This window comes from Phaseolus vulgaris, chromosome 3 (assembly GCF_051622355.1).
Source record: "Phaseolus vulgaris cultivar YP4 chromosome 3, ASM5162235v1, whole genome shotgun sequence".
Taxonomy (NCBI): domain Eukaryota; kingdom Viridiplantae; phylum Streptophyta; class Magnoliopsida; order Fabales; family Fabaceae; genus Phaseolus; species Phaseolus vulgaris.
In genome coordinates this window covers 32,821,705-32,883,210 of record NC_143500.1, presented here as the reverse complement: position 1 = coordinate 32,883,210, position 61,506 = coordinate 32,821,705, and the positions used below count along the sequence as shown (strand labels likewise).

Here is a 61,506-nt window from a genome sequence, read left to right as displayed (position 1 = left end):
AGAAGATAAGTTGGAATAAGAAATAAATGAGAAAATGGGTATCATGTACCTGGGAGAGAACCTTGACTAGGAGTGGACTGATTGGCGTTAGGTGGCAGCAAGTAATCTTTATGCCATGTAAGAGGATTGCTTGATACGTGTAGAATGTCGAAGTGGTATTGTAGAAATATCAGAGGATGAACTAAGCGCAGGAGATTCAGTGATCATAGGTTCAAGAATAGGCTTTATAGGTATCGATTCAGTAATGGGCTCATTGAACGAAGTTGGTGAAGCCGATTGTGAGTTCGGTAGTGTGGTAGGAAATGTAGAATTTTGATGGTCTAAGTTAAGGACCAAATTTAGTAGGACAAAAGAGTGTGAGATGATGTTGTTTCATGAAAAGGAAAAATGGTTTCGTAAAAACCACGTCCCTATTGACAAAAATAGTGTTTTCTTCAAGATCATATAACTTGTAGCCTTTATGATTAGGTGGATATCCAATAAAGACACATCGTCGAGCGCGGGGATCAAATTTGTATTTCGGATGATTCACTGTTGCATACCATGGACTGCCAAAAATACGTAAATGTGTAACATATGGAACTTGGTTGTATAATAGTTGAAAGGGTGTTTTATCTAAAAGAATGGGGGAAGGTAAGTTGTTAATGAGGTAAATCGCAATTAAAACACAATTTCCCCAAAAACAAATAGGTAAATTAGCTGATAAAGAAAAGATCGTGCAATTGTGAGGATATGACAATGTTTGTGCTCAACCACCCCGTTTTGTTGAGGGTATAGACACATGTACGTTGGCATTCAATGTCGTGATCAAGAAAAATTGACGCATGGAAAGAAATTTTGTACCATTATCTGTTTGAACGACTTTAACACAAATGTGAAATTGTGTATATGCAAACATGAAGAAAGATTGTAATAGACGTTGAGTATCTGATTTGTGTTGCATAAAAAAAAAACCCAAGTGCATCTAGTGAAATCATCGATACTGGTTAAAAAAAACGTGCATTTGAATAAGTAAGTGACTTATGAGGACCCCAAATATCGCAATGTAACAAATCAAATGGATGTTGTGTGTTTATTGCACTAGAAGTAAAAGGCCATCTTATTTGTTTAGCAATGAGACAAATATTGCAATTATTATGAGCAGACATATTGAAAGAAAATAATAAAGATGCCAATTTTAAACGGGATGAAGACGAATGACCAAATCTCATATGCCAGAGATTCGTGTTGCTGGAAACATGAAAAGAGACAATTTTTTTAAAGGTTTCATGTAATAAAGACCACCTCGCTGTTCACCCGAGCCAATTGTCCTCCTCGTAGCCGGATCTTGTAGGATACAACCATTTGGAATTAAGACAATAAAACAATTTAGAGCTTTAGTGAGTTTACTTGTTGAAATAAGATTTAAACGAAAAAAAGGGACACATAAAGCATGCTTTAATTTGATATACCTATTAAATTGGATGGTCCATTTGGATGTGATTAGGGCTATTGCGCCTGTAGCAAGGTTTACCAAAGGAACTAGTGATGGAGTGGAATTAATAAATAATTCTGGATTTGAAACAATATGATCAGTTGCCCCACTATCCAAAATCCATGGTTCTGTGAAGACAAGATTTACTGAAGTATTAAAGTTCATGAGGAAACTTGTTGCATTTGTGTAAACATCATGGTTACCCGAAGTAATCATTGACAATTGTTGTTGTGTCTTTTCCTGTATAATTAATGAATATGCATGTTTAATGTTAGACAAGAGAGAGATCATCCTCGAAGTATTAGATCATACACCTTTTTAGGTGTCATTGAGACCCTTAAGAAATTGCATTAAACAGTCTTCTTCCTTCTCGTCATTGTGTGCTTTCATTTGATTACAAGGCGAGGATGAGCGATATGTGTCTAACTCATCCTAAAGGCTCTTGATTTTTATGTAATATGGTGAAACAAACATCGTACCTTGAGTAATTGTGGCAATGACTTTCTGTATTTGAAAAATTGCATGAGTCATTGATTTGCTCCACATTGGGTAGTTTAAGTCATTCAACTTCTCTGGGATAAATAGGTGTCCAGGTTTATCTGAATGATGTACGTAGAATAAATTTGATGTATCTGTAACTGCGTCTTCAGAGTTTTCGGCAGACATGGCTATAAAAAAAAAGACGAAAGAAAATTTTGTAGAGTCACCAAAAACGGTGCTCTGATACCATATCAAATACTATGCATGCCTACTGTTTATATACAATCAAATTGAAGAGATATGTTCCATATAATTCGCTATTGCCTATCTATCAACAATTACACCAAACTATTATCTTATTTTTACCATGTATATTATACATTGATACACTTTCTATATACATCTATATTAAAAATATAATAATTGTCTTCTAATATCCTTTATGCACGAACTTGTTTAGACAAACTCCAAATGAAAGTATCCCAATAACACTACAAAATCATTAAATAGAAACCAATTTTAGAAAAAAAAAATTAGTTGTTATATTTATTAAATTAGATATTATATTATACATTAAAAATATTATTGGTATCTAAATTAGTTTCAAATAGTTTCTAAATTGGTATCTAGTTAGCTACTAAAGTTTTTGAATACAAATATTTGGTAGCTAATTAGATATAAATTTAAAAACTATTTATCAATAATAGAAACTAATTTAGATACCAATAACTTTTTTTGTTTCTAAAATAAAATCTAATTTAGTTTTTTTTACCAGCAATGAATTAATAGAATAAAAGGTAGTTAATATAAAAACTAATTACTTTTTGTATCTAAAATTGGTTTTTATTTAATAAATTTCTAGTGTAAATTAATAAAAAATAAATTTTAGTTATAGTTAAATGGTTCTCAATCTAGACATGGAAACCTTAATTTAACTAAATTTACACATACGTATTTATAGATAAATAAATAAAGCTGTAAAATTAATCAAATTTCATTAAAATTAATTGATGATTAATATTCACTTCAGTTTTAGAAAAAGTTAGATAAGAGATAAGAACACTAATACAGAAAAGTGTTTTAACGACGGTTAAAAAGGTCGTTATTGCATGTGTTGTTATAACTCAATTGTTTATAACGACAGTTCTAGAATCATCGTTATAAAACCACATTAGCGACATGTGTAAAAATTGTCGTTATTCAACCAAATAAATGAACTAAATAAAAAAAATGTATTTTTAACAACGATTCCAGTGAGAACCATCGTTATAACCCTAAAAACATGCTATTAAAGATGGTTCCTAGATGGAATCTTCATGGGAACCATCGTTATAAATGTATTTTTTAAAAATATTTTAATATTATATATATACTCTAATCATGCATAAAATATAAAATTTCCAAAACAATAATGCATGTAATATCATAATTTAAATATGAAAGTCTACATACAATAACTTAATACATATAACATTTTACAAAAAGTTCTATAATTCATTTCATTCTAATAATTCATGTTAGAACACGTAACATTATGTAATGTATGAGTAAGTAATAAATTTATGAATGTAATATAATCATAATGGTTTGATAAATCTCTAATTTATAGTAGGAAAAATCATGCAAAATTTTAGAATTTTCTGCCAAGTGATGGGAACTAAAACCTTAAAATACTTCAAAATTACCTAAATAATACTTATAAATAAAAAAAATAATAGTAAATGGTGGATTTTCGGAATTTTGGTTGACTCCAATCCCCTACGAACATTGGCCATGTAATTCGTTAACTTGTTTCGTGCAACTTTCATTTTTTACACGTCTCCATCTGTCTTCTTTGTCAAAAGTTATGACCGTTTGAAGTTTTTTCACACTAATTTTTGCCAACTCCAAATATATCACTCTTCTCTTCAATGTCAGGACTCCTCCATGAAATATCCAATAAATCAAGTTCCCACAAACTCTAAACTACTAACTAATCAACACATAGATACATGCAAATATTTATTATAAAATTAATTAAAAAAATTTAAAAAAACTAACTAACCTTCTATAATGGTTTAGGTTTTAGGTGTTGCCGACGTGCAAAGGTGCTGCCAACGTGAAGGGTTGACAGCAAAGGTAGCAATTTGCTCGCAGAGGAGAGATGCAGCAACCACCAGTGACGTTGGACAACGACGCAGGGGGTAGGAGAGAAGAAGATGCGTGAAGGAGAGAGGAAGACGCTAGCGGCGCAGGGCTTGGAGAGCTTGGATGGTTGGCATCGCGAGGGTGTGGGGTGGAAGCTCAGAGGGTTTGCAGAGAGAGAGGAGAGCTAAAGGCACGCTGACGATGACATGGAGTCGCAAGTGGCACTCAATGGAGAAGAAGAGTGCGACGTGCAGAAGATAGTGCACGCGAGGGAGAAAAAGAGTGAGTTCGAGCACAGACTGAGGTTTTTTTTATTTGTATTCAGTTTTATAGCGACGGTTCAATAGAGTAACCGTCGTTATTTCTCATCAAAAATTAAAAAAATTACAAAAATACACACTTTTTTGTTACGAGAGGTTTTTTTTAAATGTCGTTATTCTTAGTTTTTTTAGCCTTGGAAAATAAAGTGGATAAATATATTTTAACTTCCACTCAAAGTTTCATTAATATATTAATTAATGTTTTATTTTCTTTTTTCATAAATATTTTTTAAAAAACTCATCTTAGCTATAAACTTTATTTAAGAAAACCTAATTAATGCAGTCGCTGCCATACTTTCATTTTTATGAATATATGAAAACAAAACAAGAAATTATTTACATTCAAAGAAAAAAAGAAGAAAAAAACATATCTAAAAATTGTAAAATGGAGATACTCAAATTAGCATCTTTATTTTGAAATGCATGGTGCACTAATGATTAACAAGTTCCATTTTTATGAATATATGAAAACAAAACAAGAAATTATTTACATTCAAAGAAAAAAAAGAAAAAAACATATTTACAAATTGTAAAATGGAGATACTCAAATTAGCATCTTTATTTTGAAATGTATGGTGCACTAATGATTAACAAGTTCTGATCAAGTCACACCAAAAAAAATAATTAAATATAAACTAATTTTGAAGATAAATAATAATTAATTACACTAAATTAGATATTATTTTATAAACTAAAAAAATTATTAATATTTTAAATAATTTCTATTATTAATAAAAAATTATAAATTTATTTATAAAAATATATAATTAATTATTAAGGTTTTAAAAATAAAAAAAAATATCTAATTAATTATTAAGATTTTAAAAATAAACTACTTCCAAATCTAAATTTGTTAACTAGAATTTTGGTATAGATACCAATTAGCTAATTACATATCAATTTAAAAATTATAATTTAAAATTTTTTATTAATAGTAAAGATTACTATAAATATCAATAATTTTTTAATTTATAAAATAATATCTAATTTAATTGATATTATAATAGATATTTTTATTTTTAAAATTAATTTTTATTTAATTATTTTCTTATAAACCTTTGAAATGTTATAACATTGAAGGTTAGAAGAGAGAAATATATAATTATTTTCAATTTAAAATTTATAATTAACTTTTAAGTCTTCTTACTTATTATTTTTTAACTTTTTCTAAATAAGAGATTCTAATGCATATTAAATTCAACAAAATACAATTAAATTCCTAATAACAGGAAGCACAAACTTAGTGAGATCATTAACATAAATCCAAAAAGAGTTATCGTGAAGTTTGACAATTTGTTTTTCCATTCATTCATTGTGGTTGGAACGGTGTGGAGGCTAGGGTTGATTCAGCTTTTTGCTGAAAAAGGTTAATTTGATAGTTGTGATATAGCATTTAATCTTCAAGTCTTCAATAATAGTTCAGCAGAATATGATGCTTGTGGGTGTTATCTGTACACTTGGAACTCCTCCACCAATATGATGAAAAGATGTGTAACCACAATATTATAATGGATTATAAGTGTATATTCATTATACAGGAATAATGCCTTAAAGAAGAGATTAAGAAACCACCGAATGACTGATGCAATGAACTAGGAGGGTTTATGAAGAATGCAGTGCTACTAAGGAAGCATATGTACCACCTTTGTTAAGTAAAGTGTCATGCTTTCCTTTCTCTGCAATCACTCCATGTTCAACCACTGCAATTGAATCTGCATCCTTTATGGTGGATAGCCTGTGAGCCACCACAATTGTGGTTCTATCCACTCTCACTCTGTCAAGTGCATCCTGAACCATTCTTTCAGACTCAGCATCAAGTGCACTGGTGGCTTCATCTAGCAGTAATATTTTTGGACTCTTTACTATGGATCTTGCAATGGCCACCCTTTGCTTCTGTCCTCCGGATAGTTGAATCCCTCTCACCCCCACTAATGTATCATATCCCTGTATATTTATACATATGGTGTTTAGATAGCTAGTTATTCAAAATGGTACCATATAAGTTTTTTGTTGAAAGTGTGTAAGTTACCTGCTGCAAACTGCTAATGAACTTGTGTGCATTTGCCAGTTCTGCTGCAGCTATAATTTCAGCTTCTGTTGCATCACCACCTTTTCCGTATGCAATATTGGCTCGAATGGTGTCATTAAACAACACAGGCTCCTGGTTCACCAGCCCCATCTGCTGCCTAAACCATTTAAGTTGTAGCTTGTGGACTTCTGTTCCATCCAGAGTAATCTGGCCTGAATCTGGGTCATAAAATCTTTGTAGCAATGAGAGTATTGTTGACTTTCCACTTCCACTTTTACCTACTAGAGCAACTGTCTGCTTTCCATCAAAGTAACCAAACTCTTAGATTCTCCATTAAGAAAGTTTGTCTGAAAGAATCATGTGTTCCTATTTAAGCATCAAACCATTAAGTAATGTGGCTACTTACCTCTCCTGCATGAATAGTCAAGGAAAGATCCTTGAATACAAAAGCATTAGTCCTGGTTGGATACTTGAAAGTGACATGGTGGAACTCAATCTCTCCCTTCACTTCTTGTAATGTCATTCTAGATTCATCACCGGGATCTATTCTTGATTTCTGATCAAGAATAGCAAATATAGAAGCAACAGAACATTTCGCTTTACTGGCAGCTGGGGTCACGAAGCCAGATTGTGACATTGCTATGGCTGCCATTATGATAACATAAAATACCTGAAAATTACGAAATTCATTTTTCACTGCTAGAAGAATACGATGAACTTGGCTATTCAATTGTCTATGTTTTTTTATTTAAAAAGCTTTAAACCTGAGATTGTCATAAGGATAGGAACACAGGAAAATAACTCACACGGAAAAAATCTGAGAATGATGCTTTGCCATTCTCAATTAGTCTTGCCCCAACATAAAAACCGCATGCATTAACAGCGTACACAAAGAAGATTGATAAACCAAAGCCTGCTCCGCAGATTAAACCTAGCCTTATACTTGTCTGGATTGGTCCTAAACATTTCTTCTGGTATAACGCCATCACCTTCTCTTCAGCACAGAAGGCGGCAACTGTTCTCATATTCCCTACTGCATCATTTGCTACTTGACTTGCTTCCTCATATAGTTTCTGTGGAACAAATATTGGTCAAACAAATTAATAAATAGCAATAATTAAATATGGAAACAGACTAAGTATACACAAAGATGTTGAAGTATTGAGATCACAATTGAATCAAGGTTGATTCGTCTCTGTGAAGTAGTTATTTTGGGTATATTGAGAAAACATAATGCAAGATACACCAACATGATAAAAAAACAAAACCCTTCTATTGGATTTACCTTTGGGTATAGGCACTCGGGTAAGTATGTCTGAAATTTAGATATTTTCATCTGAAGTTTCCCTTCACCCTTTTCCCACTATCTATGTCTAAATTTAGATGTTTTCGTAAGGTTCTGTGTTAAGTAATAGATAGTTTGATATAAGGTGCAAACCTTTGCATCTGTGCTGAAACCTTGCACTGACTTCATTTGTACATATCCATTTAGTAATACTAGAGGTACCAAAACTAGAAAGATTAGAGAAAGCTGCCAGTTTGCCTCAAAGGCAATTACCAAGGCTGTGAATGCTGTGGCGATATCTTGAACCAACAAACCAAGAGCATCCCCAACCAAAGTTCGAATGGAAGCTGCATCAGTTGAAAGCCTTGCTCCAAGTACTCCACTTGAATTTTCAGCTTTATCAAACCAGCCTATTTCCATGTGAATTATTTTCTCAAAACACATTAACCGGATCCTTTTTATCAACTTAGAACCAGCTACACCAAAGAAGTAGGACCTTAATGGAATAAATATGAAGGCACCCACACTAATGGCAACAAATATTAATGACCAAAACTTTGAGTCTTTACGGAGTTCATCTGCCGGCTCAAAGAACGTATTTATCATGTGGGAAATAAGAAGCCCTATCGTGGGTTGTACTGCGCCAGTTGCTGCTGCTGCTAGAGTCCCCATGAGTAACACTGGGATTTCAGGTTTGTTAAGATAAGCAATGCGGACAAATGAAACTTCTTGAGGCTTATGCAAAGCTGCTGAAGGAAGAACTTCAGGCCCTTCTTCTGATGTTTCAAAGAGACCTAGTGTGATAGGCATGGCATTTGACATTCTGAACGACTGCTGACTGTTATTTCCTCTTCCAGATGATCCTGGGCTTAAAGATAGAGGGAAATAATCGATGAAGTTTTCTTGCTGGCCTGTGTCCTTTGCATCATGCTGTTTTGAGTCCCTTCTAATTTCTTGCAGTTTAATGAGCTGGCTAAAAGCTCCATCAGGATCTTTAGTAAGTTCAGCATATGAACCTAATCAGTTGAAAAATATATAAGAGAGAAGCGTGTGTACATGTCAAGGAAATTGAAGATGATGACATATGTGTGGAGAGAGGATGACTTGAAAGCAGATTGTTATACTGAGTTTCACTTCTGTGGCAACAGAGTATATATTAACATGCATACCTTTTTCTTGTAGTTGTCCTTGATGAATAACTGCAATCATATCAGCATTCCTGATTGTGCATAAGCGATGGGCTACAATGACAGTTGTTCGGTTGATCATAACTCTGTCTAGTGTCTCTTGCACCACTCTCTCTGATTCTACATCAAGAGCACTTGTGGCTTCATCAAGGAGAAGAATTCTTGGATCTTTCAGAATTGCTCTTGCTATAGATATTTTTTGTTTTTGACCTCCAGAGAGCTGAGTTCCATGCTCACCGACCATTGTGTCAAGCCCCTAAATAAACTCATAATTTTGCAAAAATAATGAGATAAACATGCCTCTAATGAACACATCAGATTTTAAAGACATGAAAGATGAATTGTGAGCTCACATGTGGAAATTCATCTATGAAGTTAATAGCATTAGCAAGTTCAGCTGCAGCTCTGACTTCTTCATCTGTTGCCCAATCCTTACCATAGCCAATATTTTCTTTAATGCTACCAGTAAAAAGGACTGGTTCCTGGCTGACAAGGCCTATTTTCTGTCTGATCCATTTCAGTTGAAATTCTCTGAGGTTGATGCCGTCAATGAGAACTTCACCGGCTAGTGGATCATAAAATCTCTCAATCAAACTAATAACTGTTGATTTCCCACTTCCACTTTTCCCAACCAAAGCTGCAGTAGTGCCACTTGATATTGAAATGGAAAATCCATTGAATATCAATTCATCTGGCCTTGAAGGATAACAAAAGCAAACCTCCCTAAGTTCTATATCTCCCGAAATATCATCTACCTGTTGACCGTCTGTGTCATAAGCATCAATATCTGGCTGCCGTTTTATTGTTTCAAACATTTTAAAGGCAGCAGCTTTTCCTGCGGAAAAAGCTTTTAAGCTTGGAGATGCCTGCCCCAGACGCCTGCAACATAAAATTATTCCAGAAAAATGTATCATATTTGCCAGCCAAGCTTGGAACAGAGGTTGAAAGATATAGATTCATGCATCCACAATATAGATGGTAAAGCAGAGAAGCTACGTACAAACAACCAGACATTATTGCCCAAAATACACCAATGACTTGTCCTCCTGTGTAACCTTTCTCTAGTACCATCTTCCCTCCAAACCATATTGCCAAAGCAAAAGTGCAGATCGAAAATAGTTGATTTGAACCCAAGCCAAAACCACTAACCACGCCCTCTTGCACTGCAATTCTGTAAGATTTAGTTAAGTATTGATTGTATTGAGCTATAGCTTGCTTCTCACCTGTAAATGACGCAACCTGCAAGGGAAGAATGCATGTACTACTCTCTTGTAGCCAGGAAAATAAAAGAAAAATAAAGTGCATTCTGAATGTGAGCATACAGTTCGAATTGATCCAATTGTCTGCTCCACAACAGTTGCTGCTTCAGAATAAGCTTCTTGTCCTCGAGATGCCATCTTTGCAAAAGCTAAGCTCATCATGGAACCGGAGAGGACAAGAAGAGGAACAGAAGATAGAAGGACAAGGCTCAGAAGCCAACCCTTGGTGAAGGCTAAGGCTATGGCTCCTAGAAAACTTGACACATTTTGTATGAACTTTCCTAACTGAGATATCACCCAAAAAGAGAACGTAAAAGTTAACTCTAACAATAGTTTGATGAAATTGTATTGATTTGGATTTGGAGAGTGGTCCATCAATACCTTCTCTCCCATGGCTTCTTGAATAAGAACTGTGTCACCTGACATCCTTCCAACAACCTCTCCACTGTTGGTTTCCTGGTCAAAGAAGCTGATATCTTGCCTCAAAATTGCTTTGAGGTATAAGCCTCTTATTCTTGCTGCTTGTCTCTCCCCAGTGATCACCCAGCAAGACACCTCTGGAAGATTGCAGCATGTCATGTGTCATCGAGGAACACCTGTTATATTTAGATTAAGCAAATATATATTTCTAGTTATACACTAAGCATAATCAGCCGAGAATTTGGCATGCTTACGCAAGAATGATGCTAAAAAGGCAACTGTGCCTATGGATGCAAGCTTCAGAGACACCTGAGGATGAAACCAAACTTGAAAGGTCATGACATAAAAATAAGGAGAATTTCAAATCCAAGTTGTGCCCTTTTATTTTCTACAGTTTCATGCGGTTGTGCAGGTATTCATGTTATGTTTGAAATTGAGATTTTCCAGTTCTTGTTAAAATATTTTGTCTCTGTAGTTTCTTTTTGCTTGTAAAGTTGGTAGTTTGTGTTAAAAAAAAACAGTTATAGGCTAATAAGAAGCTTATTTTAATATCAGTATTTTGCTTCTTTCTCCTTTTCGGTTGTATGCTTGCTCTGATCAGTCCTACAACTTTTTTCTGTTGTTTTTTCTAACAAGTTTTCAAATCATTCCATCTCACTCTATTTTCATAGTTTCTATCCAAAAGATATTTCACAGCATTGATTCTTAAGGAAGAGGGGCTACGAATTACCTTAGAGACTTCATGAACTACTTGTTTATCATCAACATGTCCTCCCAGGGCATCAATGGCATCTCCAGCAAATATAGTCAGTAAAGGCGTACACATTCCATTAGCAACAGCACTTATTGCCCCAACAAGCATCAGAAGACAATCCTGAGAGTCTGCAAATGAGAAAAGTTTGTAAAAGGGTACTGCTTTGTTGATTTCATTATTCAGCTTGTTTTTCTTGGAATCCTGCTTCATGCCAGCCATCTTTTCAGTTGAAGTCATATCTGAATCCAAGGGAAACTTCTCTTGGTTTTCAACTTGCAAACACCACTGAAAAACCTCTGCACAAACTGTTGTGCAGTGGAGTGGTTTTTATAATTTTCATCAGTAACATAGGAAGAATTTTTATTTGTAACTCGTCAACTGTACACAATCTCAATGCCAAATTTGAAATTAGAATGAAATCCAAAAGTATGGTGCTGCACAAACTTGGGGATAATATGATGTTTGCTAAATGGAATTATATCTATGATGTGTTTTCCAAATGCCATATATTCTAATATATAAATTGTGAGCTAGGAAATCATAGCTGCCACATTAAGGTCCTCTTATTCATCACTGTCATTCTTTTGTGCTAAATTTAGACCTAAATGAGCCACTAATCTGATAGTATGGTCGGCCACACTGAAGATCTAGTCTTGCAGATAATGAACAAATTGTCTTAAGTGTTTTCTAGGACTACTACACCACACACTACACTACTCTAATAGTATGGTGCACTAATAATAATAAAAAAAACCCTGCTAAGCTCCTTTTAATTGTTCAGTGAAAGTGTTGAATGATGAAAAGGTTTACTAGCTAGTCAATTTGTGGATAATTAATTTTTCCAGAAAAAAAAATAGTAAGCTATTTTTATTAGAGTATTTTTTATGTATAAAACTTAAATTCAATTTCTTATATTTAAGAAATTTAAACCTAATTATATTCAAATCAACAACTTTTTAATTTCTTTCTTAGTATTTAAAGTAGCTGGAATCAATCAGTGATACCTTTAATACCACATTCTGCTAATTGTAGATCCTTGTATTTTAAATTATTGTTTTAAAATTAGTTCTGTCTAATCCCAAAAGTAATTTTACATATCATTTCTAAAAGAGAGTTTAGTGCATTCCGAAAACTATTTTTTTAAGTCCTTTTCAAGTTATAAAAAGTTTAATTACAAATTTTATTATTTTTTTTTAAAAAAAATATAAACTATTTTAAAAGTTAAATAAAAAATAGTTGATAAAATCAAATAAAAATAGTTTATAAATTTGTTTCTGGTTTTGTCTACACTGATTTTGTACCGATTTAGTTACTTAATTTAACTAAAATTTTCCATTTCATATTTTATTCACCAAGTTATTCTACTTATAATAATATTAAAAAATTAAAAGTAATTGTATTGATATAGATATTCTATTTTTGAAGTTAATGAATTAAAAAATTTAATAATTTAACCAAAAATAAAAATAGGCAAATATCATAACGAACTATATTACCAAATTCTGTTTTCATAACGTACATAGCAAAAACTAGTTATCGTAATCTACGCATTAAGTTAATTTATTAGCTAATTTCAGTACTATATTTCAAGAAAAGTGCATTAAAAATTACTGTATAGAATAATGCAAAAATTTAGTTTCACAAGGAGTATTTAAAAGAAGACCATTCTCTTTATATAAATTATAATGTTTCTATGGTCTAAATAATATCCATGCATCCTAACTGATTTTTATTTTTACCATTCAATATTTTATATATTTTAAAATAAACATCTAATAAATTAAAAACAAATTGGTTTAAAAATACCAAAATATTATTTATTATATTACTATTTGACATTACTTAGAATGACATCAGATTTCATTAATAATGTGTCATCATATAAATAACATAAAAAAAAAATCGAAAAACTAAACCAATCTCATTCAAAAAAATTATAAAGGAACTAAAGAAAAGGCTTAGACAATATGAAATATAGGAAATTTAAAAACAAATTCTCCGTTCCCAACTGTGACCTGCACCTTATCAACTTTTGAAATTTCCAAAATTATTTTTCATTCTCGAATTGAAAATTTGGAAAATTCAAAATATACTTTCGAGAAAAATAAATTTGAAATAAATTATTGTGTTCAATGAAATTCTATAATAAAATTCGAAAGTCAAAACCTCGTAAAAAAAAATGCAAAAAAGAAGTTAAAAAAAAAATAAAAAATTTAAGAAACAAAATTTGAAAATGCATTCTAAAAAGGATTTTCAGAATTTAGAAAAGTGTTACAAAAATCCAGGAACATATTCCGAAAACATTTCACATATAAATTGATTAATACTTCTTTAGTAAATATTGTAGGATTATCTAATGGTGCTAGCATTTTAGATACAGTCTCTCAATTTTGGATAGGTTGTGATTGAAATATTCCCTTATCTTTCCAACAGATACCTCATTTTTTAATCATATCATAGTTAGGGAGGAATAGGATATTCCTAATTGGATTCTAGATGAGTCTGGTCGTTTTACTCTTAAATCAGCTAAGACTTTTTTCTTGGAATCAGGAGTTCCATGTAGTTTGGGTAAATTCATTTGGTCTTCATCTATTCCTCCTTCCAAAACTCTAATACTCTGGAAAGTTTTTCATGGACGACTTCCTACATATCAGCATATTTAGAATAAAGGTTTGCATATATATTTTGCGTGCACGCTTTGTGAAAAGCATGAGAAATCTATTCAACATTTATTTTTTGAATATTCTAATGCTTTGCATATTTGGAGTTAGACTCGATAATTTTTTCTTACTTCTCATTTCTCTAATAAGGATGATCTTCTTTCTTTTATTAAGACTGATGGTAGTCCTTTAGTTAAATTGATTAAGCTTGTTGTGATAACTTTTTCTATTTGGATGATATGGCGTATGGGAAATTATGCTAGATTTCAGGATAAGATTGGAGTTTTTAGGGCTATTTCGGTAATTAAATATTTAATTTGTCTAGTAGTAAATTCGTCTAAAGCTTCAATGAAGAATGATATATTGGATTTCAACGTGATTATTTTATTTTATTAAAACTCAGTGGTAAAGTTCTTCATCCTCTTCCTATTAGATGAGAGTATTTCCTTCATCAGGCTGTGTTAAAATTAACATTAATGGAGCTGCTAGAGGTATCTTGATCTTGCTACTCGTGGAGGTATTTTCTGTGGGAGTATGAGAGAGTTTATTGGTGCTTTCTCTGTGTTTCTTGAAGTTCAGATTGCTATGGTTGATGAGTTTTATGGAGTTATACATGCTATGGAGGAAGCTCAAAAGATGGGGCTTCACATGCGTTTACTACTAGGACTAATGTTCCATGGATGCTTCATATCGATGAAATATTTGTCTTAATTACTGTGGAAAAATCAGGTTTTGGGTTACTCATATTTTTCGTGAAGGAAATGTGTGTGCTGATGATTTGGCTAATTTAGGATTTATTCATAGAGAATCATTTCATTGGTATAATAGGCTTCCATCTAGTCTGTTCTTATATCTTTTTATGAATAGATATAGTCTACATATGTATCTTTTTTGTTAACATATGGATTTTGGTGTAGTTTCCCCATATTTTTGTATTTTCTTTCTTTTTTCTTTTTTTCAATAATACTTTTTTTCATGTGATGACAAATGATTGTTGTTGTTTGAGGTGTCAGCCTAGCTGAGATGTCAAGTTGTATAGTGATGCATAAGATGAAAGTTTTTATTAAAAAAAATGCTCTATGATGAAAACTGATTTCTCCTTTTTCTTTTCTCATTTCAACACACAAATAAAGGTTCTCACAAGAAAGTGAGAGGTGAAGTAACAAATTATTAGAGGTTATTTTTGTTTTGGAAGTTTCTTTTTTAGAGGTATTTTGTATATGATTTTTCTTTCTAACTTTTGAGCTCCTTTTATCTCTTGCTTTCCTCTAATAGTCTCTTTGAGAACATTTTAGTTCTTCACATCATGTTAAAGTGTTAATACTAGAAGAGATTAGATCCTATATTAAATAAATTTTCGTAGAACAAAGGTAAGAAAAAAAAACATTAAAGAACAAAATTATGTAATCAAAAGCTAAACAAAATTATACGACAATGTCTTTTTTCCAAATGTTGTTATCTAACAATAAAAGTACTTATCTTCACACTAGTGCAAAATGTAGAAACAACTACTGTTTATTAAGTGCGCCTTTACGATCTGACGTAGTCTTTAAAAACGCGGTGACATTTTTTAAATTAAGTTCATTTACAAATGCGGCTATTTGTAAAAGCCGTATTCATAAATCAAGCACTTTCATTTACAAGTGCGACTATATGTAAAGCCGCATTCATAAATCAAGCGCTTGATTTACAAATGCGGCTATTACAAATCTTTTTCCTTTATCTTACTTTGTTTGGTTTCTTGCACTCGAGGTACTGTTGCATTGCCTTCATGGGTTCTTTTGTGGCTTCTGGTTTGCTCCGTTGCTGCTTCTGCGTCCACCATCGCATCCGCTGCCGCCGTCGTGCCACTCTTGACCAACGTTGCCTTTACACATAAGGTTGGTGATGTTTTTTTTTTTTTTTTAATGTTATGAATTTGTTTTTTTATTTATTATAATTTTTATTTTTTTAAAATTTATATTATTTAGTATTTATTATAATTTGAATTTATATTATGTTAGTTGTTAGTTTAGAATAGAATTATTGTGTTTGTATTGAGTCCGAGGGTGTTTACCATCGGTAATTGATACGTGTTGGTATTGAGTGCGGGGTGTTCGACCCTCGGCAAACGCGTGAGATAGAACACTGATTAGTAAACACCTGAATGACTATTTCAGAATATAATGGATTGAAATTGAATTAATTCTCTTTGCATAAGTGATGAGTACGATAGAGGAGTAGAAGAATTTATACAATTTGCAAAACGTAACGCGATTAATAGTGGTCATGATGGAGCAAAGATCAGGTGTTTGTGGGTTAACTGTTTAAATGGAAGGATACTGGATGTTAAGATAATGAGGGAGCACCTGCTATGTGATGGGTTTCTTCGATCTTATAGAACTTGGACATGACATGGTGATTTGTTAAATTTACCACGTGTTTTCGTAACTGAAGAATATGTGGGGTCCACCATGGTTGATGCAGTACATGATGATGTAGATGATGATCGATTGGAGGATATGATTCGTGATGTGGGAGCTCAGTCTTTTGCAGAAGCACATGGATATGGAAGTATGTCAAGCGATGCAAAGACTCCATTGTATTCTGGAGCAACTAACTTCACACGGTTGTCAGCGGTGTTAAGATTGATGAATTTGAAGGCAATAAATGAATGGACTGGTAAAAGCTTCACAGAATTGATTCAATTATTTTAGGATATGCTTCCAAAGGGGAATACTTTACCTAATTGTAATTATGAGGCCAAAAAGATTCTTTGTCCAATGGGTATGGAGTATAAAAAGATACATTCATGTCCTAATGATTGTATATTATACCAGAAAGATTTTGAATTGTTGAAAAGTTGTCCGAGATGTGGGTTATCACGTTATAAGTTGAAACAAAAAAGATGAAACTATTGAAGATATAGAAAAGCATGCACCCTCAATGAAGGCAAATGAGACCCAATCATACATCACTAACACCCTGGAAAAAGAGGGAAAACAAATTTATTTATGCCCTTATATTAATGAGTAAGTTTAATTATATGTCGTCAATTATTACAATTTCATGTTTTAAATATTTACTAACTCTTTTCATGAATGGTATAGGGGTCATTGGCAATTACTTGTCTTATAAATGGTTGATAAGACTATTGTGTGGTTCTATTACCTACACAAGAAGATATCCCCAAATCTTAAGAATATCATTGATAGGTAAGTACACTATAAACTTAACTTTGTATGTTACTAATTAACCAAATCTACTAACGAGGTTTTTATTAACCAATTCATGGCGTGGATATTGTTAGAATTGCAGGCCTTAAAACAAGAGGGGGGGGGGGGGGGGGGTAAATTGTTTTCAAACGTTTTTCGAAAGTTTTGAAGGTATGAAGAAAGTCAAAGAAGAATCACACAAGAAATTTTATACTGGTTCACTCTAATACCAAGAGCTACATCCAGTTCTTAGAAACCTTTGGGTATCCACTAAGTAATCAAAAACCATATTACAAACACACAACCACCAAAGAAGTGATATTGATCCCCTCAAGAACACACACTTTCTTTGGCACACACAATCACACCACAGATCAGAACACCCTCTGACTCTGTGAACACAAGTCCTTACAGAAATACAATTGAAGAAGGAAATAGGATTGATCACACCTGGTACTAATCAAATCAAAGTACACAACAAGTCCTACTTCACTCTTAGAGAAAAATCCAAAGCCTTAAGCAATCTTGGAGAAAAACTTGATTTCAAAAAACTGATCTTGTAAGTAATTTGCTAGGAGCGTATAACAGAACATTTATACTCCAATTAGCAGTTAAAAACATTTATTATAAAAGTCAAATTAGTTTCAAATTATTTAAAGCAGATTTAACAAACTTAACTGAAATCTGTTAAGGCAGTTAAAAAAACAATCGATTGTTTTGTCGAAACAACCAATTGAATTGGTTTGACAGCAAAGTCAACCAAGTTCAAATCTTCCAAAACCAGTTTCAAAAACATTAAGTATGAAACAACCGATTGAAACGATAAAACAACTGGTTGTTTTTTTGCTTCTTCATAAAACACTCTTTTCAAAAGATTTGAATTAAACCAGCTTTTGGATTCAAACTAAGAGTGAATTAACAAATTCAAACTACCCCATAACACACCCAACTATGCTACAATCAGCCTTCAAGCAATCCATGGTGATTTGGAGTCATCAAAGCTCTTCTTCAACTGATATAACATCCTAAAAGGTCGACCGCATTCAAATTTTCAAAATTTGAAATAGATAAGACTAAAGGTTTGTAGTTTTTTTCTTTCCCTTTTCATTGTTTATCAATATACTAACTTTTACTTTTTATTGAATTATAGTGTAATAAACAACCAAAAAGCCATGAGTGTGGCTATTATGTTATGCAATGGATGATTACCATTATAAGAGTCGGCCTTAAAAGTGATTGGCAAGAGGTAACATGATATGTTAAATTATTTTTATAATTCTTGAACATATATGTATCTTAAAACTAATTTATGTCAACCATATTTTGAAATGCAGTTCTTCACGGATGAAACACCAATGTCTTCAAAAGCCATAACATATGTGAGACATTCTTGGTCCACACATTTCATAATTTTTTATAACTCTAGGATAGTTGATCAATAGTGTAGGAATTATATATAATTTGATTAGTGTTTGTAATACATTTTGATCAATATATATATATAATTTGATTATCTGATTTATCTGAATTTATGTATTTGTCTGACTGGGTATATATAATTGAACAGGTTAATTTATATAGAAATTAGTACTAAAAAAAACACCATTTACAAGGAAGGCTACTACTATAGCCGCACTTGTACATGCATTATCCTTTAACCCTAAACCCTCATTCAAAAACATATACAAGTGCGGCTACCAGAAATAGTCACCCTTATAAATATGATTTACAAATGCGACTATATAGCCGTCTTGTTATCTCTTCGATTTAAGAATGCGTGATCATCAAATGCAGCTCTATAGTCACCCTTATAAATGTAAAATAGCCGCATTCATTTTGCCTTTCTGCACCAATGTCATTATTAATATTATACAATGTTTGTTGTTAAGAAAGAATAAAAATACTTGTTTAGTAAATATAACATTATTTTAAGGGTGGGACCTCTAACATTGTAAGTTCGGACTTAATCAAGTTATATATGAGTACATAATTGAGAATTTTCATTTTTTATACACATTTTATATTTTTATTTTTACTCTTAGTTATATTTTAAAATTATAACTTCTATAAAAATATATAAACATTCTTCCTTATGGTATGCACATATTATATTTCTATTTTATTCCTAATTATATTTTAAAATTAAAAAAAAAACTATGTAAATACTAAAAGTGACTAAAAGTTCATCTTAAAAATTTAACTTATTTATACTCACTAAAAATTTAATATATTTAAGTTTAATATAATTTTAGCACATTAATCTAAAAGAATAGTATATTTTATCTTATTTATAGTTACTAAAGATATTTTACTAAAATTATTGTATTATAATATATAATATTACCGATTGATGAAATGAATCAAACAATAGTAAATAAATTTAAATTAAATTATGTCAACGTGAACATAAATTTAGCATATATCAATATTGTATTTGAAAAATAATTACATTTGGATGTTAGAAAAGAGAAAAAGAAAAATATCAAAGAAAAAGACATTGTATATTTGTTCTATTCTTATAAATTAAGATCTAAAACAATTTATAGTAATGTGTTAGATAACTGAGGCCTAAAAACTACTGAAATATGAAAATCATTTATGCTTTCAAGGTTGAAACTATGGATGTAAATTTAAAATGGATCCAAATATTAATTTTATTGATGACTTTGTAGATGTAAAGTTTAACAGGAAGATACATATTTTTGTTATTATTCTTTGTGAAGAGTTCCTCAATCCAATAATTCACAATATCGAAATGAGTCCATTTAAGAGTGTTTATGCTCACAAATTGTGCAGCATGCACCTGATAGTATTGAACACTTCCTCTACTCAATACTTGTTGCAGAAAAGAGATCAGGTTCTTAGTAAACTGAAGCAGAACCTCTATAAAACACCACAACAAATGAAGAAATATGTTGATCCAAAAGGACGTCATGTGGAGTCTGAGGTGGTAGATAATGCCTTGAGAAAGAACCAGAAAATGAGCATCAGGTATTTCTGCCCATTTACTGTTTACAACTAAATGATGAGAAGATATGTAACCGTGAAATTCATTCAAAGTGGGTAATCAGGTGTTTGGAATGTTTCATTACACGGGAATAAAGCCTTGAAGAAAAGATTAAGAAATCATCAGTAAATTGGTGCAACGAACTAAAAGGGTCTATGATGAAGCAGCACTGCTATGCAGTGCCACCAACGAATGATATGCACCACCTTTGTTAAGCAAGGTGTCGTGCTTTCCCTTCTCTGCAATGACTCCATTTTTAACCACTGCAATTAAATCTGCATCCTTTATGGTGGATAACCTGTGAGCAACAACAATTGTGGTTCTATCTACCCTCACTCGATCAAGTGCATCCTGAACCACTCTTTCAGACTCAGCATCAAGTGCACTGGTGGCTTCATCTAGTAGTAGTATTTTTGGACTCTTCACTATGGCTCTCGCAATTGCCACCCGCTGCTTCTGCCCTCCAGATAGTTGAATCCCTCTCTCCCCCACTAATGTATCATAGCCCTGCATAATTATTCATATGGTGTTCACACAGTTAGTTATTCAAAATTTACAATAAAAGTTTTTGTTGATTCGCATGTAGGTTACCTGCTGCAAACTGCTAATGAACTTGTGTGCATTTGCCAGTTCTGCTGCAGCTATAATTTCAGCTTCTGTTGCATCACCACCTTTTCCATATGCAATATTGGCTCGAATGGTATCATTAAACAACACAGGCTCCTGGCTTACCAGACCCATCTGCTGCCTAAACCATTTAAGTTTTAGCTTTTGGATTTCTGTTCCATCCAGTGTAATCTGACCCAAATCTGGGTCATAAAATCTTTGTAACAATGAGATCACTGTTGACTTTCCACTTCCACTTTCACCTACTAGAGCAACTGTCTGATATCCATCAGTGTAATCAAACTATTAGATTCTCATTTAGGAAAAGGTTGTCTGTGTTAATGATATGTTCCTATGATGATATTTATGCATAAAAAAACAGATTTATTTGGCTAGTTACCTTTCCTGCGTGAATAGTCAAGGAAAGATCTCTGAGTACGGGAACATGAGGCCTGGTAGGATACTTGAAAGTGACATGGTGGAACTCGATATCTCCCTTCACTTGTTGCAATGTCATTCCCGACTCATCATTGGTATCTATTCTTGATTTCTGATCAAGGATAGCAAATACAGAAGCAGCAGAACTTTTTGCTTTATTTGCAGCTGGGGTCATGAAGGCGGACTGTGACATTGCTATAGCTGCCATCGAGAGAGCAAAAAATACCTGAAAAAATAGGAAAGTAATTGTTCAAGGCTAGAAGAGTGTGATTATCTTAGCTCTTAAACTATCTATTGTTTTATTTAAGAACGTAAGAAAAATAAAACGGTTTTCTAATTTATTTGAGATAAGCTTATTACACTTTGTGAGAACAATTGAGACAATCAGATGAGTAAAAAAGCTTCCTATCTAAGATAGTGACAATGATAGGACAATAACTTACACGGAAAACGTCTGAGATTGATGTTTTGCCCTTCTCGACAAGTCTGGCCCCAGCATAAAAACTGCATGCATAAACAGAGAACAGAAAGAACAGTGATAAGCCAAAACCCGTTCCGCTGACTAAACCTTGCCTTATACCTGTCTGGATGGGTCCTGCACATTTTTTCTGGTATAATTTCATCACCTTCTCTTCAGCACAGAAAGCGGCAACTGTTCTGATATTCCCTACTGCATCATTCGCTACTTGGCTTGCTTCCTCATATAGTTTCTTTGGAACATACATACAGAGCATTGATCAAATGATATTAGTACAAGGCCTTGGATAAAATATACCATAAGCACTTGTACATTTAAACTTTTCCTATAAGCGGAATTAACTTGTTCAGGAACTTTACTGTGTATAAGTTAATATTTATATCCGAAATTTACATATTTTTAGAAGGTTTCATGCTAGAAAAAATAGTCTGATATCAGTAAGGCACAAACCTTTGCATCTGTGCTGAATCCTTGCATGGACTTCATTTGCAGATGTCCATTTAGAACTACTAGAGGTACCAAAACAAGAACTATGAGAGAAAGCTGCCAGTTTGTGTCAAAGGCAATTGCCAGGGCTGTAACTACTGTAGCAATATCTTGAACCAGCAAACCAAGAGCATCCCCAACCAAAGTTCGAATAGAAGCTGCATCAGTTGACAGCCTTGCTCCAAGTGCTCCACTTGAATTTTCGGCTTTATCAAACCAGCCTATTTCCATGTGAAGTATTTTCTCAAAACACATTAGCCGGATCCTTTTTATTAACTTACAACCAGCTACAGAAAAAAAGTAGGACCTTAATGGAAGAAATATGAAGGCACCCACACTAAGTGCAACAAATATTAGTGCCCAAAATTTTGAGTCTTTCCGGAGTTCATCTGCAGGCTCATAGAAAGTATTTATCATGTGGGAAAGAAGGAGCCCCACGGTGGGTAGTATTGCCCCTGTTACTGCTGCTGCTAGAGTCCCCACGAGTAACAATGGGATTTCAGGCTTGTTAAGATAAGCAATGCGGAGAAGTGAAACTTCTTGAGGTTTATGTGATGCTGCTGAAGGAAAAGCTCCAGACCCTCCTTCTGATGTTTCAAAGAGATCTTGTGTGGTTGGTATGGCATTTGATATTCTGAATGAGTACTGACCGCTGTTTCCTCTTCCAGATGATCCCCGGCTTAAAGATTGAGGGAAAGAATACCGTTGGCTCGGTTGTCGTTCAGAATCTACCATGTTTTCTGCCCCGTTTAAGTAATTTTCATCATGCTGTTCTGACTCCCTTTTAATTTCTTGCAATCTAACGAGCTGGCTAAAAGCTCCATCAGGATCTTTAGTGAGCTCAGCATGTGTACCTAATCAATTGAAATAAATAAGCATTCAGCAACGTATATGTCAAGGAAAACTGAGGATGTGTTTGAGGAGAGAATGATTTGAAAGCGGATTTGTTATAGTAGTTTCATTTGTCGACAACATAGTATGTCTACCTTTTTCTACGACTTTTCCTTCGTGAATAACTGCAATCACATCAGCATTCCTTATTGTGCTTAGGCGGTGGGCTACAATAACAGTTGTTCGGTTGATCATAATTCTGTCTAGTGTCTCTTGCACCACTCTCTCTGATTCTGCATCTAGAGCACTTGTAGCTTCATCAAGGAGCAGAATTCTTGGGTCCTTCAGAATTGCTCTTGCTATAGATATTCTTTGTTTTTGACCTCCAGAGAGTTGAGTTCCATGCTCCCCAACCATTGTGTCAAATCCCTAAACTCATAATTTTACAAAACTAATCAGATAAAACAGCCTCTTACTGAAACACAAACATAGACACGCCAAATTTCAAAAGATGAATGATGAATCGTGAGCTCACATGGGGAAATTTATCTATGAAATTAGAAGCATTTGCAAGTTCAGCTGCTGCTCTTATTTCTTCATCTGTTGCCCACTCCTTTCCATAGCCAATATTCTCTTTAATGCTGCAAGTAAAGAGAGCTGGTTCCTGGCTGACAAGGCCTATTTTCTGTCTGATCCATTTCAATTGAAATTCTCTGACATTGATACCATCAATGAGAACTTCACCAGCTTGTGGATCATAAAATCTCTCAATTAAACTAATAACTGTTGATTTCCCACTACCACTTTGCCCCACCAAAGCGGCAGTAGTGCCACTTGATATTGAAATTGAAAATCTATTGAATATCTGTTCATCAGGTCTTGAAGGATAACTAAAGCAAACCTCCCTAAGTTCTATATCTCCTGATATGTCATCTAGTTGTTTACCAGAAGAGTCATAAGCATCAATATCTGGCTGCCTCTTTATTGTTTCAAACATTTTAAAGGCAGCTGCTTGTCCTGCAGCAAATGCAGCTAAGCTTGGAGATGTCTGTCCCAGAGACCTACAAAATAAAATTATCAGGAAAGTGTATCAAATTTTCTTGCCAAGCTATGGGGAGAGGTTGTAAGATATCAATTGATTCATCCATTTAAAATGTATATGGTAAAGCAGAAGCTAACTTACATGGAGCCAGTCAAAACTGCAAAAAATACACTAATGACTTGTCCTCCCGTATAACCTTTCTCTATAACCATCTTCCCTCCAAACCAAATTGTCAAACCATAGGTACAGTAGATAAATAATCGAACAAAACCAAATCCAAACCCACCAGTCAAACCCTCTTGCACTCCTACTCTGTAAGCTTTTGTTAAGTATTGATTATATTGAGCTATAGCTTGCTTCTCGCCAGTAAATGATGCAACCTGCGTTGGAGCAATGTGTATCTTTTATTCACTACTCTCTCGCAACGTGAAAAAGATAAACAATGGAAAGGGCATTCTGAGGGTTGGCATACAGTTCGAATTGAGCCAATTGTCCGCTCCACTAGAGTTGCTGCTTCTGAATAAGCGGCTTGTCCTCGGGATGCCATCTTTGCAAAAGCAAAGCTCATTATGGAACCAGAGAGGACAAGAAGAGGAAGAGAAGATAGAAGCACAAGGCTTAGAAGCCAACCCTTGATGAATGCTACGACTATACCTCCAAAAAAACATGCCACATCCTGGATGAATTTTCCTACCTGAGATGTCACCCAAAAGAAAAGTTAATTGGAGATCATAATATTTATGACTTTTAAGTGGTCCATCAATACCTTCTCTCCCATGGCTTCTTGAATAAGAACTGTGTCACCTGACATCCTTCCAACAACCTCTCCACTGTTGGTTTCCTGGTCAAAGAAGCTGATATCTTGCCTCAAAATTGCTTTGAGGTATAAGCCTCTTATTCTTGCTGCTTGTCTCTCCCCAGTGATCACCCAGCAAGACACCTCTGGAAAATTGAAGTATGTGTACAAATATTACTACTTTATATAAAGCAAAATTATATTTCTTGTTATACAGTAGCATAATCAGCTGAGAATTTGGCATGCTTACGGAAGAATGCTGCAAAATATGCACCTGCGCCTATGGATGCAAACTTCAGAGATGCCTGAGCATGAAACAAACTTGATGGTTATGGCATGGAAACAAGGAGAAATCGAATCCTAATTGCTCATCTCACACTTATTCTTGTGGAATCAGATACCCCACAGGTTTATTGTACAATAGAATCTCACTAATAAGCAGTTGGAATTTGATAGCACAAATTTTAGACAAAAAACTACTTTGCACTTATTCGGTTGCAACATAAATGTGAGACAACTTAAAGTGGAGTACTGTACATCTCATTTTTACCCATTTCTCACTATTTTGATATTTCCCTTCTCAGACAGCTCACAACATTGATTTTAATGAAAGGGAGCTAAGCATTAATTACCTTGGATACTTCATGAACTACTGTTTGTTTATTATCAGCATTTCCTCCGAAAGCATCAATAGCATCTCCAATAAGTATAGTCATTAAAGGCATAACGATTCCATTAGCAACAGCACTTAATGCCCCAACAAGCATCAGAAGACAATCCCAATAGTCTGCAAATGAGAAAAGTTTGTAAAAGGGTACTGTTTTATTGCTTTCATTCTTCACCTTGCTCTTGTTGGAATCCTGCTTCCTGGCATCTGTTTCTTGGGTATTTTCAGGACCTTGAACTGGTGGATGAGCAGTTGTTGATCCTGTCATCTCAGGTGAAGTCTTGTGTGCATCCAAGCTGGCCTCAGTCACCATTTCCCCAAGGAAAACCTCTCTTAGTTCTCAACTTACAAACACCTCTAAAAAAGAGCTGCTGAAAAGAAAGATCACTGGTTTGAATCAGCAACTCCCTTTCCGTTTTTCCATCTAAAGTCTCCACTCGAAGAGCCTAATAATTCCTTAGATGTCAAAAACTGCAAAAGTAGTTGACTTAACCAAAGTCAACAATAGAAACGAATGAAAATTGAAGCATGACACCAAATAAAATGTTAGCTGGGAAATCAAAATTGAGCAAAAAGAATTAAGGTGCAAGGTATACTTGCAAAACCAAAAACCAGCACAAGTGATCAAAGCACATTCAACATGAAAACATATATCAGAGTAAAGCAAAGGTCTTCCTTATTCTTTTGTTCTTTTCATTGTTATTTTCTTAAAGAACTAAAGCCACCAGAAACTAACCTTTTTCCAAACATGATGTAGAAATGCTTCCCGCGTTCTCAGAATGCTTCAAAGAACTATAAAGCAACAGGGGAATGAAGGAAAACTAGAAGATTGATGAAAACTAGCTGGCAGTAGCCCACTACTGCAAGTTAACCAGGCTCCTCTTTAAATCACGAGATAAAGCAAAAGAACAAACAGAATTAGATGCCCATTACCAAAGATAATAGTTTATCTACGGTTTAAACGCATCATGGGACAAGAGCCTCTGATATAAACATCACACGTGGAGTTTATAATCATCCCAGAACTAAATTTAAAATACGAGCAATGTTCTAAAAGCACTGGTTAAAAGAAAAGTGTGTGTGTGTCTATATATATATATATATATATATATATATATATATATATTATATACACACACAATATATATTATACGTATAACATATTGAAAACTAAAAAATTGCTGCTTGTTAAAATCTATTTTCAGATTATGATTCCTTGACAAGTGATCAAGGATAGTCGTTAGCATTTGTCAGAAATATAGTGTGGTAAAATTTAGACTAAGTATCTCAAGTATAGTATTATTGCAGATTATCCAAGAAAATTTCTCTCATATTTTCACTTGGTATTAGCGAAGCAGATGAAACACGATTCTTTTTTATGCAAATATGGTGAAAAAACCCTGAGAGGCAAAGCAAGGGTTAAGGAATCTGCTACTTAATTTATTTATTTTTTAAAGAAAGAAAGAAAGTATGAGTCTAAACTAATTTATAAATAAAATACTAATGAATGTTTGTTAAATTTGAAATTAGGCTATAAACCAAAAAACTTCATTGACCTTTATCCTCGGTCCACTGGAAGTGCTTTACATTTCTTCAACAAGGCATTCATAACTAATTATTATTATGATATATCTGATGGAACACATATATATCACTAATGCACTGTGATAACGAGTTGGTATAAAAAAATATTCAGTCACAATTCATTAATAGCAAAGTCAAAACTCTATTCTATAACTTGTGATGGCTGATTATAGATTTTTTTTCTCTCTCTCATCAACTGTATAGAATCTCTGCAAGATTATATACATTATGCAAAAATGAAATATAAAGTGTTTGTTGACCTCTCAAGACATTTGTGCTCAAACATTGAGTTGAAACTTAAAGGTTCAGGTTGCTATGTATTTATGTGTATATATCTAGCAGTACTTTTGGTTTCATGATTTTATACTCTTTAGGTGGACATATGGTTGGAGTGAGTTCTTGAGCAGCAGTTTAACCTATGTTGTGTGGATGCTCCATTTCTTTTCGTAATTATGGTGAGATTTGTATTGAATAAGGTCCCAATGAATAGAGAAACACATTATTTGATGAAGAAGTCATAAAATGAATGTGTAACTGCACTTTTTGTTTTTATTTTCGTCCTTTGCTACTCTCTCTTTATATGCTACTGATTTGACCTCAGATACATGGGGACCGCATCGTGATTCTTGCCAAATGTCATTATATTATATTATTATATAATAATCCAAGCACCTATTTTCCTCATCTAACAGGGCTACATGCGTCTTTATACAAACCACCTATTTTTAAGGTACAATCTTTTTTTCTCATATAAATATAAATATTTGTTTGTTTAATATAGTATTGTTTTATTTTAAGGGTAGGACGGCTACCTCTACCACCTTAATAAAACTAATACTTTTATACTCATCTTCAGTTTGAATGTCTTGTGCCATTTTTGTCTAAAACCTTGGATTGACATAGGAAGTGAATCCTTTGACTTCCTCATAATTGTTTTGGCATTACACCCAACGTATAATTGGTTCAAATATATAGTTATTTTAGCTTATATATAGCTTTTCAATATTCATACCAGAATAAAATTATTTAGTGGTTAGATTAATTAATTAATTAGAAATTGAATAGGTGATTACAAACAGAATGGTCCTCATGGAGGCTATGTACGGTATATATGATTCTCACAATCTAATTAGTTGAGACACCTCAACCCAAACTTCTTAAACTTCTATTATTTACTTACATAAGCAAACTTCAGATATTCTGTTCTCTAATTGAGTGTTTTTCTTAGGTTCCTTTTTAACAACTCTCAACCTTATATACAAATACAAATTAATAACTTCAATACAAATACAAACCTTATTGTGTTCAATCATCTCCTTTTCCATTATTAAATTATAAACAAGTTGGAAGTATTTGAAGTTATAAAGGAAGATCAAAGTTAACTCCATTAAAGTAGGTTCTCTGAGGTGTCGTGGTTACAAAATCTTACATACGTTAGGAACTCCATTATTCTTTTTACTAATTCTATAGGATGTGCCACCCACATTTCGTTTTATTCTGATATCAGACATCTAAAATTATTTTTAAATCATTTTTTGAGGAACCAAAACAGAATCTAAAAGTATTTTAAAATCAATAAGATAGTCAACATTAGAAAATACAAATAATTAAACCAAAATTTTACAATTTATTAAATATCCAATTTGGAGAAAAAAAATTATGAGATACTCAACATAGAGATAGAATATCTCTTATGTCGTTTGGTGATGGAATCATTTTTGCAAATAATAATGAAACAATTGTTTGTTTTGAGGAATTGAAAGAAATTTAGAATCTACGAACATAATTTTACGAGTAACAAAGAATTTGATTTGAATTGTTGGTGAAAATTTTGTTTAACAAAAAATGAATGAAAGGACCATTATGAACTAAACATAGCAAGATACAGAAGAAAAACATAATTTATTAATAATTAATGAATAATGATATATTGAAAATCTATATCTTTTATACTACTATCTTACTTACGATCATCAATACTATTATTTTAATATTTTTTTATATAATTTATTTATAAATTTACTCTTTATTATATATATTTATATCTGTATAATTTCTCATCATTAATAGTGATTGATCAGCCATGTTGGTGTGTTATTAAGGTATGAGGGTACACTCTTCTGCAGCATCCCACTTATTTGAGATAACATGGTTAGCCATTATCTATAATTTCAACCACTTTAGCATTGTCTTTCTTTTGTTGTCTCCATCTTTCTGGTTCTTGTGCTTACCAGTTACACCTAAGGAATAAGATCTTGTCAGGGTGTTTCCGTCTTAAACTACTACATTCATCAAAACTCTACTTCCTAAGACAATCAGTTTCCCAATGGGAAAACTGGTAAAAAAAATTAGGGAGTTTGATATCTGCATCACATCTAGACAATTTCAGCCCCTGCAGGTGAGTGAATTCTGCAAATTAGTAACCAATTACTGCACCAGATTTTGATGTTCTGACTGAAGTGATGCAAATGAGAATTATTTAAATGAACCAATTTCTGTACCAAGAGGAAATAAAAACAAAAGTTTAATCAAGTTTGAAGTTTATCTTAATTTAGCTATTTTTACTTAAGTTTTTATTAGAAAATTTTATTTTATTGATTGTTCAAAATTTGTATATTTTTTTATTGAGTCTATGTTGTTTTGATTTTGATATTAATTAAACTTACATGGTATGTTATATCGGGATTGTTTACATGTATGAAAATAAATAATTAAGATTTAAGTCCTTGAAAATATATATTTTAATATTTTATTCGATTAATCATCTAAAATCTTAATATTTTTTAATTGACTCCTTACTTTCAACTAGGGTGACAACTTGATTTTATACTTTATTATCTTTATAAAAAATATTGTTTGTTGTTTCCACAATGTTTGTTTGATTTTTCTTTTAACATTCAATTAAACAAAATGAAATCATGTCATCTTTTATAAAAACAATTAGAGTTCTATATATTCAAGTTTCGTGTTATTGTATACTTTAAGATTGGAAAATCAAACGGTTGGATCACTCTACTTGACAGCAAAATCAAACAAGAAGAAATCAATCGAAAAATGACAAAGTCAAACATCACTACTCAATTAAAAAAATATAAAAATTTACTTAATAAAAACAAATTTGTAATTTCCAACAAAAAGTTGTACTTAGTATATGTGAAGTGAAGACAGAAGTGGCATTTAAAGTTGCGTAATTATTGAGAAGGAAAAAACCATAGAAGCTGTGAAAGGAAAACTAGGATGTAGAAGCAGTTGTGTGCAATGCTACTAAGGAAGCATAGTCACCTCCTTTGTTCAGTAATGCTTCATGTTTTCCCTTCTCTGCTATCACACCATTTTTAACTACTGCAATTAAATCCGCACCCTTTATAGTGGATAACCTATGAGCCACTACTATTGTGGTTCGATTCACCATAACACGGTCTAGTGCATCCTGAACCACTTTTTCAGACTCAGCATCAAGTGCACTCGTGGCTTCATCTAGTAATAATATTTTTGGATTCTTCACTATAGCTCGTGCAATTGCCACTCGCTGCTTCTGCCCTCCAGATAGTTGAATCCCTCTCTCCCCTACTATTGTTTCATAACCCTGCATACATCAAATATTCCTCTCAACAATTCATACCTTCTTCATAACATCCTATGTTGTCTTAAAAGCTTGTACAAATTTGAAATTTTCAGCATACACCAGTTGCACTAGTCTTAAGAGAAGTGAGTTTATAGGACACTGTAATTTACCTCCTGCAAACTACTAGTAAAATTATGAGCATTAGCCAGTTCTGCTGCAGCTATAATTTCTGTCTCTGTTGCATCCCCGCCTTTTCCATATGCAATATTTGCACGAATGGTGTCATTAAACAGCACAGGCTCTTGGCTCACAAGACCCATCTGTTGCCTTAGCCATTTAACTTGCATCCTTTGGATTTCTTTTCCATCCAGTGTAATGTGACCTGAGTCTGGATCATAAAACCTCTGCAATAACGAGATCACTGTTGATTTTCCACTTCCACTTTCCCCAACCAGTGCAACTGTCTGCTTATTTTATCAGGATACTCAATCAGTCTTATAGTTTAGGAAGAACGATTCACCCTACTCTATCAGACAAGATGCACAATTAGAGAGTTACCTTCCCACTATGAATAGTCAAACAGAGATCTCTGAATATTTGAACATCAGGTCTGGTAGGATACTTGAAACTGACATTGTTAAATTCAATCTCTCCATTGACTTCTTCCAATATGAATCCAGAGTCATCACTTGGGTCAATTTGTGACTTTCGATCAAGAACACCAAATACAGAAGCGGCAGCGCTTTTTGATTTAGCGGAATCGGTGACCAAAGAGGCAGATCTAGAAAGTCCCATTGCTGCCAAGCTGAGCGCAAAAAGCACCTGAAATCAGGAATCAATATAATTAATTCAAGAAAAATAGATAAACCATGTGTGCATGCCACCTTACCTCAGTGTTAGCAGCATAACTGTGACGACAAGAAGTGGTGGAAATTTTTACTTGGTGAAAGAGTACGGTAAGTAAAGTAACTTACACGGAAAACATCGGAGAATGTTGTTTTTCCATCCTCTACAAGTCGAGCTCCTGCATAAAAACTGCATGCATAAACTGCGTAAAGCATGAAGAATGATACCCCATAACCAATTCCACTTATTATCCCTCGCCTTATGCCTGTCCTAATTGGTTCTTCACATTTTTTCTGGTACAATTCCATCACCTTCTTTTCAGCACAGAAAGAAGCAACTGTTCTTATACTCCCTACAGCATCACTTGCGACTTGACTTGCTTCCTCGTACAGTTTCTGTAAGGTAAATAGAAGAGTAATTGTAACATATAACCATGTCAAGCACATGCATCTCACTGTTGAACCATGCTCTTAAGTTATACAGTAACTTGTTTTATCTTCTTTGCTGGAAAACTTTTATAAAAAACAAATAAATTCTGAAACTTACAGTCAGTTGGTTGCTTAGACGATGTAAAAAAACAAACCTTTGCATCTGCACTGAATCCTTTCATGAACTTAAATTGCACGTATCCATTTAGTCCTAATAACGGTGCCAAAGCAAGCACTATAAAAGCAAGCTGCCAGCTTGCTTCAAATGCAATTACCAAACAGCCCACAGCTGTAGCAGCATTTTGAACCAGCAAACCAAGTGCATCCCCAACCAAAGCTCGAACAGCAGCTGCATCAGAAGAGAGCCTCGCTCCAATTGCTCCACTTGAATGCTCCGCTTCATCGAACCAGCTAACTTCCATGTGAACAACTTTCTCAAAACACATTTTCCGAATCCTTTTTATCAACTTACCGCCAGCAACACCAAAAAGGTAGAATCTACAAGGAGCTGTAATAAATGATACCACACCAAGTGCAACAAATAGTAATGCCCAACGCTTTGAATCTTTACGAAGTTCATCATGTGGCTCATAGAAAATACTTATCATTTTGGAAACGAAGAGTGCACTAATGGGTAATAATAATCCACTTACTACTGCAGCTAGAGTCCCTGCAAGTAAGACTAGAATCTCTGGCTTGTTTAAATATGCCAGGCGAGAGAGTGGCACTTCCGGTGGTGAAGTTGAAGGAGGAGGTGTTTGAGGTTCTCCTCTTGCAGGTTCCAAGAAGCCAACTGATACTGGCACACCATGTGATGCTGAGAATGAGTTATGACCAACAAGTCCTGATGATCTTTGGCTTATAGATCCTAAGAAAGATCTTTGACTTGATTGTCTTCCAGAGTGCACTGAGTGCACTATACTTTCTAGCTTCTCTCTGTCATTTTCACCATTTTGTTCTGATCCTTTAATTTCTTGCAATCTAATCAGCTGGCTATAGGCTCCGTTAGGATCTTTGGTGAGCTCAGCATGTGAACCTTGGACGCCATTGAGTGAAATTATAATCCAATTGAGAGAATAGGAGGTGTTAGAAACCCTATAGGAGGTAGCCGTCAAGGAGAAACATCCATAATCTTTTACTCTCCCTTTTTATAACAACCATCTTGTGTGACTAATTCTATCCTTTGGAATTGAGAGTAATATGTTCAAACTCTTATGTATTGAGGTGATATCTAAACATAATATTTTGTTCTTGATTGATGATTGGTATTAACTTTTTGTTAGTAATGCTTGTTCGCCTTGATCTCGAAATTTAGATTTGATTGGAAAGTACTTTTAAGTTTCTGACCTAAATGATAATGCTTAACATATTTGAATGTTAGGAGTAGATTTGAAATGTTAATTGTTATCAATGTTAGAATTGTAGGCCTTAAACAAGAGGGGGTGAATTGTTTTTAAAAGATTTTTGTAAACTTTGAAGATATAGAGAAAGCCAGTGAAGAATCAAAGAGAAAGAAATCAAGTTAGCCAAGAAACATATTTGTTTTATTATGTTTCCAAAAATTCAACCGATTGTTTATGCGATTCAACCGGTTGTTTTTATCAGCAGTTAAGAAAAACAAGTCAAAACATATCTAAATGAGATTAATGATAGAAAGAATCACACAGAAAATTTATATTGGTTCACTCTTATACCAAGAGCTACATCCAGTCCCCAAAAATCACTGAGTATTCCACTAAGTAATCGACGACCTTGATTACAAACCACACATCAAAGAGGTGACCTTGAAGCCTTCAAGAACACACACCTCCTTTGAAAAGCAAAAAATTACAGATCACAGAACACCCTCTAGATCTGCACACAACACGTTTACAGAATTAGTATTCAAGAGAGAAAAATGATTGATCACACCTAATACAGATTGAATTCAAAAGTTACAAAGCAGTCTTATTCCACTCTTAGCAAAATTCAAAGCTTGAAGCCAATCTTGGAGAAAACTGATTTGAAAGATGTTAATCTGATATCTTAACTACCAGGAGCGTAAAACAAATTGTTTAAACTGCAAATGGCTATTAAAAACATTTAATGCAAAAGCCAAACTAGTTTTGAATCAATTAAAACAGATTTACCAAACTTAACAAATTTTGTTAAGGATTTTCAAAAAACAATTGGTTGAAACATCGAAACAACCGATTAAATTGGTTTGACAGCAAGGTCAACCAATTTCAAGCTTTGTCAAAACCTGTTTCAAAAACACTAAGTGTAAAACAACTTATTGAAATGATAAAACAACTGGTTGTTTTTCGACTTCTTTGTAAAAAACTCTTTTTCAAAAGGATTTGATTTAATCCAACTTCGGATCCTAACTAAGAGTGGATTTACAAATTCAAACTACCCATAACTCACACACACATTCCTTCCCTGCATTAGAATTTTTTAAATCATAATAAAGATTAAAAGTTACCTCAACATCTTGAGTTCTTACTTTAAGTTTTCCCTTATCAACATCAATTATAATTTTAGCAATCTTCATGAAATGTCTGCCAAGAATCAAGGACCTTCTCGTCTTCTTCCATGTCCATCACAACAAAATCCACAGGAAATATGAATTTATCCACCTTAACGAGAACATCTTCAACCACACCATATGGATACTTGGTTACTCAATCAGCTAACTGTAATGTCATCTTGGTAGGTTTAATCTTCAAATCATCTATTTTCTTCAGCATTGCCAAAGGAATTAGATTTATGCTTGCCCCCAAATCCAGTAAGGCGTTGTCCACAAATAAAGCACCTATAGACACATGAAGATTAAAACTTCCTAGGTCTTTGGATTTTTTAGGCAAGCCTTTTATGAATAATGGCATTGCATCTAGCCTCCAACTCCATATTTCTCTCTTCAATATAACTCATATTCTTCATAAATCTCTCAAATGTTGAATTTTGCTTCAAATTTTCTGCAAAATAATTTGTAGGGAGCAAATTATCAAAAAAAATTCTCTCCTTCTCTTTTTTTGAATGAGCATGAAGATATGATAAATCTTTTTCAAAAACACTTCTCTCATTTTTTTCACTTTTTTTCCTCTATCTTTTCTTCGTCAATCCTTTTCTTCTCTCTTTCTTTCTCATATCTCTCCCCCTCAGTCTCATTTTTCCTTTCTTTTTTAGCCACTACATTATTATCATTCCTTTCTCTACTATTCTACCACTTTCAGAGGCCATTGTATTGCAATGCTCTTTTGGGTTGGTTTTGGTGTTGGCAGAAAACTGGCCACTTTGTTCATCTACTAATTGTTTGCAAATTTGTCCCACCTGAGTTTCTATATTTCTAATTGTTGTTATATTATTCTCTTGACTAGTCATGGTAGCTTTCATGAATTTCTCCAAGGCATCTTCAAATTTATTCAATATTTCAGGAACTGAGAGATATAGGAGTTGTTGTTGTTGTTGAAAAGGACATTGCTTATTGGATGGACCACTATCTTGATTCCACCCAAATTTTTTATTCTGATTGTTTCTCCAACCTTTAGGATAATTAATGTTGTTGGAGAAACCACCTTGCATTCCCTGAGTACTCGTGTAATTTACTTCTACTTTAGATGAATTATTTTGATAAGAACAATGACCATTGGGATGATCACCTCCAAAAAATCATACTTGATTGGTTGACTCTGGCTCCGAGAAGATTGCACGTCTTTGGCTTGTAATTGTTAGGGCAATTTAGCTATTTGTGCAGTTAATGTCTCAATCTTTTGTGACAAAATTTTATTCTGAGCCAAGAGTGCATCTGAAGTATTCAACTCTAACAACCCTTTCTTTTGAATACCTTACCTATCATGTTGGGCTTGATAATCATTTGATGTCAATGCATCAATAATTTTTGTCGCTTGTTCCACATCAACAACCATCATTGTGCCACCAGCTACAACATCTAGGATCATCTTAGTATAGATCTGAGATCATTATGGAAAATGCTCAGTTGAGCAATGTCTTCAGACCCATGATTTGGATATTTTCCCAGCATCATTTTGAATCTCTCCCATGTCTCACAAAAGGCTTCATATGCTCCTTGTATGAACATAGAAATATCATACTTTGCTTTGATGTAGCGAGATATTGGAAAAAATCTTTGCATAAATTTTTCCTCTACATCTTTCTAGCTAGTGAGAATCTAATTTTGATATGATTTAAGTCATTCTTTAGCCTTCCCTGCCAATGAAAAGGAAACAAGTGCATATAAAAATTTTCAATATCACCTGATTAAAAGCCCATTGTTCCCACCAATTCATAAAATGTAGACAAATGTGTATATGGATCCTCATGATCCATTGCTGTAAATTGATGGGTACTAATGAGACTAAGGAAAGCGAGTTTCATCTTTAAGGCCCTTGTGGTAGCAGGTACTGTAATACTAGAAGAATGCCTTGGCCCTTGTTGCATGGCACAATCTCCAAGTGTTTTCCTAACGGGTGGTGTTTGCCCTTCTCCCATGTTGATTTCCTCCTAAAAAATATTAGTGGGAAAAGAAGGAGTCACTGATGATTCCTTTCTAGTGTCTCCTTATCTCTTTTGTCTTCGTCTTTCTGTTTCTTTTTGCTGCCCTTTCAATCTTTGCTTCAAATAATAATTGGTTTTTGGGAATTTAACCTCTTAATATCATATAAGACAGCTAAATCAAAGGTTAGCACAAGGTTTCACTAGCATTAAAAAGAATAATTTAAAAAAAATTGAAAATAAACAATACCAAATAAATTCAAATTAAATATGAAAATAAAAAGAAAACAAGTCAAAGAGTTTGTTGCTTCAATTGGAAAAATTGGGATGGGTTCATCCTTCTTACTCTTTTGTATTTTGATTAGCATGGTGATATTCTATCCTAAATATCGATTCCTCACATATTTATAAAAAATTATTATCATTACGATTAGACGCTGATAACAATTAACATTTCAAATTTATTATTCCAACATGTTAAGAATTATCATTTGGGTAAGAAACTTAGAAGTACTTTCTAGTCAAATCTAAGAATCTAGATCATAGAAACAAGCATTGCAAATAAAATGGCAATACCGATCATCAATCAAGAACATAATATTATATTTAAATATCACCTCAATACATAAGAGTTTGAACATATTACTCTCAATCCCAAATGGTAGAATTAGTCACTGTTGGTTATTACAAGCAGGTGAGCAAGAAAAGAAGATCCAAGATGTTTCTCCTTCACGACTACCTCTGTTAGGGTTTCTAACACCTTCTATTCTCCCAACTAGATTCCAATCCACTCAATGATTCCTAGGGTTGTGCCTCAAGCCTCGTATTGAACCTAGTTGGGCTTGGGATAACTGACTTCTCGCTTTGGCATTATTGGCTCACCTGGGCAAGTTGCACGAAAAAAGGCCAATCACTTTAGTGATATCGCTTGGGTGAGATTAGGCTCACTTAGGCAAGATCCTCTGGGCCTTCTAGCTTGAGTGAGTACTAATCTGTTTCAGCTTTCCCTTTTTAGCTTTATATATTCTTCTTTTGCCCTTTTCTCTCTCAATTCTTCCCTAGAATCCTAAAATTAACACATATTTGGAAATAAATAGTTTTTATTCAAATTAAAATCACAAAATAGTAAAAAGGTTTAAATTCATAAATTAGGAGTTATTTTATAGGTATTTTATCAATTAATATCCATAAGTGTCTCTATTTTAATATAAAATATTACTGGAATCTAGCACTTGTCAATATTAGCAGTTATGGTCAAAATAAACTAAATTAGATAAATCTTATTCATTATTTTAGTTCAAGAATTTATAATTAAAGCTTCAAAGTGTGAATACAAGTATGTTCATATTAGGCTAACCACAAATATCTCAATATTTTGTAATATTGAGATATTTGACTCTCAATATTTTGTAATATTGAGATATTTGACATGAAGTTTAATGTGAACCAAGTGATCACTACTCTAGTTTGTACATTTTCACATTTTTTTCAACCAAACCGAACTTGGTCACTTATTACTTATTAAACCGGGTGGACCGGCAAAGCATTCTTTTGTGAATTTAATTAGAATATACACTATTTGAGAGAGAAAAAAGTGTATATAAGTTTGTTTAATAACTATTTGAGAAAGAAGGTAACTTCAGTTGTAAAACATTCTGTTCGCCTACTACAGAGTTTAGAACTATTTCTTTTCAACCATGTCTGTGATTGCTGACTCACTAAGGTACGAAAGGGAACACTCATTGAATATTAACATACACCAAATATATGGGGCAATTGGAACTACTTAGAGTATAGTATTTTCATATCAACTTTTTTTTTAACATCAAACTCGTAGGTTGGAGAGTTCTACATAGTAAAAAAGTCGTATAAATACAATACAGATGACCAATAAAACTCCAGAAACAACATAGTACACGTAAATGAAGCCACAAGAGTGACATCATTGAGAAGCACAAAAGTGCCGAGCAAGTAAATTTTGCTGAGACACAACCAGTCTAGAACTGTATAGGGTCAGGGCACTAAGATGTAGAAGCAGTTGTATGCAATGCAACTAAGGAAGCATAATCACCTTCCTTGCTGAGTAATGCTTCATGCTTTCCCTTCTCTGCTATCACACCATTTTTAACTACTGCAATTAAATCCGCACCCTTTATAGTGGATAACCTATGAGCCACTACTATTGTGGTTCGGTTCACCATAACACGGTCTAGTGCATCCTGAACCACCTTTTCAGACTCAGCATCAAGTGCACTCGTGGCTTCATCTAGTAATAATATTTTTGGATTCTTCACTATAGCTCGTGCAATTGCCACTCGCTGCTTCTGCCCTCCAGATAGTTGAATCCCTCTCTCCCCTACTACTGTTTCATAACCCTGCATACATCAAATATTCCTCTCAACAATTCATACCTTCTTCATAACATCCTATGTTGTCTTAAAAACTTGTACAAAATTGAAATTTTCAACATACACCAGTTGCACTAGTCTTAAGAAAAGTGAGTTATAGAACACCGTAATTTACCTCCTGCAAACTACTAGTAAAATTATGAGCATTTGCCAGTTCTGCTGCAGCTATAATTTCTGCTTCTGTTGCATTCCCGCCTTTGCCATATGCAATATTTGCACGAATGGTGTCATTAAACAGCACAGGCTCTTGGCTCACCAGACCCATCTGTTGCCTTAGCCATTTAACTTGCATCCTTTGGATTTCTTTTCCATCCAGTGTAATGTGACCTGAGTCTGGATCATAAAACCTCTGCAATAGTGAGATCACTGTTGATTTTCCACTTCCACTTTCCCCAACCAGTGCAACAGTCTGTTTATTTTATCAGTATAGTCAATCAGTCTAATAGTTTAGGAAGAACAATTAACCCTACTCTATCAGACAAGATGCACAATTAGAGAGTTACCTTCCCACTATGAATAGTCAAGCAAAGATCTCTGAATATTTGAACATCAGGTCTGGTAGGATACTTGAAAATTACATTTTTAAATTCAATCTCTCCCTTGACTTCTTCCAATGTGAATCCAGAGTCATCACTTGGGTCAATTTGTGACTTTCGATCAAGAATAGCAAATACAGAAGCAGCAGCACTTTTTGAGTTAGTTGAATCAGGTACCAAAGAGCCAGATTGAGAGATTCCCATAGCTGCCATGCTGAATGCAAAAAAGACCTGGAAATCAGGAATCAATAACGTTAGTACAAGAAAAACAGGCGAAACATTGTACACAGAACCATCCTAGCTCAGTCAATAATAGCCTAGCAGAAATTGTGATGACAAGAAGAAAAGTGCTGAAAATTTTGACTCAGTGAACAAGTTAGGAGAGCAACTTACACGGAAAACATCTGAGAATGTTGATTTTCCATCCTCTACTAGTCGACCTCCAGCATAAAAACTGCATGCATAAACTGCGTAAAGCAAGAAGAATGATACCCCGTAACTGATTCCACTTATTATCCCTCGCCTTATGCCTGTCTTAATTGGTCCTTCACATTTTTCCTGGTATAATTCCATCACCCTCTTTTCGGCACAGAAAGAAGCAACTGTTCTTATACTGCCTACAGCATCATTTGCCACTTGGCTTGCTTCCTCATACAGTTTCTGCTAGGTAAATAGAATATTAATATAGGTCAAAAGCACATTAAGAGCACGTGCTTCTTGTCACACTGTTGATCCATGTTCTGATGTTCATACAGTAATTTTTTCACTCTTATCAGTGTCGTGCCAAATGAATTTTACAAAGAAATGGGTCCAAATCCCACTGAAATTGAAACATAGATATTTCCTAATTCACAATTTAAGTTGATAGATTAGAGGAAGTAAAAAACAAACCTTTGCATCTGCGCTGAATCCTTTCATGAACTTAAATTGCACGTATCCATTTAGTCCTAATAGCGGTGCCAAAACAAGCACTATAAAGGCAAGCTGCCAGCTTGCTTCAAAAGCAATTACCAAACTGCCGACAGCTGTTGCAGCATTTTGAACCAGCAAACCAAGTGCATCCCCAACCAAAGCTCGAACAGCAGCTGCATCAGAAGAAAGCCTCGCTCCAATTGCTCCACTTGAATGCTCTGCTTCATCGAACCAGCTAACTTCCATGTGAACAACTTTCTCAAAACACATTTTCCGAATCCTTTTTATCAACTTGCCCCCAGCAACACCAAAAAGGTAGAATCTACATGGAAGCATGGTGAATGATACCAGACCAAGTGCAACAAATAGCAATGCCCAGAGTTTTGAATCTTTACGAAGTTCATCATGTGGCTCATAAAAAATAGTTATCATTTTGGAGATAAAGACTGCAATAATGGGTAGTAAAACTCCATTTATTACTGCAGCTAGAGTCCCTGCCAGTAAAACTAGAATCTCTGGCTTGTTTAAATATGCCAGGCGAGAGAGTGGCACTTCCGGTGGTGAAGTTGAAGGAGGTGTTTGAGGTTCTCCTCTTGCAGGTTCCAAGAAGCCAACTGATACTGGCACACCATGTGATGCTGAGAATGAGTTATGACCACTGCTTCCAAGTCCTGATGATCTTTGGCTTATAGATCTTAAGAAAGACCTTTGACTTGATTGTCTTCCAGAGTGCACTGAGTGCACTATACTTTCTAGCTTCTCTCTGTCATTTTCACCATTTTGTTCTGATCCTTTAATTTCTTGCAATCTAATCAGCTGGCTATAGGCTCCGTTAGGATCTTTGGTGAGCTCAGCATGTGAACCTGATCATGGAAAAATATAACACTAAAGTATACAAACATTTGAGAATTGAGTAGTGGAAAAATTGGATCTTTATTACAGCATGCTCTGCCTACCTCTTTCAACTATTTTTCCCTGATGAATAACAGCAATGCTATCAGCATTCCTTATAGTACTTAAGCGGTGGGCTACAATGACAGTTGTTCGGTTTATCATTATTCTGTCCAATGCCTCCTGCACAATTTTCTCAGATTCAGCATCAAGAGCACTAGTAGCTTCATCCAGAAGTAGGATTCTTGGGTCTTTCAAAATTGCTCTTGCTATTGCAACTCTTTGCTTTTGACCCCCAGATAGTTGAGTTCCATGCTCACCAACCATTGTGTCTAGTCCCTACATTCATAGTTATAAAAAATTACCAAAGTTAGAGGAAGGTTCAATATAATGGTAGAAGGAAGAATTTTCTTAAGTCTAAATGCTATGCAGAAAAGGATAATCTTGATAAAGGAAGCGAACTTTTAAAACTGTTTATTACTGTGCATATTTTCATTTTAAATGGAGATTCAAGGGTTGACCTGAGGAAGTTTATCTATAAATTTGGCAGCATTGGCTACTTCTGCTGCAGCTCTGATTTCCTCATCACTCGCACCATCCTTGCCATAGGCAATATTCTCTTTAATACTGCAAGTAAAGAGAACTGGTTCCTGGCTAACTAGGCCTATTTTCTGTCTGATCCACTTCAGTTGAAATTCTTTGAGGTTGATACTGTCAATGAGAACTTCACCTGACAGTGGATCATAAAATCTCTCTATCAAACTTACAACTGTGGATTTCCCACTCCCACTTTCCCCTACCAAAGCTGTCGTAGTGCCACTTGGTATTGAAAGAGAAAATCCATTGAAGATCAGTTCATCTGGTCTTGTAGGATAACTAAAGTAAACCTCCCTAAGCTCTATATCTCCACGAACGTCATCAAGCTGCTGACCCGTAGTGTCATAAGCATCAATTTCTGGCTTCCTCTTAATCGTTTCAAACATCTTAAAGGCAGCAGCTTTTCCAGCAGCAAAAGCGCTCAAGCTTGGAGATGCCTGCCCTAGAGACCTAGGATTGGAAATCTAGTTAGATAGAATAGTATAATTACCTTCTGATTGGGGAAGGGAAACAATTTTAGAAATTATAGGTTCACACTGAGAAAGAGAAACACACACAACTTACATGGAGCCAGTCAAAACAGCCATCATTACTGTCACAACCTGTCCTCCTGTATAACCTTTCTCTATTACCATTTTTGCACCAAACCATATAGCCAAACCATAACTGCAGGTAAAAACAAAGTAGAGAGAACCAAACCCAAAACCAGAAGCTAGTGCCTCCTGCACTCCAGCCTTGTAAGCTTTGATTAAGGACTGATTATAATTAGTTATAGCTTGCTTCTCCCCAGTGAATGAAGCAACCTTTGTTGGATAAATGGAAGTCAGTTATATATTCAACAACATAAAATAAAATAAAAAAAGAGGTTGTTTTTTAGTCAGGGTGCATACAGTTCTGATAGAACCAATTGTCTGCTCCACTACACTTGCTGCTACAGAATAAGCTTCTTGTCCCCTGGATGAGGCTTTTGAAACAACCAGGCCTACCATAGCACCACAGAAAGCAAGAGGTGGAATAGTAGATAGCATGACAACAGCTAGAAGCCATCCCCTGATGAATGCTACTACAAAACCTCCAACGAAAGTTGCCATGAACTGCAAGAACTGTCCTACCTGAAATGATAGGGAGGGGAAAAGCAATGAACGAAGTTTACCTTAAAAAAGATGATGATCTTAGAGTTGTAAGTGGTTCGTTAATACCTTCTCTCCCATGGCATCTTGAATAAGAACAGTATCACCTGACATCCTTCCAACAACCTCACCAGTTCTTGTTTCCTTATCAAAGAAGGTGACATCTTGCCTCAGAATAGTTTGAAGGTATAAGCTTCTAATTCTTGCGGCTTGTCTCTCCCCAGTGATCATCCAACAAGTCAACTCTGATACATAGCAAACAAGGTTTCATTTCGGGTCATAATGAGTCATACTAATCAGTTAGATTGTAAGAAATAACAGACAATATGACATACTCACGCAAAAGTGATGCAAAAAAGGTGCCGACAGCCAAGTATACAAATTTCAGAGACACCTGAACACAGCAATTTGTTGCGATGCATCAAGTCTGAGAATGTTGTTACTACCATTCCTATAGTAAACAGTTGCTATGTAGTGTATTTCATACCACCTCCCCCAGAAAAAGAAAACACTTCCAGCTTCACCAATATGTATTAGTATTAGTAAATTGGATTAATGGAGAATTACCTTGGAAACTTCATCAACAATTTCTTTGGAGTTATTGTTACCTCCAAATGCATTGATCATATTTCCGAATATCAGAGTCATCAAGGGCAAGGAGATTCCATTCCCAAAAGCACCAACAGTCCCCAAAAACATCAATAAATGATCCAAAGGATCAGCAAATGAGAAAAGTTTGTATAAGGGTACTGTTTTGGCGGGTTCATCTTTGGCCTCGCTCTTCTTTGAGTCTTGCTTGCTTTTAGGATCTCCATTCAACTCTATTTCCTCTGCCATTTTCTTGATGGAACAATTTTTACACTTCTCTACTGATTAGCAATCACTGTAAACAGTATAATAAAAACCAAAAGAACAAGTGAACACTTTGCACAACCAAAAGCTGAAGAAATTCTGTACTACTTTTAACATGCAGCACAACTAAGTAGTTGAAAAGTGGAACAAAGGCTGCAACTAATGTTGAAAAACCAAGTTCCACCTTGGATAGTTCCTACACTACAACATTAGTTTTCAAAAACTATAAATTTGAATCAACAAAAGTATGTTGTTGTTTTTCCCTTTTCCTACTTAATTGCTCTAGTTTCATTCCTCTATCAATATCAAGTTTTCAATTTAATTCCCCAACTTCTAAATTATTGGCATCTTACCTTGAAAATTAGACTTTTTTTATTTTTTTAATAAAGGGTAAAAGAAAAGAACAGCAATTTCTTCTCCCGCAAGTTAAACAAATTCTATTAAGAAATTATATTTTTTTAGCTGTGTAGACCAAATCAAATTATACGTATAGTGTTGAAGTTAAGATTATTTTATTTTCTTAAGAAAATAAATGTCTTATCACCACTCGTCATCTTTTTGACCAAAACTGCATTTTATCATTTCCTTAACTATAAATCACTGTCAAATACGAATTTTAATATAGTACATAATATATATAAACATTTTATTTATTTATTTTGCCCTTTGAAAGGGACTGATGAAGTAAGGGGAGACACATACGCAAGAGATTGTACGTTGAGAAGGAAAACACATGTCTTTAATTCTTTAAATTTGGAATAGATCTTTTTAAATGTCTTTAATTAAATATAGTTTATTTTAATCTTTTAAATTATATAAAATGTAATCTTAATTTCTAAACATTAAATATAGAGAATTAAAAAATAATCTAAAAATTTATTTTATGGTCAGGAACTAAAATAATATTTTGGCTTAAACACATTTTTAGTCTACATTAAATTGTTATTTTGTTCTTTAAAATATTTTTTTTTCTAAAATTAAAAAATTATTAATTTTAGTTTGTAATATTATATAATATTAATTATCTTTCATATAATGAAATAGTGTTGTAATACTTTACTGGTATATGAAATTCAAAGATATTTTTAAGATTGGTAAAATAAATATTACTCATCTATCTTACAATGAATATTAAAGACTAAAAATAATTTTAAATTTTTAGAAAGATTAAAATTAAATATAAACATTTTAGAAAGATTAAAATCAAAATTTAAAAAAATGGTTTTAATTTTTTTTAAGATGAATAAAGAAAAATTCTATAAAAGTTAAAATAAAAGCTAATTTTAAATAAACTAAAATCGAATATAAAGTTTATTTTTTTTCAATTTTCAATAATTTTATTAAATTTGGGAGATCAAAATTAGTATTACCTTACGCTGTAGCGATTAAATACATTATTAAGTATGGAGAATATTCGTATAATTAGTTCTTCCGTTCCTTCATAAATTTTGTAACGACGGGATTCATCCTGATAAATCTCCAATCTTGTACTATAATTTTTTTTGATATTTTCGTAAACATTTATTGAAAAATAAAAATAAAAATTATTTTATAAATTAAATTATTTTGTAGACGTTATCGCATTTTAGTTTTTAAAATTAAATTTAACTTGTACAAAAACTAATTTTATTTTTAAAAAATATTAATTTTCTTTTTCCTATAAAAAGAATTTTATTCAAACAAAATTTAAACATTCGGCCAACTAGACCTTTTTAGTTTGTTTACTCTAACAACTATATATACACATTTATTGATAATCCACATCTTTTATATAACTATATTATCAATTTTAACATTATTATTTTAATATTTTTTCATATCATTTAATTATTTAAATTTATTTTTATTATATATATTTGTTTTTTAAACTCTTCATAAATATAATTCTAAGGATTGTAAAAGCATAGTTCTCCATATATGTAATGTTATGCGTCATATATTGCTGAGATGTTGGACATACAGAGTAAACAGAACAGTACCTTATTTACTGTGATTGAGTGTTCTTTGGATAATTTAAAGGAAAAGTCACTTAACCTTTAATTTTGTAAAATTTATATTTTTTGTTGTACTGGTATGGGCGAGGCCGATGCCCACCTGGATGCTCGAGGCCGAGTCCACTTGGCCGAAACCAGAATCTGGCTGAGACTTAAGAAGTTTGGCCGGATGACGAGGTCGATGACCCACTTGGCCGAGACCTCAGAAAACTTGGCCGAGGCGGCAAAGACCACAAGGATTTGGCCGATGGCCGACCCATACCATGGGAGCTTGGCCGACGGCCGAACCCTATTACAATTAACACTCAAATCGAGATCAGTGAAGCTAATCCATCATCAAGAATTAGGTAATGCAACCCTAAGCGGTATCCACCTCGATAAACGGGCCCAACAAGGTAGACCCATTACAATAATATAAATAGCACGCATCCCAATGAGCAAGGTATGTCATTTATTACTGTTCACCTACTTGAGAGCTGACCACCCGCTTTACTGACTTGAGCGTTGGAGTGCCTTTGCAGGTACCCCACCATCCGGTGTTCAGCCGAGGCCGAGGGCCGAAAGAGAAGCAGGAGGACGAAGAGAATCTCAGCTCACCACCCAGTCACCTGACCGACCAAAGGAAGGAGAAGAAGACTTCAATAGTTCTCTAGGTCCCATCTCCCTAGCAGGAACATTTGTCATACTAATAACAAAATTAATTACAAAATTCATGTTAATTTAGTTTCACCAAGTCAAACATTTTGAGAACCTACTAAAGCTTCTAGAATAGGTCATAGAAGTATATTTTGACGCACAAAAAAGAAAACTAAGCCAAGCCTTGAATTACTTGTGTATTAAGATTGAGATGCATAAATTAGGTTTGTTTGAAAAAATAGAAGGAAGTGATGTACCAAAATATGACTTCAATGAAAAACTGCATCCACCAAACTCCTCACTTTATCTGCAACTAATTGGTTGAAAATATGTAATCATAACTACAACCAAGCCACTTCATTGCATGTGAATTCATAATGAGATAAGGATTCACGTGTTAAAAAGTATAATATGGACCTAAAAGAACCACACATCATCTTTTAGACTCGCAATTTTAAGAAATTAAAAGGAAGAATTTAAAATATTTTATGATTAAGGAATTTTTTTTTAAAAATTATGAGAGCAATTAAATTATTTCAAATCTTATTTAAAAGGTAAGAATTTGAAGTTATTGGTATTTTCAAAATTGATGCATCTCTTTTTTATATTATCTTCTTTATTAAAAGTGAGACATTGTTGGAAAGACAAATTTTGTTGATTAGTTTTTTTAATGACTAATTCTCTATGCAAGCAAAATGCAAGGTTATTTTCGGGTAAAAGTATAAAAAAAATACATTATAGGTTTCGAATTCTACTATAGTCAATGGTGCACTTCTTTCATCATCTTTTCTAATTAAAATTAAGGTTTACTATGTTAGTATGTCCTTGAATTTCTCATACCTAAGGATTTCGATATTCCTCGTAATGTTTCAATCTTCAAGAACTACATGAACGAAAGAGTTTAATATTTGCACATCAACTTTTTATCAAGCACATATGTTGTGCACAGTAAACAAGAAACCAAATTTTGTGAAAGATATATCTTCATGTAAAGTGATATAAATGAGTTACAAGAACCATTTCCTGAACAAGATAAACACATTATTCCATTATTTCTTTCAAGAAGGAATATTATCTTACATATTGACATATAATATAACTAAAGGCATGGGAGAGAAGGACAAAAATTTGGTTGGAACTAAGTTGAAAGGGAACTAAGATGTAGAAGCATTTGTGTGCAATGCAACTAAAGAAGCGTAGTCACCTCCCTTCCTGAGTAATACTTCATGCTTTCCCTTCTCTGCTATCACCCCATTCTTAACTACAGCAATTACGTCAGCACCCTTAATAGTGGATAACCTATGAGCCACTACTATTGTGGTTCGGTCCACCATAACACGGTCAAGTGCATCCTGAACCACTTTCTCAGACTCAGCATCAAGTGCACTTGTGGCTTCATCTAGTAGTAATATTTTTGGATTCTTTACTATAGCTCGTGCTATTGCCACCCGCTGCTTCTGCCCCCCAGATAATTGAACTCCTCGCTCCCCTACCACCGTGTCATAACCCTGCATTTGTAATATATGTTGTCAACATAACTTGCACTAATTCAGAACTTTTAAAATACTATAGTTGAACTACTAGAGATTGAGTTAATAAATTATCAAAAAGAGAGAGAGTCAATAATTTACCTTCTGCAAACTACTTATGAACTTATGCGCGTTTGCCAATTCTGCTGCAGCTATAATTTCAGCCTCAGTTGCGTCTCCTTTTCCATATGCAATATTGGCTCGGATGGTGTCATTAAACAGCACCGGCTCTTGGCTCACTAGGCCCATCTGCTGTCTTAGCCATTTAACTTGAATGCTTTGAATTTCTTTTCCATCCAGTGTAATGTGACCGGAGTCTGGATCATAAAATCTTTGTAACAATGAGATCACAGTTGATTTTCCACTTCCACTTTCTCCAACCAGCGCAACTGTCTGTTTATTTTATCAGCATAGTCAATCAATCTACTAGTTTAGGAAGAACAATTTAGAGTAGTGAAGAAGACAAGATGTTTAAATTAGAAGGTTACCTTGCCGCTACGAATGGTCAAGCTAAGATCTCTGAATATTTGAACATCGGGTCTTGTAGGATACTTGAAACTCACATGCTTAAGCTCAATCTCTCCCTTCACTTCTTCCGATGTTATTCCAGAGTCATCACTTGGGTCTATTTGTGATTTTCGGTCAATAATGGAAAATATGGAAGCAGCAGCACTTTTTGCTTTGGCTGAATCAGGGGCCAAAGAGCCAGATTGAGAGATTCCTATAGCCGCCATACTGAGAGCAAAAAAGACCTGCAAATTGGGAGAGAAAATCGTCAATGCCAGAAAAAGCCAACCTGTTAGAAACCTTGTGCAGAGGGTTTAGGGTGAACTGTTAGGAGAGACACTTACCCGGAAAACATTTGAGAATGATGTTTTGCCGTCCTCTACCAGTCGAGCTCCGGCATAAAAACTTGTTGCGTAAACTGCGTACAGCACAAAGAATGATATACCAAAACTAATTCCACTTATTATCCCTTTCCTTATGCCCGTCTTAATTGGTCCTTCGCATTTTCCTCGGTATAACTCCATCACCTTATCTTCAGCACAGAAAGAAGCAACTGTTCTTATACTCCCCACAGCATCATTCGCCACTTGACTTGCTTCCTCGTACAATTTCTGTGGGCATATAGAATATCAATATCATAACATATAGCTAAGCAAAAAATGCATACTGAGCATATGCTTGTAACGTTGTTGATCCATCCTCTAACACAGTACATTTTTTTTCAGTCCTAGTACTATAATGCAAAAAATGTTTAAAGAAATGAATTTACATATATTCATAATTATCACTTCACCTCACCACAAGTTCAGAACACATATTTTCATATAATTTGTTTAAAATTTTAGTTGGTGATGGCGTAGTAGAAGTCAGGAACAAACCTTTGCATCTGCACTGAATCCTTTCAAGAACTTGACTTGCAGAAATCCGTTTAGTCCAAGTAGAGGCACCATAACAAGGATTATAAGAGCAAGCTGCCAGCTTGATTCAAAGGCAATTACCAATCCAGTTATTGCTGAGGCAATATTTTGAACTAGCAAACCAAGTGCATCCCCAACCAAAGCTCTAATGGAAGCTGCATCAGTAGAGAGCCTTGCTCCAATTGCTCCACTGGAATTCTCTGCTTCATCAAACCAGCTTACCTCCATGTGAACTACTTTCTCAAAACATGCTTTCCGGACCCTTTGGATCAACTTGCCACCAGCAACACCAAAAAAGTAGAATCTAGCCGGATAAACCAGGAGTGACACCACACCAATAGCAACAAATACTAATGCCCAAACTTTTGAATCTTTACGAAGTTCATCATGATCTGTCTCATAGAAAATACTTATCATTTTGGAGAGTAATAGTCCAAAAACAGGTAATATTGCTCCAGCTAGCATTGCAGCTACAGTCCCCATGAATAACACTGGAAACTCTGGCTTGTTCAGGTAAGCCAGGCGACGGAAAGGCACTTCTGGTGGTGAAGGAGATGGTGTAGGATGGTCTTCAGGCCCTTCACCAACGGGTTCTATAAACCCAACAGATGTGGGCACGCCAAATGATGCTGAGAATGAATGACGACCACTGTTTCCAACTCCCAGTGACTCTTGGCTTATAGATCGTAAGAAAGAAGACCTTTTACTTGAATGCCTTCCCGAAAGCGATATACTCTCTTGTTTTTCTCTGTCTTCTGCGTTCTGTTCTGACTTCTTAATTTCTTGTAGTCTGATGAGCTGGCTATAGGCTCCTTCGGGATCCTTGGTGAGTTCATCGTGTGAACCTGATCAATTTTTGCGTATAGTCATGTAATGAGGAATATAAACAACAGGTTTTAAATTTTTATAAGCCTCCAAAAAATTTAAGTTATGAAAAAGATAGCTTTCTATTACCTCTTTCAACTATTTTTCCTTGATGAATAACAGCAATGGTATCGGCATTCCTTATAGTACTCAAGCGGTGGGCAACAATGACAGTTGTTCTGTTTATCATTATTCTGTCCAATGCCTCTTGTACAATTCTCTCAGATTCAGCATCAAGGGCACTTGTAGCTTCATCCAGAAGTAGGATTCTTGGGTCTTTCAAAATTGCTCTTGCTATTGCCACTCTCTGCTTTTGACCCCCAGAGAGCTGAGTTCCATGCTCACCAACCATTGTATCTAGTCCCTAAATTCATAAATCATAAAAAGTCATTGAGGTGAAAGGACCCTTTAATAATAAGATAGAAGAAACTTTTTATTTTATCTTGTACAACATGAAGATAAAAATATTCCTGACAAAGAAAGGAAGAAAAGCTTTCAAACTGCTAAGGACGAATTCATGAATCAGTTTCTATATCTAAATGAGGTTTGCGAACTCACCTGAGGTAGTTTATCTATAAATTTGGCAGCATTAGCAAGTTCTACCGCAGCTCTGATTTCTTCATCAGTTGCTCCATCCTTGCCGTAGGCAATATTCTCTTTAATGCTACAAGTAAAGAGAACTGGTTCCTGGCTGACTAAGCCAATTTTCTGTCTAATCCATTTCAGTTGAAATTCTTTGAGATTGATACCATCAATAAGTACTGCACCAGACTGTGGATCATAAAATCTCTCTATCAAACTAACAACTGTGGATTTCCCACTCCCACTTTGTCCCACCAAAGCTGCAGTAGTGCCACTTGGTATTGAAAGGGAAAATCCATTGAATATCAGTTCATCAGATCTTGTAGGATAACTAAAGCAAACTTCCCTAAGCTCTATATCGCCACGAATGTCTTCAAGCCTCCGACCATTAGTGTCATATGCATCAATTTCTGGCTTCCTTTTAATTGTTTCAAACATCTTAAAGGCTGCAGCTTGTCCTGAAGCAAAAGCACTCAAGCTTGGAGATGCCTGCCCAAGAGACCTGGGAATCCAAATAGAGTTAGGCAGGAATACATACTCTATGTCTAACTCCGCGGAGTTCTTGGATAGGGAAAGGGAGAGGGAATCAATTTTTTGAAATTATAGGTCAGTAGAAACAAAAGAAACACACAACTTACATGGAGCCAGTCAATACAGCAAATATTACAGTCACAACCTCTCCTCCATTGTATCCTTTCTCGATTATCATTTTAGCGCCAAACCAAATAGCCAAACCATAACTGCAGATAATGACAAAGTATAGCGCACCAAAACCGAAACCAGAAGCTAGTGCCTCCTGCACTCCATTCATGTAAGCCTTGATTAAGGACTGATTGTATTTATCTATTGCTAGCCTCTCCCCAGTGAATGATGCAACCTGCATTAGAGAGATAAAGGTGATTTATATATCAGCAATAACTAAACGAAAAAATGAAGAGTTTGTTTTAGCCTGTGTGCGTACAGTTCGGATAGAACCAATTGTCTGCTCTACAACACTTGAAGCTGTGGAATAAGCAGCTTGTCCCTTGGATGACGCTCTTGTAATAACCAGGCTCATCATAGCCCCGGCCAAGACAAGAAGTGGAATACAAGATAGCATGACAACAGTTAGAAGCCATCCCTTGATGAATGATATAACAAACCCTCCAATGAAAGTTGCCATTAACTGAATAAACTGGCCCACCTGGTATCAAAGGGGAGAAAACCAATTAAATAACCTTAAACTAAAACTCTTTTGTTTTCTGTTTTTTTTTATAGCTAAAAGAAAAAGGATGGTTCGTTAATACCTTCTCACCCATGGCATCTTGAATAAGAACAGTATCACCTGACATCCTTCCAATAACCTCTCCAGTACTAGTCTCTTGATCAAAGAAGGTCACATCTTGCCTCAGAATTGTTTGAAGGTATAAGCCTCTAATTCTTGCAGCTTGTCTCTCTCCAGTGATCATCCAGCATGCCAACTCTGGTACATAGTAAACAAAGTTTCTTGAGAGGTTGATCATATTGTCAGAATCTAACTATTTAGATCATAAAAACGTATAACCCGATGTACTCACGCAAAAGTGATGCAGCGAAGGTACCCACAGCCAAGTATACAAATTTCAGAGACACCTGAACAGAGTAATCCATTGAAAATGTTTATTTCCGACTTTTAACAAGGATACTATTTCAAAAATATGGACTAGTGATAGTAAAAGGGATTGGTGAGAAAGTACCTTGGAAACTTCATCAACAACATCGTCTGTGTTACTACTGGTTCCTCCAAATGCATCGATCATGTCTCCAAATATCAAAGTCATCAAGGGCATGGAGACTCCATTCCCAATAGCACCCACAGTGCCCACCAACATCAACAAGTAATCCAAAGAATCAGCAAAGGAGAAAAGCTTGTATAATGGTACTGATTTGGTGGGTTCATCTTTGGACTCCCTCGACTTTGATTCCTGATTGTTGTTGGTAACCCCGTTCAAACTGGTATCCCCTTCCATTTCAATAGGGAAAGACTCCTTTTGCTTACGAACCCCTCCACCAATGATTGCAAACCTAAAACAGCTGCAGGAAATGCATTAATTCAAATGAGAAACACACAACACACAGTGCCTTCCATCATGCTCATTATCTTTCTTTTTTTGTTTAGTTTCCTGGTTTGTTGTGTGTACATTGAGTTTGAGAAGAAGATGATGGTTGAATGTCAAATTTTTAAGTTCACGGTCGTTGTAAACTTCAAACACGTTTCAGCATATAACTTTTTTTGGCTTTCCGTGAGTTTACTAAATGCAGAGAAAAAGAAATGAACCTTTTTGGAGAAGAAGCTGAAGCAATTTGTGAGTTGGGAAGATACCTAGTAGTAGTAAGCAACAGCAACAGTGCGATGAATGAATGAATGAATTTAAAAAACAAATGGTGGGTTGTAAAGTTGAACTCCGTTTTCGACTTATATAGTTCACTGAGTTCATACTACAAATAGTTGGTCAAATTAATAAGAGTCTCTGACCTTGAAGTTTCTTTGCCGCCAAGCAAATTCAAGTAATTCAAATCAGAATTTTCTTCTGACTGTTAAAAGTCCCACATTAACTATTTTTATGTCGTTTTTTATCAATAATATTTTATTAAAAATGTTAATATTTTCAAATACATATAAATGTGTTTGGACAAGGGAGTAGAGAAAAAGACAGAAAACGATGAGAAAGAAGAAAGAAGAAATAAAGGAATTTATATAAAAAAAATTAATTTGAAAAAGTTATATTTAAAATAAAAATAAATCATATATTAAATATTCAATAATAGCAGTGATTAGATACCCTTGGGACCAGGTAGGCTTGGACAAAGATTATTCTATACCCACTTTAAAGGATTTTATATAAAAGTAATATAAATAAAGAAATAAATTCCAGATATGCTTTACGTGATATCCAAACAATGACTTTAATTATTGATGAGCTGAGTTTTCAGCGTTACCCAATTCCCTGGCAAATATCTGGAAACATCATACGAATGATAAAGTTCTTTTAACCGTACAACTTTTTTTAAATAAAATATTATTTATGCTAAAATAATATTTTTTTAAAATATTAAGCGAATGAAACTAGTGTGTTAAAATATATTACTTACTTCTTTAATTAATAAATTATATTAGATGTCAGATCTATAATAATATTTTTTAATTTTTTCTTTATATCAATATAAGTAAGCCTATGTATTTAGCAAAAACCGGTTTTTTTTTCTGATTTTCTTCTCTTCCTTTCTTTTATCAACACTATTGAATTCTTTTCTAGATGTCCTAAAAAAAGTCAAACACTAACTATTGTTTGGTATAATTGTCTTTGTGTAAGAAATTAATTATTTTTTTTTATTCTTCTTCGTTGGGCAGCCATAACCTACCCGACCCGAACCAGATGCCAATTACATTTACCCATAATTGAATGAAAAATCACATACTACATTTTTATTAAACGACAATATTTATAAGTTCAATGTAACATTTTTAAGAATTTTCTTCAGTGATACTACTTTTAAAATGTTTCTTAACTTTTTAAATCTACTTTTTATCTTCATTTTTAGATCAGTTTTTTTATATTTCCTAAAAGGTCACTAATAATACAAACTAATATTGTATAAAATATATATTAGTAACCATAACTATGTAAAATATAGCGTATATATGTTTACAAAATTTATATAATTTTATTATTTAATAATAATAATATTAATTATATTTATAATCCTTTAAAGAAAAATATGATTCCTGATCTTCAAATTTAAAATGTTTATTTTAGCCCCTTATATTTTTAGAAAACGTGATTTCTGTTCCAAAATATTAAATTTGAGTGACTGAAATAATTTCTTTCAAAATCGTTTTTAAGCCTTCAATTTTAATATTTTAGGGACTAAACAATAACTTTCTAAATTTAAGAAATTAAACCGAATTTATATTAAATTTCAAGAATTAAAAAAACTAATTAAACCTATTTAATTTTACATTAAACTTAATTCTATAGAATAAACACTTATCCTTTATATTGTATGAACTAAAATATTAGTATATTTTATAGGTACTGGTAACGAGTGATTTATTATTAAATACTGAAAGATAAAAACTGTTGTTAATATATAAATTTCGGTCAGTGATTTGTGATTTTGTTCCTGGTTATCCAATTCATATATGCTCATATGGCTAGGGACATTGATTTCTTAAAATTCATTTTATGCTATTTGATCAAGTTTGTAAAGAGAGTTCTAGTTTGGCAAAGATCTTTTAGATCAAGAGAGAGTGCTAATTTTCCATAACCTTTGGCAGAGACAAAAAAAAAAGACCAAAAAAAAAAACTAGTTAACATATTTACGAAGGAGCTTCAATAAAATTATGATTCCTGATTTGCTCGGTTGGATTGAAAATTGGAGATTTACCATATATTAATCTTCATTTTGATGGTTGGATCTTCCATTGGAAGTTTTAGGTTGGAGAAATCAGTTTTACACTTTTGTTCTATTTTAGATTTATTTCTTTTTTTCTTCATTTGAAAACATTTATTACTTTAATATGTGTGACTAGTTATAATCACTTGTTTGTACATTTGATATGATACTCTTATATTTATATTTGATGTTAGTGAAGCTTGATTCACTATTTTGTGTCTTTAGATTTTTACTTCTCACATTGATAGAATTCTTTCTTCTACATTCAAAATATTGATGTCTTTTATTTTGTGATTGTTTTATTTTGTGATTGTTCTCATTTTCTAGCTCCTCAAAGATTTTTACAAGTTTAAAAAATTATTTTCATAGTATGTTTTAGTATTTTTAGTTGTTGTTTCATTGTTTTCCTTGTCAAAGGGTCTCCTATCACTCCAAAGATTATCTCATTGTTTAAGTATTTGTCGCTTGACTGTTCTAGCCCAACACTTAAACAACAACCACATATTAAAACATCATCTAAGAAGTTTGTGAGGACTTAACCACGGGATGTTTGAACACCCAATACACATATCACACGTTGGCACATGTTACAACACGTGTTCAAAACAACCAATAAATCTTGGCGCTTTAACATCTGTCTAATGTTTGAAACCATACTTTTTCAAATGAAAGAAAACTGTCCTAGCTTTTTGTCTCCTCAAACTACAAACCATTGCTTAATTTATACTCCACCTTGCTTAAATAACCAATAAATCACCTAAGTAGTATAAGAAACAATTAATATAATGATTACACACAACTATGAACTCACCTAGACAATAACACGTTGTTTTAAGTGATATATAAATTCTTAGTAAAATGTGAATAATTGAAATTTTGATTTTGAAAAGATATACTTCATAGAATTGTTTTTTAGAATTAGTTTTGAAAAATACACTATGAATACTATTTTATATATACAAATTAATAAACTTAATTACATATTTTATGACTTAATTATTATTATTTTGTGAATTTTATCATTCAAAATTTTTATTTTTCCATATTTTAATTACAGCAAATTTTTTATCACTCCATATTTTTTATCGCTTACCTGTCTCAAGTGTGATCAGTGGTCCTAAATCCAAGTAAATTATTCTGCACCAAATATGTATTGTCTGTCATAAGTAGTATCATTTTAAACAAAACAAATAATATTAAAAGCAGAATACTTATTATATATTTTTAAAATTTTCAACGAAATCACGGATATTAATTACTATTTCGAATAATTCCTTTATACACTATAAAAAAAAAAGTGGGTGAAACAAATATAAACTACAATAAATATTAAGAATGCTACATCTTACTGTTACTTGAATTTCTTCGAGGATATAAACAGTGATGTATTTTTAGATTTGGCAATACAAATTTAAGTAAGGAAAAATGGTTTCACACAAGTTAAAAAAACTATAACTCCTCACCTTAATGTTTAATAAATGTGTATCTATTCTAGGTCAACTTATTTATAAAAATGATATCTAATTCCTAGATATTAATATAATTTTCTCAGTTAATTTTCTGACCTTTACATTTTTTTTTCTTCTAATCATCCTCTTAATTTTTATGTTTAATCAATGTTTACGGGTGATTTGATTGAAGGTTCTTAGTCCTAAATGTTACAAATTTAATTTATTTACTTTTTATAATCATTATATTGTATTAACAATTAGTAGTGGTAGAATCAATGACTAAAAAAGTTTAAAAGAAATTTTAAGTTCATCGTGACCAAAGATATAATCACTACAAGAAAAATTATTTTTAATAATGGTTATTTTTAACGTTTTCGACGGTTTTAACCCGTTAAGTGCATTACTCGGGGTTTGTTTTTCCTCTAGAACATTCAGCGGCGTTAACGAACTACCGACAGTTTTTAGTAACCCCTAGAAAGATAATTATTTTTCAACGGTTTTGTAAACCTCTGCCACTTCCAGGGGTTTTCCAAACTCTGTTACTATCAGGGTTTTCCAAAACCCCGTCACTTCCAAGGGTTTTCCAAACCCCCACTACTTCTAGGGATTTTCAAAATCCCCATCACTTCTAGGTTTTTTCAAATCCTCATTAAAGTCATTATGGATAAAAGAGTCATCCCATTCTTTTATGAATGGATCATCTGAAAGTGAGATGATGATATTTGTATGAAAAAGAATGAAGATACATACATATATATCTATCATCTCACAACTAAGGTAGATCTACACAGGAATACCTCCAGCAACTAGCCGCCACCCATCAACAATATCTTCTTTATTTCAATATGTTCTTCCTCTTGATGTTTCCCCTTTAATACAACTTCACTGGGCATTAAATCAATTACATTAATTCAACATCCAATTTCACAATTATTTAGCATTTCAGTCAAGGTGGATGAATAAAATTCATAATTATCTACATGAGATACATATGCACCATTCATGAGAAGTAACTAAACCATTTCCAAATGATTTTCTACCATAACCATTTGGATTGTTGTACGACGAACTTTGGAGTGAACGTTTAATCCTTGTTTTAAAAGATCTTTTATACTGCTAAGTCATTTTTTTCGGCTATACATAGGAGATTACCTGTTGTGTTCGAGCAACAATATGGAAGAGAAGTCAAAATATGGAACAACAAACTTCCTTGATAATTGTATCTAAATAAAATGATTTTGATCTAAATAAAATGAATATGCGACAAAAACTTGTTAGGTAGATCAATTTTGCTAATATGTTTGAATTGAGATCAATTCTAACAAAATAATGTTAGAGTTAGTTATGTATCCTCTTAATATGAAAGATTAAATGACATCGTAATCCATTTTGCACACGTATTTAGTTCATAAATTAAAAACTAATTACTACAAATAAAACATCAAAATTCCAAAAACCAAACACTGCCTCAGATGTACAAAAATGTAACCAGCCAATGCAAGACCAAAAATGTGTGCCTAAAATTGTAAGAAGATAAAATGCTAGTTATAGTTAAATACAATAAACACTACTTTAATAAAAACAATTATAACATTTTCTCTTCAAGAACAAGGGCATTGAAGATAAAATGCAGATATCCTCCTCAAATGCACACCAACACAACTTATAAAATTCTCCCTTTTGTAAGAACTGGGAAGTAGACGCTTCCTAAATTCAATTACACTTTAATCTTTATTTTGAATTTGTTCCTTGACAAGCTTGATCATATAATCAATTGTATGATAGTAATAACAGTTTCGGTGACAAACTGAAATAAATAACCAAAAGTTTGATTAGGTAGTTATATAAGATGGAAATTTTTTACAACAACTGTTATATATAATTAAATACATACTTGAATAATTTTGAATTTGCTCATTATTAGCTCAATGAGTCTAGCCTCCAAGTTGCTTCTGATTGTCTTATCAGCTTTAGTTAGCGCTAAATGGTGGTAGGCCCGTAATTTTGCAACCAACTCAGTGGCATCCTTAACCGCATTAACCGAAAGCACATGCACCAGTTAAATAACATTAATATATATATTTAAAAAATTACAACAAAATATGCTAAAGTAATTGACTTCAAGCACTTTAAACTACTACATTGAAAAAACAAATATTTTTCACACAAGATTTACTTGTATTAAAACTCATCCCAAAAAAAATTACATGCCCAAAAGTATTAAGTATATTTATAATAAAAACAAAAAATATTATATATATATATATATATATATTTATAATAAAATAAAAAAATATTATATGCATTAATAAAAATAAAAATAAATAATTATATATTGGATTATATATTACATGTAATAATTATGTTATTAGATTAAGGTTTTAAAATATATAAATGATTGTTTTATTTAAATAATACGTTTGATGCATTTATTAAACATAATATAATAACTAAATTTAATAATTAAAATATAAATTTATTAAATGTCTAATTATTCAAACCTTAATAACGTTAAGTAAATGTCAACTTTAAAGTTTAATATATATAATATTTACGTTTTTAAATTTATAAGTTTCTGATAAGCATTAAATTATTATTTAGAAAAAATAAATATTTATAAAATTTAGTATACTTGATATTTTTTTTAAAATAAATATTATTTAATTAAAATATAATTAATCATCTTAACAACTGCCCACCTCTCCCACTATCATACACTTCCCACTTTCCTCTCTATCAAACACTTCCCACTTTTCTCTCTATCAAAAACTTCTCACTCTTCCCTCTCTCAATTGCCCTTACAGTATTTATTAATGTATGTGAAACCTTACTCTCATCTCACACATAATTTTCTTTTAGAGACACACGCATTTTCCCCTCTTCTTGTTTTCTCTTATATGTAAATAAGTACGTACTCTTATCCTCATTTTTTTTCTTCTATTTCTTATGGTTTATTTCAATTGTTTCATCTTCTTTACATGCATTGCGTTTTTGTATATAAGATTTTGAATATAATTTTTGTATTGGTTTACAATCGGTCCCTTGGCTGAATTAAGATGAGTGTTATTCGTCCAACGCGCTCTTTTCTCTAATTCCCCTCGCTCACTCTATTCTCAAATGAGTAAGTTTCTCAATTTCTTTTTTTATATGACACTACAACTGTAAACCTAACCATGTTTTGTTTTTTGTGTTTCATATATCACATGGCGTAGAAGTCATTAATACACAAAGGAGTAAAGAAGATTCAGTGGAGGAAGCAACACAACGATGAAGATGGAACATAACTATATATAAAAAATGTGGATACACATACATTTTCAGTGCTTCTCATAAATTAGATTTAGATTCATTGAAAACTGATTCAAATTTAATATGGTATTAATTTAATTTTAAAAAAAGTTCAAATTTGATTTTTAAATATATATATATATATATTATTTCACAATTTGTGTGGGCTTAACCATACTAACATTTTAAAATTATTTCAAATTTGTGTCAACTAAATTCATTCATGAGTTTAATTTAATTAGTGTCCCAGAAGTGGTTACACCCACACTAACCTCAAACTTTGTGGCGGTCCATACGTATACGGAAGGATGTAACATGTCCACATTATGTAGGTTTAGTCCACGCAAAATGTTTCCACATTGCGTAGGTTTAGCCCACTCAAAATGAAATGCGTCCACCTTGTGTAGTTTTAACCTACTCAAAATGCGTCCATTTTTGCATAGGTTTAGCCTACTCAAATTGCTTCCATTTTGCGTAGGTTTAGCCCACTCAAATTACGTCAACCATTCAATCCCACGCTAGAGTGTTAGCATCAAAGGTATTAGTTTCCATTTTATGTTTGAGGCTAAACCTACAATAAGAGCGATTTTGCATGGGTTTTTTCCTATGTCTCTCAACGACCTACACTATTTTTCTTATTTCTTGTAGTGAATGTTTTCATATAGAAAAAAAGAAATGAGCCAATTTAAGAGCAGAGATAGCACCACACACATGTTGAGGTGTGTTTGAGAACAAGGCTTATCGAACGAAGGTCAATAGTTTGTGACATTTTTTTAACTATGTTGCAGAAGGAAGATGAACCTTGTGAAGTCGAAGAACTTTGGGAGCCATGGAAAAAATAACGGGAGAAGACGAAGCATCATAACCAATGAATCAAATTGGAGTAGAGAGCCAAATTTGTAGTAGTGCAGTGCGATTTTGCAGTAGAGAGGGTTTATTATTAACATCCTTTCTTTTTCACAGTTTTTTATTGTGTGAGTATGATTATATTTTATTTTGTACGATGATCATTTTATTTTGTACGGTGAGAACATGTCACATAATATTTGTTAGTAGTAGTGCTCACATCAGGGTGCAGTAGTAATTAGAGTTTGTGAGCCTAGATGTTTATGACATCTCCAATAGAAATAAGAAAATGTGAAAAGAGGATGATTATTTGTCATGAACTTCAAAGAATCTCAATGGAACAGTGAAGAAGGGACATACCTGAAGGCTGATATGAAAGTCTCTTAATCCCATATTTGTTTCTTTAAAATCAATGTTTTCATATAGAAAAACAAGAAAGAGAAATGAGCCAATTTAAGAGCACAGATAGCACCACATACATGTTGAGGTGTGTTTTGAGGACAAGGCTTATCGAACTAGAGTGAATAGTTTGTGACATAATGTTAGGAATCCAGTAAAAGGTAATTAAGAAACACAAAGACACAAACAAAACTCTGAAAAATTCTTCTGTTTATTGTTGTTCATTGTTACAGAATGAAATGCCTTCTAAAGGAACACACTCCCTTTCTCACAAGACTACTCCTATCACCAAAG

The 61,506-nt window shown here is 33.4% G+C and overlaps 6 protein-coding genes across 9 annotated transcripts in view; all 6 read right to left on the bottom strand.

Moving 5' to 3' along the window:
• Positions 1 to 5,878: 5,878 nt before the first annotated feature.
• LOC137807092 (ABC transporter B family member 11) lies at positions 5,879 to 11,770 on the bottom strand. Its single transcript, XM_068607542.2, has 12 exons — positions 11,312 to 11,770; positions 10,836 to 10,890; positions 10,543 to 10,718; positions 10,225 to 10,446; positions 9,903 to 10,141; positions 9,256 to 9,781; positions 8,885 to 9,158; positions 7,869 to 8,731; positions 7,237 to 7,503; positions 6,837 to 7,100; positions 6,431 to 6,724; positions 5,879 to 6,345 (listed from the first exon to the last, which is right to left on the bottom strand). Exons 1-12 carry the CDS (start codon positions 11,570 to 11,572, stop codon positions 6,004 to 6,006), a joined length of 3,783 nt encoding a protein of 1,260 aa, XP_068463643.2. The 5' UTR covers positions 11,573 to 11,770; the 3' UTR covers positions 5,879 to 6,003.
• Positions 11,771 to 20,212: 8,442 nt separating this feature from the next.
• Positions 20,213 to 26,758, bottom strand: LOC137807090 (ABC transporter B family member 11). 2 transcript variants are annotated; one of them, XM_068607541.2, is made up of 13 exons: positions 26,277 to 26,758; positions 25,506 to 26,011; positions 25,124 to 25,178; positions 24,844 to 25,019; positions 24,550 to 24,771; positions 24,219 to 24,457; positions 23,571 to 24,096; positions 23,191 to 23,464; positions 22,169 to 23,058; positions 21,684 to 21,950; positions 21,203 to 21,466; positions 20,788 to 21,081; positions 20,213 to 20,703 (listed from the first exon to the last, which is right to left on the bottom strand). In XM_068607541.2, the coding sequence occupies exons 2-13, from the start codon at positions 25,851 to 25,853 to the stop codon at positions 20,350 to 20,352; spliced, it is 3,909 nt and encodes a 1,302-aa protein (XP_068463642.1). In that variant the 5' UTR covers positions 25,854 to 26,011; positions 26,277 to 26,758; the 3' UTR covers positions 20,213 to 20,349. The 2 variants fall into 2 exon arrangements, with proteins under 2 accessions (XP_068463642.1, XP_068463641.1); XM_068607540.1 differs by having other exon boundaries at positions 25,506 to 26,027; positions 26,277 to 26,601.
• Positions 26,759 to 30,205: 3,447 nt separating this feature from the next.
• LOC137807089 (ABC transporter B family member 11-like) lies at positions 30,206 to 36,454 on the bottom strand. Its single transcript, XM_068607539.2, has 7 exons — positions 36,245 to 36,454; positions 35,795 to 35,916; positions 32,119 to 33,058; positions 31,664 to 31,930; positions 31,248 to 31,511; positions 30,860 to 31,153; positions 30,206 to 30,710 (listed from the first exon to the last, which is right to left on the bottom strand). The coding sequence occupies exons 1-7, from the start codon at positions 36,452 to 36,454 to the stop codon at positions 30,357 to 30,359; spliced, it is 2,451 nt and encodes an 816-aa protein (XP_068463640.2). The 3' UTR covers positions 30,206 to 30,356.
• A 1,771-nt stretch (positions 36,455 to 38,225) lies between these two features.
• On the bottom strand, positions 38,226 to 44,110 carry LOC137807087 (ABC transporter B family member 11). Of its 2 annotated transcripts, none has more exons than XM_068607537.2 (12): positions 43,499 to 44,110; positions 43,271 to 43,325; positions 43,001 to 43,176; positions 42,692 to 42,913; positions 42,366 to 42,604; positions 41,726 to 42,251; positions 41,270 to 41,543; positions 40,293 to 41,176; positions 39,795 to 40,061; positions 39,369 to 39,632; positions 38,981 to 39,274; positions 38,226 to 38,832 (listed from the first exon to the last, which is right to left on the bottom strand). In XM_068607537.2, the coding sequence occupies exons 1-12, from the start codon at positions 43,766 to 43,768 to the stop codon at positions 38,479 to 38,481; spliced, it is 3,825 nt and encodes a 1,274-aa protein (XP_068463638.2). In that variant the 5' UTR covers positions 43,769 to 44,110; the 3' UTR covers positions 38,226 to 38,478. The 2 variants fall into 2 exon arrangements, with proteins under 2 accessions (XP_068463638.2, XP_068463639.2); XM_068607538.2 differs by having other exon boundaries at positions 43,267 to 43,325; positions 43,499 to 44,032.
• Positions 44,111 to 47,378: 3,268 nt separating this feature from the next.
• LOC137807086 (ABC transporter B family member 11) lies at positions 47,379 to 53,281 on the bottom strand. Of its 2 annotated transcripts, none has more exons than XM_068607535.1 (13): positions 53,109 to 53,281; positions 52,528 to 52,864; positions 52,369 to 52,423; positions 52,099 to 52,274; positions 51,774 to 51,995; positions 51,451 to 51,689; positions 50,789 to 51,314; positions 50,321 to 50,594; positions 49,328 to 50,211; positions 48,794 to 49,060; positions 48,431 to 48,694; positions 48,045 to 48,335; positions 47,379 to 47,921 (listed from the first exon to the last, which is right to left on the bottom strand). In XM_068607535.1, exons 2-13 carry the CDS (start codon positions 52,798 to 52,800, stop codon positions 47,568 to 47,570), a joined length of 3,825 nt encoding a protein of 1,274 aa, XP_068463636.1. In that variant the 5' UTR covers positions 52,801 to 52,864; positions 53,109 to 53,281; the 3' UTR covers positions 47,379 to 47,567. The 2 variants fall into 2 exon arrangements, with proteins under 2 accessions (XP_068463636.1, XP_068463637.1); XM_068607536.1 differs by having other exon boundaries at positions 53,154 to 53,254.
• Positions 53,282 to 61,488: 8,207 nt separating this feature from the next.
• Positions 61,489 to 61,506, bottom strand: part of LOC150028795 (uncharacterized) — a 576-nt gene continuing 558 nt past the window's right edge. Inside the window, exon 2 of the mRNA XM_090300129.1 lies at positions 61,489 to 61,494. Within this exon, the coding sequence (XP_090156255.1) occupies positions 61,489 to 61,494 (6 nt within the window). The remainder of the gene's footprint in view (positions 61,495 to 61,506) is intronic.

What these genes read in the sequence shown, in the direction of transcription:
- LOC137807092 (XM_068607542.2), bottom strand. Translation starts at nt 11,572, where the DNA reads ATGACTTCAACTGAAAAGATGGCTGGCATGAAGCAGGATTCCAAGAAA. An exon ending in CAATTGGATCAATTCGAACT is followed by an intron (nt 10,142 to 10,224) that starts GTATGCTCACAT and finishes CTTCCCTTGCAG; the next exon opens with GTTGCGTCATTTACAGGTGA. An exon ending in TGACTATTCATGCAGGAGAG is followed by an intron (nt 6,725 to 6,836) that starts GTAAGTAGCCAC and finishes GATGGAAAGCAG; the next exon opens with ACAGTTGCTCTAGTAGGTAA.
- LOC137807090 (XM_068607541.2), bottom strand. Translation starts at nt 25,853, where the DNA reads ATGGTGACTGAGGCCAGCTTGGATGCACACAAGACTTCACCTGAGATG. An exon ending in TAGTTCATGAAGTATCCAAG is followed by an intron (nt 25,179 to 25,505) that starts GTAATTAATGCT and finishes TTTCATGCTCAG; the next exon opens with GCATCTCTGAAGTTTGCATC. An exon ending in AGGAAAAGTCGTAGAAAAAG is followed by an intron (nt 23,059 to 23,190) that starts GTAGACATACTA and finishes TCAATTGATTAG; the next exon opens with GTACACATGCTGAGCTCACT.
- LOC137807089 (XM_068607539.2), bottom strand. Translation starts at nt 36,454, where the DNA reads ATGGGAGAAGGGCAAACACCACCCGTTAGGAAAACACTTGGAGATTGT. An exon ending in TGTCTACATTTTATGAATTG is followed by an intron (nt 35,917 to 36,244) that starts GTGGGAACAATG and finishes TAATGATCTCAG; the next exon opens with ATCTATACTAAGATGATCCT. An exon ending in TATCAAGCCCAACATGATAG is followed by an intron (nt 33,059 to 35,794) that starts GTAAGGTATTCA and finishes TACCTCCTATAG; the next exon opens with GGTTTCTAACACCTCCTATT.
- LOC137807087 (XM_068607537.2), bottom strand. Translation starts at nt 43,768, where the DNA reads ATGGCAGAGGAAATAGAGTTGAATGGAGATCCTAAAAGCAAGCAAGAC. An exon ending in CATTCTCAGATGTTTTCCGT is followed by an intron (nt 39,633 to 39,794) that starts GTAAGTTGCTCT and finishes CCTGATTTCCAG; the next exon opens with GTCTTTTTTGCATTCAGCAT. An exon ending in TGACTATTCATAGTGGGAAG is followed by an intron (nt 39,275 to 39,368) that starts GTAACTCTCTAA and finishes TAAAATAAACAG; the next exon opens with ACTGTTGCACTGGTTGGGGA.
- LOC137807086 (XM_068607535.1), bottom strand. Translation starts at nt 52,800, where the DNA reads ATGGAAGGGGATACCAGTTTGAACGGGGTTACCAACAACAATCAGGAA. An exon ending in TTATAGATAAACTACCTCAG is followed by an intron (nt 50,595 to 50,788) that starts GTGAGTTCGCAA and finishes TTATGAATTTAG; the next exon opens with GGACTAGATACAATGGTTGG. An exon ending in TCATAAGTAGTTTGCAGAAG is followed by an intron (nt 47,922 to 48,044) that starts GTAAATTATTGA and finishes TTACAAATGCAG; the next exon opens with GGTTATGACACGGTGGTAGG.